This window comes from Orbicella faveolata, unplaced genomic scaffold (genome assembly GCF_042242905.1).
Source record: "Orbicella faveolata isolate gen_17 unplaced genomic scaffold, um_ofav_v1 contig_35, whole genome shotgun sequence".
Lineage (NCBI taxonomy): Eukaryota > Metazoa > Cnidaria > Anthozoa > Scleractinia > Merulinidae > Orbicella > Orbicella faveolata.
Window position 1 is genome coordinate 28102924 of NW_028301564.1, and position 68365 is coordinate 28171288.

The 68365-nt window shown below is 38.4% G+C and overlaps 5 protein-coding genes across 10 annotated transcripts; 3 read left to right on the forward strand and 2 right to left on the reverse strand.

Moving 5' to 3' along the window:
• The first annotated feature begins 725 nt into the window (after nucleotides 1-725).
• Nucleotides 726-11611, forward strand: LOC110046708 (histidine--tRNA ligase, cytoplasmic-like). Of its 2 annotated transcripts, XM_089272740.1 has the most exons (15): nucleotides 772-895; nucleotides 2442-2542; nucleotides 2871-2960; nucleotides 3700-3819; nucleotides 4711-4806; nucleotides 5245-5370; nucleotides 6222-6329; nucleotides 6520-6618; nucleotides 7311-7532; nucleotides 8289-8394; nucleotides 8470-8552; nucleotides 9379-9444; nucleotides 9844-9957; nucleotides 10688-10834; nucleotides 11233-11611. In XM_089272740.1, the coding sequence occupies exons 2-15, from the start codon at nucleotides 2447-2449 to the stop codon at nucleotides 11305-11307; spliced, it is 1548 nt and encodes a 515-aa protein (XP_089128866.1). In that variant the 5' UTR covers nucleotides 772-895; nucleotides 2442-2446; the 3' UTR covers nucleotides 11308-11611. The 2 variants fall into 2 exon arrangements, with proteins under 2 accessions (XP_089128865.1, XP_089128866.1); XM_089272739.1 differs by lacking the exon at nucleotides 2442-2542 and having other exon boundaries at nucleotides 726-895.
• Nucleotides 11612-13805: 2194 nt separating this feature from the next.
• Nucleotides 13806-16285, forward strand: LOC110046699 (uncharacterized). The gene is made up of 2 exons (XM_020752389.2): nucleotides 13806-14173; nucleotides 15170-16285. Exons 1-2 carry the CDS (start codon nucleotides 13948-13950, stop codon nucleotides 15280-15282), a joined length of 339 nt encoding a protein of 112 aa, XP_020608048.1. The 5' UTR covers nucleotides 13806-13947; the 3' UTR covers nucleotides 15283-16285.
• A 3046-nt stretch (nucleotides 16286-19331) lies between these two features.
• On the forward strand, nucleotides 19332-21658 carry LOC110046833 (uncharacterized). The gene is made up of 3 exons (XM_020752551.2): nucleotides 19332-19657; nucleotides 20474-20578; nucleotides 21429-21658. The coding sequence occupies exons 1-3, from the start codon at nucleotides 19430-19432 to the stop codon at nucleotides 21558-21560; spliced, it is 465 nt and encodes a 154-aa protein (XP_020608210.2). The 5' UTR covers nucleotides 19332-19429; the 3' UTR covers nucleotides 21561-21658.
• Nucleotides 21654-39873, reverse strand: LOC110046822 (octopamine receptor beta-2R-like). 5 transcript variants are annotated; one of them, XM_089272741.1, is made up of 2 exons: nucleotides 39278-39873; nucleotides 21654-23553 (listed from the first exon to the last, which is right to left on the reverse strand). In XM_089272741.1, the coding sequence occupies exon 2, from the start codon at nucleotides 23464-23466 to the stop codon at nucleotides 22444-22446; it is 1023 nt and encodes a 340-aa protein (XP_089128867.1). In that variant the 5' UTR covers nucleotides 23467-23553; nucleotides 39278-39873; the 3' UTR covers nucleotides 21654-22443. The 5 variants fall into 5 exon arrangements, with proteins under 5 accessions (XP_089128867.1, XP_089128870.1, XP_089128869.1 ...); XM_089272744.1 differs by lacking the exon at nucleotides 39278-39873 and adding an exon at nucleotides 34706-34910; XM_089272743.1 differs by lacking the exon at nucleotides 39278-39873 and adding an exon at nucleotides 33578-33748.
• A 4215-nt stretch (nucleotides 39874-44088) lies between these two features.
• On the reverse strand, nucleotides 44089-46285 carry LOC149104109 (small cysteine-rich protein 5-like). The gene is made up of 4 exons (XM_089273070.1): nucleotides 46106-46285; nucleotides 45520-45604; nucleotides 45050-45180; nucleotides 44089-44286 (listed from the first exon to the last, which is right to left on the reverse strand). Exons 1-3 carry the CDS (start codon nucleotides 46283-46285, stop codon nucleotides 45050-45052), a joined length of 396 nt encoding a protein of 131 aa, XP_089129196.1. The 3' UTR covers nucleotides 44089-44286.
• Between the last annotated feature and the right edge of the window lie 22080 nt (nucleotides 46286-68365).

Sequence of the window (68365 nt, forward strand, 5' to 3'; positions counted from 1 at the left end):
AAAAGCCACTTTTTCGGTTTACTTTTAAAAATGTTCGTAGAAGACGATTCTTTAATATCTTTTGGAAGTATGTTGCACAGTTGGAGACGACACAAATGAACAGTCCCCGTAGCCTTTTAAATTGAAACTTGGCTTGTAAAGAAGATTCTGAGTGGACGATCTAAGTGTTCTCGCTGGGTTGTAGGGCTTGAGCAGATCTACGATATACTGAGAAGCTTCACCACGAAGAGATAAGATAATGAGTATAATTTTGAAGATGATTCTTTGTTCTACCGGAAGCCAATGAAGATTCTTGAGCCAAGGCCCCACCGGCTAAGAGAAGCGAAAAGGACTATATATGGGGACGAGAATGGAACGTCAAAACCTACTATACTAGTGCCCAGTCTTTCTTTAGGCACGGGGTCGTTCATTTTGGCTCGTTTTTGACATTTAAATTGTTCAAGTATGACATAATGGGGGAAGACTTTAGCAAATAGTAATCTGGGAGAGCAAAAACATTCTGGTACATTTTTCAAAAGGTTTAAAAGTTGGGCTCTTATACTCCATCAAAACTGCAGTAAGCCACCTTAATGTCTTGTTGACCTTGTTGATTTCTGTCATTTGAGAGAAATAAAATCATACTCCTGCAACACAGTTTTAAACAGTCTGACGTTTCATCAATGCAGCTTTCATCATAACAAACAGGAAACAGAAAATGTCTTAAACTGATCACCTTGAAAGGGAGGCTAAATTGCATTTACATGACGTACAAAGCGTTTCCGCTAGCCAGTAGGGCAACATGGCTTCGAAGGTAAGTCCATTTTCGAGGAGTGAAATCCAGGAAGCGATTAAAACTCAAGGAGAAATAATTAGACAGTTAAAGCTTGAGGAACAGACAGATGAAGTTAAAAAGAAGGTAAATTCTTACTGTTTTTTTTTTCCAACCAATTTCTTTAACCTTTAAGAGCTTCGAGAACGTGTCGTTATTGCATGGGTTTCACGTGGTGTTAATGTAACTTCTTATAACTAGGGTAATAAACAAGGACTCGTCCACCTAGGCCAGAGCAAATTGAAAACAGCGTTTTAACTCTGAAGACGCATCAAATGTATTCTGTCCACACTACGCTGGATAAATTTGAAAACGCACCAATTTGGCCGCCATTTTGGATTTGTGTTTGAAGAAAAGACTCGAGTAGGGAAATCACACGTTTGTCGTGCGTCATCGATTTTTTGTGTCCACACTACAACGCAAAGCTGGGATTTTCAAATTTCTCCGGATTGGAGAACGTTTTCGAAAAGCTCCGTTTTCAGTGGACATTTTCTTCGGTTTAGTGTGGACAGAGGCCTAACATTGTAAATAAGGCTGCAGTTTTCAAACTTCTTCAGCATAGTGTGGCCACAGGGCTTAAGGGTGGCTTGAAGGTTCAACTTGTGTAGTTATGGCTAGCTTTGGTCAATAAAAACTACAGTTAGAGACTGCTCTAAATTCAAACTCGGTTATTTCAAATTCTCCAATATTGCAAACTCAATCCTTTGGATTTACACTTGATTTCTCAGTTGTTTACTGTAGAGTATTTCAAACTTGGTTACTTTGGAAGTGATTTCTGTTTCCTTTTGCTTAAAGTCAACCCATCTACTTTGAACTCCATTGTTGGAGTTTAAAATTTAAAAATGAACATCCTGCCATCAGTCCATGTTAGAACATTGCAGGAAAACTACAATTTTGGGCTTTTCATTTTTTGCTTTATCTTGTACTGTGACAAATTTGTTCTCTTCTGGTGCCTGTTTCCCGAAAGCCCCGGAAACTTTTCAGGCCCGTAAAGCCATAGCAAAATCTGGAACCTTATGATTACTGAGCTGTTTTATTCACATATTCTTAATATGAAGAGAAGTTCCCTTCATACAAGAAGTTTCAGGCATATACACTTCTCCGTTTTTAGATACAGATGGACTAAAAATGGCTTTACAGGCCCGAAACTTTTCCCGGGCTTTCGAGAAACAGGCCCCTGGCCTTTGGTTAATAAAGGAGACGCTCTTTTTCAGATATTTGCCTTTCTATAGCTCATGTACACCTGTGTAAACTTAATATATATAACTTTTGCATGTTCCTGTATTGTGCCAGCAATCCGCTCCCAACTTCCAACCGATGTTGACTCAGCAGTCAGTATAGTATATTATAATAATTATTGTAATATTATTTACAGAAAATGTGTTCAGGGAATTTTTGTTTCAATTCCTGCCAAAATCATCTCAGTGGTTCTATACCATGACTTATATTCACAACCCACAAATCTGTACAGCAAATGCCCATTCAGCTGCAATCATTAACAGTCTGTACATGTACGTGTGTGTTAGGCGTCAGTCATGACCTTCACTGAAATACTCTTACATTTTGGTTATTGATATAAATTTTGTAGTGTTTAATTTGGAGAATACTGGTGACACTTGGTTTCTGTTTCCAGACATTATGATGATGTCCACTAAATTGATCAGGAATATTTTAAGCATTCCTAAATTGTTGCGAGCTTCTTCCTTTTCCTGTTCACGCTGTCTTGACAACCAGGTCAGTGGCAGCTTGATACTCTATGTACACCCAAAGAAATCGTCACTGAAAAAGTGATCTGATTAGCATTGGCACCTCTAGCTTAGGGTTAATTGTGCATTGTTTATTGTACATGTATCATATATTTGTAGCTAATGTGTATACAAACATTTAAAGTTGCAGTTGTAGGTCCTTACAGATTTCACTTTAGTTGGCAATCTTCCATTTACAAGTGCTCCCTTAAATTCACTGAAAATGAGCTGCTTTTACTCACCATAATTAAAGCAAACTATATATTGCTCACTTGCGGTCAGGTGTTTCCATTTTTTCTCTTCTTTTTTGAACACAGATAAAAGAAGAAACAGCAAAATTAGTAGAACTGAAGAAGAAAATTGATAATGATCAGGGGAGCCAGAAGTTTGTCCTTAAGACACCAAAGGTATGGTCATTCAAATAAAGGGAAAATTGTTTAAAGAATATCTTCAAGCTTCTCAAAAGAAGCTTGTTTACTGATAAAGACTTCGGAGATTTAAATAACATAAAACTTTCATTCTGATGATTCAGCTCTACGATAACAGGGCGTGAATAAAGTGCTGTCCAGGACAATTAGATTTTTCTCCTGGGCAAGTAATTTTTCATTCTCATCAATACACAAATTATACCAGTGTCCTGTGGGAGGCGCGGTGGCCTCATGGTTAGTGCGCTCGTCTCCGGATCGAGCGGTCCGGGTTCGAACCCTGGCCGGGGACATTGTGTTGTGTTCTTGGGCAAGATACTTTACTCTCACAGTGCCTCTCTCCACCCAGGTGTATAAATATGGGTACCGGCGAACTTAATGCTGGGGGTAACCCTGCGATGGACTAGCATCCCATCCAGGGGGGAGTAGAAATACTCCTAGTCGCTTCATGCTACAGAAACCGGGATAAGCTCCGGCCTGGTGGGCCACTTGGCTCGTATGCAGACTTAACCTTTACCATCGAGCAAACAGTCACTACAAGTAACTACATACATGAAATTTGTTTTCACTGCACAGTTAACTTTGTAACTTATGGACAATAAGTCATAGTTAATAATTATGTGTTAATTCAAAATTTAAATATTCTTTTCAAAAAACATCATTAAGTGCATCGTAATTCATGCACATCTGTACATGTTTTGTTATCTCTTTGTGTTTGCAGGGAACTCGGGACTATGCCCCAAAGCAAATGGCTGTCAGAGAGAAGGCATTTAAAGCAATCATCAGTTGTTTTGAGCGACATGGTGCTGAGCAGATTGATACTCCAGTCTTCGAAATGAAGGTGCAGTTATCTGTTTAGAGGTCATTAACATATATAATTCCCAATTGCCACACTGCATGTCCACTGCCAGACATTTACATGGTTAGGGTTAAGGAGAGTCTAAATTTGGCATTGTGTGGTGGCATTTGGGGCAATAGCTATTGTGGTCTTGCGTATTTTTGCTGGATATTTTGTGGGTAACATGTAAGTTATTTCCCACACCATTGTTGTAGATATCTGGCTCACCACAGGACCAATAGTAACCCTGGTTTTGCTGGGGGACAAACTCCTTCGCCAGCCCAGATCCAGTCATCTGGTTTGGTTTCTGGTTTTTTACATTTACCTCATTCTATGGTTTGAATACTTTCAAATGTTTATGATTCAGATCAAGAGTACCTCTTTGAATACTGGGCTGGGTTGTTCAACAGCTGGTTAATGCTAACCCAGGATTAAACATGAACCAAAGTATTAAATTTTTCAATTGTATGACAATGTTTGTCAGTGTCTATGTTTTGTGTAATTTGAGACTTTTTAAATTCAAAACTGAAGGACAGACAATATGAACAGAAAACCTTACCGAAAATTCTTGCTAAACCTGGGTTAGCTTAATTGGGCTTTGAACAACAGGCCCTTGACAATTTAAGAGCAAGGAAGTATCTCTGTGTTTTTAAAACTATCATAATCAGTTAGACAAGGTGTCACCTTTAACAATGCTAAATAATTTAATGTGGACTTAAAGCTCAGTTGAAATGCTGCTCCAAACTTGTGCCTGATTTACTGTGTGTTTTCAGCAGTGCATTCTAATGCTTAAAGATTTGTTTAGATCTAAATGCTGAGTAAAATGATGTTGTGTGTTAGTTTAGCAACTTCTAACATTCACAGTTCATTTTCATGTTTTCCTTTTGTTTGTAGGAAACATTAACTGGAAAGTATGGTGAAGACTCCAAATTAATCTATGATCTTGCTGACCAAGGAGGAGAGTTGTTGTCACTAAGATATGACTTGACAGTATCCTTAAGGTGTAGAAATAAATAAATAAATAAATTAATTAATTAATAAGTGTAATCCTTAAGGTGGAGAAATGATGTTTTACTTGATGGATGTACTTGTCATTAAAAATTTATTATTTGGCCAATAGTGAATGGTGAATGATATCTTGTAAAACTTTTGCATTTTATATGTTGTCGTCAAGTTTGTGCTGGATCAAATTGCAGCTGAATACAATAACAGCATAGTTTATATTGTTGAAACAAAAGGGAAGAGTATTTATTTACTGGTAATGATTTCTCAAAATGGTCTGATTGTTATAGGAAGGACCAGCTTGTTATGTCATAAACCAGAGGTCAGTAAATTGGCTTATCATATGTGATATCAAATCTGCCCTCTACCATAATTTATAATTTCTTTTTCGCAGTAACATTTTAGATACCTTAACAGTGTTTTCAGGTGCCATTTGCAAGATATGTTGCAATGAATAAAATTGAAAAAATCAAAAGATATCACATTGCCAAAGTATACAGGCGAGACAACCCAGCCATGACAAGGGGACGGTACAGGGAATTTTACCAATGTGTAAGTCATGAGCTTTAGAGTGCTTTACACATCACGGGAAGCTTTATGCCTAGCCAGCCCACCACAACACAAAACAAAATTGTTCAAATCGAAATTCATTGTTCAGTGAAACAAAGGAAACACAAAAGTTTTTTTTTTGTTTCACGTTTGACAGAAAGATGCCACTAGGAAAACCGACTTTTTTTGCATACATGTACGTTATATCTCAAAAACGAAGCAAAATCTAGCAACAAAAAAAATACCACGGGTTTGTTTAGGTGTGTTAAGCAATGTCCAGTTTTGGCAATGTTCAATTTTAGCCAAAAATCACTAAATACCCGTTTTCCACCAAGGCTTTTTTTATTTTAAGAAGCCTTGGAGCCAAATGGCTCATAGCTGCTGGAGCTTATCCCAGTTTCTGTAGCATGAAGGAGCTAGGAGTACTTCTACTCCCCCTGAACAGGATGCTAGTCCAGCACAGGTCACTCCCCCGCAGTTTGTTAGGTTTCTCCAACAATTTGCCAGTACCCATTTATACTCCTGGGTAGAGCAACATGTAAAAATAAAACAATAGGCCATCTCCAAGTTTGCACCTACCTCTGCCCCAAAATGAGTCCCCATTCCAAGGTGTTGCCTATTAGTAACTATTTTATACCATGCCATAGAAAATACAGTGGCAAACACAATCAGTGCAACATATGCACGGGGCACATTGGGAAGGGTGTGAAACCACCAAGTATAAAACTGCTTTCCTGTATAATGATTTGCTGTATGTTCTATGCTATGGTATAAATCAATGTATTGGACCTGTCAAACATATTTCATTATACTACAAGGTATTAAAAAAAAAAAACTGCTTGTATTTCCTTTAGGATATTGATATTGCTGGCCAGTATGACGCCATGATTCCTGATGCTGAGTGTGTCAAGATTGTATCAGAAATATTAACAGATTTAAAACTTGGAGATTTCACAATAAAGGTAACTCCTTAGAAGGAATAATGGTGCATTTCACTTGCACTTAGAATTTGTAACTTTTGATTAATTTCAATCAATATTTTTCATTCATTCATTCTGTTTATTTACCCTTTTATAATGTTAACAACAATTTGTAAAAAAAGCAAAAAAAAATAGGGTAAATAAAGGATGTTGTTGTTGTCGTAACTTGCAGGTTAACCATCGTCAGTTGCTGGATGGTATGTTTGCTGTTTGTGGGGTGCCAGAGGAGAAGTTTCGATCCATTTGTTCAGCCGTGGATAAATTAGACAAGGTAAATTGATTAAGAACTAAGTAAAGCTTCATTCTAAGGAAAAGTTATGTAAAACTAAGTATATTCAGGATAGGTTGGGAAAATAAGTATTGTAATCTGTATTGTCTGAGTCCCAGGGGTACTCCGTTATACGTGCTATATAGGTATGTGCGGTCCCAAAGGGTAAGGTTTTTCAACCATTTTGGTCAGAAATAGGGTATGGTTTTTGCACTCTAGCCTAGAATTGGGTATGTTTTTAGAAAAAGCTACTTTTTCATCATTATTGATAAGACCGTCAACAAAAGCCTTCACAAATTATGTTTACAGCAATTTAAAATTGGTCTGAACTAAGGAACTAATTATAAGGCAGGTCTGAAACAGGGTATTGATTAAAGGGTCAGGTCATAAATAGGGTATCGAATTTTTGGTCAGGTCATAAATAGGATAGGGAAAATTGCAGATTTTGGTTTTAAATAGGGTGAATGTTTTGGGAATTGGGCCACAGACCCCCACCCAATTTTTCTTTAAGTACCCCCCCCCCCCACCCCCCTGCTGGGAGTCTGAGAAGCATAAAGATTGGGCACCCTTATTATTCAGTACAGTACTTATTGTTATTGACCTATGGTTTTGATGCTGTCCTGGGCATTACTAATGTAGATGTTTGACAAAGCATTCCTGGACATTCATTTCAATTTCTTTCTTTGGTACTGTAGCTTCCTTGGGAAGACGTGAAAGCAGAAATGGTTGGAGAGAAGGGTTTGGAGCCAAGTGTGGCAGATATGATCGGAGAATACGTAAAACTTAAGGGAGGAATGGAACTTGTGGAACTCCTGACAGCCGATGAAGCTCTTAGCAGCAACAAGAGTGCAAAAGCAGCGCTAGACGACATGAAACTTCTTCTTCAATATGTTGACTTGTTTGCGATTGCAGATAAGGTTAGTTCATCAAGCAAACTCGTCTCCAGATCGAGCGGTCCAGGTTCGAGCCCTGGCCGGGGACATTGTGTTGTGTTCTTGGGCAAGACACTTTACTCTCACAGTGCCTCTCTCCACCCAGGTGTATAAATGGGTACCGGCGAACTTAATGCTGGGGGTAACCCTGCAATGGACTAGCATCCCATCCAGGGGGGAGTAGAAATACTCCTAGTCGCTTCATGCTACAGAAACCAGGATAAGCTCCGACCTGATGGGCCACTTGGCTCGCATGCAGACTTTACCTTTACCATCGAGCAAACAGTCACTACTAGTAACTACATACATGAAATTTGTTTTCACTGCACAGTTAACTTTGTAACTTATGGACAATAATTGATGGATGTCCCAGTGTCATGCCACGCCACATGTCAAACACCCTAAGGAAAAAAATGTAAGCAACTCTGCGAGTTCAGTGTTTGATACTGGTTTAGGTTACATTAACCTCACTTTCAGTTTACTCTCTAATTGTCAGTGAGCCCCGCTTTTCTTTTCATAGATCACTTCCTTTACTGATTTTCTCCAATTCAACAACAACAACAACAACAACAACAACAACAACAACAACAACAACAAAAAGACTAAAAATTCCACCCCCCCCCCCCCCCGTTTTTACTTTTTTTGCAATAGTTGACCTTTACTTTGCTGCATGGAAAGTTTGTGGGAACAATCTTGGCACCAGCATCCTTAAAAAGTAAATAAATTGTTTTTGTATTTCAGGTGTCTTTCGATTTGAGTCTGGCCAGAGGGTTGGATTATTACACAGGAGTAATATATGAAGCAATATTAACAGGAGAACAACCTGATCTGGGAAAGGCTGCTAAAGGTATTAAAGTGAAATGAACAGCAAAAATGGTACATTCTAAAGTAAAGTTTATGCACTGGTTGCTTATTTTACCAGGTGAGCCTGTGGGTGTTGGGTCAGTGGCTGGCGGTGGTCGCTATGACAACCTTGTTGGGATGTTTGACCCCAGGAAAAAAAAGGTAAGGCATGGCTAACTACTGTATCAGGTACATACATGAACATGTAGCTGGAGTTTTCACAACCAAGCGAGTTTGCACGCACTGACAAAATCACCCAAAACATTTTTATTTCACATTCTTTAATCCATTGAAGGTGAAGGCTAACTCGAAATAGAAAGTCCATAATGAGTTCAGTGGTGCAAAATCAGTGGGTGTGACCTCACTTGGGTGTGACTCAATGGGTAACACTCCTGTGTGATGAAAAGAAAGAGAACAGTTCTCATAATGACGGCTTACAAATGGTGAGTGTAAACATAAACAAAGCAATGTACTGGTCAATCAGAACTTCAGGTAGTAGCCATGCACCTGTTGCCAAGCGAGTAGAGGATGCTGCTTGGATTGATAAAAAGTGGCCCTCTTTTTATGCTCGTTGGCTGTCAGGAGCTCATCCTAGGCAGACTAGAGCAAATGTTTAGAGTCTGAGTCAGTCAGATTTGCTGTACTTGGAAAAGTTACTGAAAGTGAATTAAGACTCAAATTGATACTCGATTCCATGACAATAGATTATTAAAGGAGCTCAGTCTCTGGATTACAAACGACGAACTTGAAAAATTTAGGCTAAACTTTTCAAGATGCACAAACTGTGACGTAGTTCTTTTTTTTGTTGTTAATTTACTTATTTGCTCAATACTCTAGGTAAACTGTTTATCCCGTCAATAAAAAGGAAAGCAACTTAAAGAAATGCATTGTCATTAAAATATTTTGGCCACTGCTCAAAATAAAACTTTACACTTGAGTATGCTAAGAGATCTGACATGTGTTTATTTGATTTTTGTTTATTTTCGAGGTTCCTTGTGTTGGTGTAAGCATAGGAATTGAAAGAATATTCTCCATTCTGGAAGCTAAAGCTGAGGTACAGTAACATATAACTTATTCAGGATGCACTTTACAATTTCCACATATACCTGGTAGTGTTAACTTATCACCCATTCCGTGTGGGGAGGCGGCGTGGCCGAGTGGTTTTGGGCATTGGATTTTAATACCGCTATCTAGATTTGTTCTCGGTAGTCCCGAGTTCAACTCCTCGACGGCGTTGTGTAAAAAGCCAACTGGTCACCCTCCCACTAGTTGGGATTCTTAATAGTTTACGTTCCGTTTGAAATATTTGGTTATTTATTTATTTATTGATTTACAGTGACCCCAATTAGCACACCAGTGCTAAATACATGTGACACTTAAGTAACATTATTTATTTATTTGCTCAGTGAAGAAGTCCAGGGTACTTGATCGATCATGTTTGTTGATATTGCAGGCGGCAGGCAAAGTGCGAACCACAAAGACGCAGGTGTTAGTGGCATCCGGCCAGAAAAATCTCTTAAATGAACGCCTTAAACTTGCCTGCCAGCTGTGGGATGCAGGAATTAAGGTAATAACCATTTGAAGATATTAATTTTCTGACGTTCGCTTAAACTACATCAAGCTCGGTTTTCACTAGTGACGTGCGCATAAACACAATGATCTGCGTGCTGAGCTGCTCTTGTTTTTGGAGATGTGCCCGGAGTTATACCCAGTGAAACCAGTTAACAGTCAATATTGCTGTTGGCATTTGATTTAGAGTAAGGGTTATTCTCGTCCAGGGCGGTTTCAGTGCTCGTTCAAACTCGTGCAGCCTGCTGTGACGTTAAGATATCTTCTTCTCAACCCGGCAATCTGGTGCAAGGCTGAATCGGTTTCCACGACATCTCACCCGTATGCCACCCGTTACATGTGACATACAGAGAAGTGATATCCGTGAAAGCTTTTCTAGTAAGCTCCAGCTCTAGTTTGTAGATGGGCGTTGGCCTCATGGTTAGTGCGCTCGTCTCCGGATCGAGCGGTCCGGGTTCGAGCCCTGACCGGGGACACTGTGTTGTGTTCTTGGGCAACCTCACAACGCCTGTCTCCTCCCAGGTGTATAAATGGGTACGCACTACCGGCGAGTTAAATGCTGGGGGTAACCCTGCGATGGACTACATGTAGCATCCCATGTAGGGAGGAGTAAAAATACTCCTAGTCGCTTCATACTACCGGCCTGATGGGCCACTTGGCTTGTCTTCACAATTTGCCTTTACCAGCGCTAATTTATAGTTTGTTGCGTTTTTCTCTCCTTTTCCAAGGCTGAATTATTTTACAAAAAGAACCCAAAGATGCTGAACCAATTTCAATTCTGCGAAGAAAATGGAGTTCCTTTCTGTGTTGTCATTGGCGAAAGTGAGATTGAGAAAGGTGGTGTAACTCTTAGAGAAATGAGCTCCAGAACAGAGGTAACATAACCACACAATGCTGGTCTTTTGTTTGTTGTTGTTTTTATAGTGGTCAATGCGCTTAGCTACACCTAGCTAGTTCTCATTCACTTAGACTGAAACAAAGAAATATTTTAAGTAAGCATAATAGGCTTAAGAATCTCATCTGGCGGGAGGCAGACCAGTTGGCTATTTACAAGCATGACCGAGGAGTTGAACTGGGGTCTACCAAGAAACAGCGCCAGCTAAGTAGACTTGAACCCGGAACCCGCGACCTCTGGATTTCAAGTCCGGTGCCTTCACCACTCGGCCACGCTGCCTCGTCCTGTTTCTTGTCAACCTGGTGAATTATATATGCATCTCTTTTTCTGTCTACACAATTGCGATTTTTCATTTGCTTTTGTATTTTTGTCTTCCAGGAACCGATAAAACGGGCAGAACTGTGCGACGAAATCAAGAGACGGTGTGCAGAGCTTGAAACACAATCAGAATGAAATTTATAACCCACTGATAAAAACAGAAGAAATTTGACGCCATGGCTTGTTCCCAGTCATCTCTCAAGAAACGCGGGTGTAATTTGTCTCATAAGACTTAAGAGTAAACTAGTGACGAGTCCGTTTTACCCCCGTCCCTGTCCTCTCTTGTAAACACTTCATGACGCGGGTACAATTTTCTCACAGTAACAGACGACTGGAGACATCTCGGCTGGACGCCTGTGTTCGACGAGTTGAAGAAGAAAACTATAGATACAAACGAGACCTGCAATTTTCAATTGAATAAACTACATTCTGTTGTTAAGACTGAACCAAAGATGTATCGTAACGCACAGTGTTCCCCCCCCCCCCCCCCCCAAAAAAAATAGTTCAAACCTGATTCGCTGGGTTCTGACGATCTTTCGGTGCGAAGTCCAGTAATATAAAATAGACGGTGCTTTTATCCAGATAGGATTTTCAACAGGAGGGCCTTGAGCTGCATTTGGCATATAGTTAGATTTGCTTGTATTCTCCTATGGGGAAATAAAATTGATCGCTGTCTAAAGTATCGTACGAAGGCCTTGTAAGAGGACCTTTTTCTCCATTTGGATGTCCGGTCTAGCAGTCCACCATCCAAACGTTTTTGCTCCCTCTGTCAATACAGAGCAAAAGCAAACCACGACGGCAACGGTGACGAAAACGCCACCAAACAAAAGGTTCAATGAGTAGACCAATGGCTTCGCACGAACGTTAAAAATCTTTGTTGATTTCTTTGCCGTTCTCTGCTCAACAACAACGTGAAATGACCAAATTCTGCGTATTTTGGAGAACGCGAACGACAGCGGCTATTTTTAGTATTTTGGTAAATTCAAACTAAAAATAGATCGGTCTGTGAAAACGCCGTGACAGGAATATGGAGTAGTTGCACGCTGCGAGTGATGGGCTCCAGCATCTCCACAAATATCACATAAAATTCTCAAAAAATCCTTTAAATGCCACAAAACGGTTTCTAAACATCTCGGAAAACCCTCCAAATATCTCTTTTTCTTTTTTTCTTGTAAAAATACACCGATTTTGAATCACTTAGGCCAAAATTAGTTGTAATGGTAGGAGTTCAGGGGCTTCGATGTTACCATACAGCATCTGCCATTTTGGAAAATTGCTGCTTTAGCGCTTTTAGTGATAAGGAATACATTTTTCAAGTGGGAAATCACTGAACTGGATCGTGTCTGGCATAGAACTGAGCATTGTTTCAAAGAAATAGCGAGGAAAACACAGGGGCTAAACCAAGAAAAGCTATAAATATCCTCAAACTTTCTAAATCTCTTAATATTTTTTAAATATCTCGGAAACTTCTAAATATCTCAAAAAAATTTCCGGATATTTGTGGAAAGGCCCACCCCAGCGCAACCCAGCGCGGACAAAACAACTGTGTACAGTCTAGTAACTATTACAATGATTGCGAACACACTGTGGATACCCAAACTCTAAAACCAGAAAAATTTTCCTTAACCCAGAGCTACAGGCGATATTATTCGACAAAATTAATTTTCAGTCTCGAGATAAAATAATTCAGGACCCAGCTGAGTGTCTAGATGACAACTCGGACATGCGCCCATTTGAGGTGTCTGCGCTGAGTGCAAATCATTTTCTTCTCTTGAATGTTGCGCTGTTAAAGTGATTTGAAGCCAATCAATATTGTCTGTTCCAAAGGCTAATATTTACCCTGCTCAAAAATGATTGGTGAGATCACAAACAAACTCAAACTCTTATCGTTAAAATCGTGCTCTGATTGGTTGAAAACTTTTTAAGTGGCCAGGTTGAAGTCGTTGCACATTAAAAGTCTTTCACAGTAATTGTGTTGGCAGGATATGCTGATATTGTTTTTCTATCTTCACCTTTTAACGTGACGGGACGTCAAAATTAAGCAATTTGTTAAACTGCCTTCTCTGTCGTGTTTAGTTGTTTTGATGTGAATGATAAGGGTCAAAGAACGAAATAAAAATGGGGCCCTTTCATAACACCTGCTGACAGTCTTCTGGCTCTCACACGCTCCTTCTCAACGAGGCTTGCCATAGAAGTGTGCAAAACCTGTAATGAAATATAGAAGGAGTACTAAACATTTTAAGTCGTTTTCTTGTGGGTTTCACTTGTCGACAAAAGATTTGCCCGCGTACATCTTAGCCGTAATGTAAAAACAAGAAGATCTCGTCCAACTTTCGGCCACTAAGCGGATCCGAATGCCTCTTCGACCTTGGAAAGTGGTATGATAAAGTGGTAAAAGAACGTCGCGCCTAGTATTATCCGCGACGTTTACGATTCGGAAACGTTTAGATCTCGAAATGAGAAACAAACGCGTGAAATTCGTGAGAGAACAAAAAGTTGAGTACTTATGAAATGTAAATTTTTCCATTAAGGTGTAAAACACGAGCGCCTCGACGAAGACTTGTCCAATAAGACTCTGGCGAAAATGCAAATAGCATTATCTCTAATATCAGGGCCCTTCGGCAATCATGAATAGTTATTTTTGTGGACAACCGGCTAGGAAATTATTCGGGGAGGAAATCAACATGCGCGTGCAAACATCTGCCATCTGACTGACACACGTTTGCCGCTTTGTTTTAAACCTTTAGTTGGCTTTTCTGTGCTTGGGTTTGGGAAATGGGAACTGGAGGAAAGGACAAAGATAGTGAATCGGCCCAACTCGTGGGTGGCCAAGACGTCGAATCGGGTCAAGAGGAAGATTCGGGCGAAAAGAGTAAAGAGACGAAGGGTTGTGGAGCGAAGTGTTTCGCTTGTTTTCGTTGTTGCTTTGGGTTCATCCTATTTCCATTTGTCTTTCTCCTCACACTTATTGCTTGTCTTGTGTGGCTCATACTGCTTCCAGGTATGTTAAAATGACCTGACCTTTTGGGATTGTCTTGAATAGCCACTCTACTCCGTTTTGAAATCTAATATCTAAAGCTTAACGCCCTAAAAAGTAAACGCAGTACCGCCTTCTCTTGAAGTGTTTTACGGGCCCAGTTGAAATCACGTCTTTTTTAATGTTTTTTATTTCAAGTTAATTTGAAGGTGTTTCGTAGATGTATAGCTTTACAATCTTCGCTAGAAATCACTTGTCGTTTTTTAGGCGGTCAACAAGAAGTTCTGTGGTTGAGTACAAAAGAGTCGCTCCCTATTATATAGACAACGGCTATGGCGAGGACAACTGCGGGTGAAACGCCTTATGAACTAATCTATAGTTTACCTTTAAAATTCGCTAGAATCTAGATCTGATCGCGATCGATCGATCAGAGCGCCCATCAATGGAAAAACTTGCACAAGCTATTAAAATATGTATCAAACGTGTTCAATTGTTAGTAGAGGTCGTGGTTAATTTTGTGCAAAATAGAACAATAAGATAGCATGACTAAGAATATATGGCTAACTAATAAGAATTTGGTCCTTTTTCGTTGAATATATTTGGTTTCAAGAAGAAGGCTAAGAAGTCTGAAAGAAGTCTAAGAGGTACCAAGATCAGTATAATAAGCGTTCGTCAAATCGTTTGTCTGGCCTCGTACGTTCCTCGGCGTTACCGCTGGCGTTGTGGTCTGCTAAAGCTCTTTATTATTTAAGCGTAGTATTAAAAGTTTTATTGTTCCCTAGAAAACGCCTGCCTTTAATAATTAAGTCTTCAAAATTATCTTTGCTGATACCCTACAGGCATAAAAAGATCTTTTACTGAAAATGTTTATATTTTGAATTCGATCAGAGTATTCAGTCTCGACTGAATGAAATCAGCTGCAAACCCACCGAATTCAAATAAGCCATCAAAAGATAAGGTCCTTTTCAGTCAGTCACTTTATTTCTAATTTACATATTAACTGTCCTTCTTCGTTTTCAGCCAAGTGCTGTTCTCCCTGTTGCGCTCCACTGTTTGACTGGATCGTTCAACTGTTGATGTTACCGGTTCGTTTTTATCGCTGGGTATTGGGGAAAGAACAAGGCGAAGAATAAGATGATATTGAAGAAGCTCTATTAAATTTAACACCTTCTGTTTACAATGACTCGCACAGCTTCCAGGTGCTGGCTGTCTTCGAACAATAAATATATTTTAAACTTTAAAATGGCTTTTATAACTAGATCATTATTCCGCAAGATTAGTAAATGAGACTGACGTTTGAAAATTCGGTAGCTATTCTAATATTGTGAGGTTGATGTTGTGTGCTTTGTTCCTGACATCTCTTCAGCGGTAGAGAATCGTTTCTAGGATGAGGTGATATATCATTTAATTTTCAAACACGAGACGATTATGCCTTTTGATTATTATAAATAATGTTGATCAGCTTCCGTTCCCAGTCTTATTATCAAGATGAGACTAAAAGAAAAAGAACGGCCTGGGAACGAGTTACACGAGGGGTTAAACAACTGTGGAATCGCAATGAGGGCCCTGTGCACACTACGTTGGAGGAATTTGAAAACGCAGCTTTATTTCTATGGTTAGACCTACCGTCCACACTAATCCGACGCGAAAACGGAGCTTTACGAAAACGCTCTTTAAACTGGTGCAATTTATATTTGAAAACGCCGGCTTTTCGTTTTCGTGCGGACAGAAAACATTTTGAAAACGGAGCTTTTCGAAAACGATGACGTCACGATAACCATGTGATTTCCCTGACCGAGTTTTCCTGGAACACAAATCCAATATCATGATGACCAGTGACAACCTCGTCCCCAGGGCGTTTCCTTTATGTTGGACCGGTGATTGTTGCGCTTCAAATTCCTCAGGCGTAGTGTGGACGGAAAACATTTGATGCGTTTTCGGAGTGAAACCTCCGTTTTAAAATGCCTCCGGCGACGTTGCAAAATAAAAACCAAAAGGACAGCATGGGAACAGGAAGTGAACACAACATAGATATTCTGCGCTAAGTGACCCACGGGGAGTTTAACGTTATTTTGTTGAAGAAATCTTAGAGTCTTAAGGTGAAATGGCCAAAAAAAAAAAAAAAAAAATTCAAAACTCCTTCCCATTTGTATGGAAAAAGGGACGAGAATTTTCCGCCAAATGGAGTAGTGCCATTTCATCCACAACAAATGTGCGTGTACCATTTCAAAAGGGTCGACCTTTTCTTGTAAAAATATAATATTGGGTTAAAGAAGTAGGTTTTTTTACCTTGAAGAAAGCAGAATTGCCAAAACAACGGTACGTATTTTATCGAACAAAAAATTATCTGCAGTGGGTTTTCTCTTAAAGAGACTGGGCACTAACAAATTGTAAGAACAAACACGACGGCTGAAAGTTACGGTGAAGCTAATGATACAGCGATATTTCGATCGTTCCAGTAAAAACCAGTCTCCTTTACAGCCGTTATTAGGGTCGTCCCTTTGTGTAACGACCCTAATAACGGCTGCGAAGGAGACTAAGAAATACCGAGATATGAGGAATATCTTTGAAGGCATTCCTTTCTTCGAAAAAATTTCGATTTGAAAGGACCGTTCCATACGATTTTCTACTGGAAAAACCGGTTTCCTCACACAAACCTAGAAAGAGCCGTCATCTAGTCTTATTCCTAGATCTCTTTCCAATTTTTCACACATATCGATTTGCACGATGGGTATGCATGAAAGCTATCCCAGCTTGATAGTGAGGCCTAGAGGACACAAACAAAAGAAATGAATAAACATGTTCATTCAATTTACCTTGTTTATGTCCTCTAGGCCTCGCTGCCAAGCTGAATTGATTTTAATATAGCGAAAGTGGTCTATTAGTTGGTCATTACAACCGCATGACGTAAGTTACCGACCGCTGCTCCGCAAAGGAGCCCGCGCTCCACTGGGGAATTAAGATCGGACGCGAGAGAGCGTTGGAAATCGAGCCTGACGACGACGTTACTGTATGGACGATGGGCTCGATTGATATTGGCCGGGCTCGATTACCAACCGCCGCGCATGTTCCAGACAGGAGCACGCGCGGAGAGGAAGGAAGAGCGGGCTCGAGTGAGCGGCGGAAATCGAGCTTAAATCAATTCGACCAAGGGCGATTTCCATCTAACGAAAAATTCTAGTTTCTATTTTCAGAAATGTCCAGTAGCGAATGGAACAAAAGGAACTTTACGAGGTATGCATAAATTTTCGAAAATTTCCTACCAAACGTTTCTTTTTCAGTTGTTTTTCCTCTCGGAATTTCGGTTGAATGGTTCAAATTTTCGGAAGTTTAACAAGTTTCGGATTTTCGTTCCATGCCAATTGCCTCCGAATTTTTGTGTTGAATGGAAAGCGGCCCAAATCGAGTACGTATCAATTTCCCTAAAATCTCCATATGTCGAATGGAAGTTTGCTGAACCAGTCAGATCACTGATGGGTAGGACCCGGGTTTCCGCGGAGCATTTCTTGTTTGTTTAATACCCGACAGTTCAAATTAACCGTCAATCACTGTTCCGCTGACTGCAACGACCTCGCAATTATTACTCGTTAGCGATAATTATTACTCGTTATTGGTAATTATTACTTGTTAGTGGTAATTATTACTTGTTAGTGGTAATTATTACTTGTTAGTGGTAATTATTATTTGTTAGTGGTAATTATTACTTGTTACTGGTAATTATTACTCGTTAGTGATAATTATAACTCGTTAGTGGTAATTATTACTCGTTAGTGGTAATTATAACTCGTTAGTGGCTTCGTGAAGACAGTTTTTATGTACCAGTGCCCTTGATTATTTTAATCTCAATCTTCTAGTTTTCTTTTTTTTTTTTTTTAGAACATTTGTTTTCTAGTCAAGATTTTCTTTCGAGATTTCAGGAAATTTTGCTTGTATGGAACTCGCCTTTAAACTCTATTATAGTAACTAAGCAATTATATTCAGGCATTTTTTAATGTCAATGGGTCTTTCACTCAGGTAAGTCCAAACTGAATATCGAAATTTAGGGAAAATATTGCATAGTCAAACCAGGCTCATAGTGTAGTAAATCACAAGATTTTCACGTGCACAAGATTGGCATGTTGACATATTTCCGGGAAACGAAAAGTTGCTTCTCCCTTTTTTTGTGTCGTCTGACGTAGGTTCTGGTTGGGCAGCAGAGAGAGGATAAACTCAGCTGAATATCAAGAGCCACTGGCCTGGCTGGAAGACGATAACATAGCATATAAAACAAAAGCCAGTCTCAAGCCTGACGAGATTTTACTGACATGTCACCTGCGCAGAGACAAAACGGGTTTTCCTTGGCGCGCGCAACAAAGCAATTATTTCCACCAACTGCTTAAACATATTGTCACTCAGTTCGTGTTAACAGGTATCTTGGTTTGAAAAGACCGTGATTGAGAACTGCCGCACAACGCAAACGTCTTAATAATTGGCGTAGTTGCATACGGCTACAAATGGGGCAACTGTTCAAATAATTTGTCAGTTCAATCAGTTTCTTAGTGTCTGGACAAATAAATTGGAGGTTTGTGTCTCAGTGACACAAAAATCCTCGGCCTCACACTTAAATTTAACTTTCGCACCATGATACACCAGATAGTTCAAGCTTGCTTGACCTTTACGTACGTACATGAAAGTTTAGTATGATTCTGTTACTGATACAATTTTTTTTTATCAGTGTTTGTAGTCTTTACTTTCAATCTACTCTTTCTCCTTATATTCTGTTCTGTAAACATTGACTTGTCTGGCTTGGTTGAACCATGCAGCTGGGAAAATATACCGGCATAGTTCTCTTCCTTGAAAGGGTCGTCTAATTGAATCCCTCTATGTATCTTAAGGAAGGAATTGTGAATTGTAGCTAATCGTTGAGTAACGTGACAAGATAGATTTTGGTCGTATTATGACTTGCCCCAAAACCTTTTCAATTAAAAATCGTCTTCAGTTATTGACCACAATTTCCCCCACGCAAACTGTCATTGTTTCTTTTTTCATCTGTGGAAAAAGGTGTGTAAACCGTCACAAAAAAGGTTGAAAATAAATTGCTCGGAGTTCAAAATGAATTTTTGTTCTATTTGCTTTTCATATTTGTTTTTCGGTGGACGTCTATATCGTAGATCAACATTTAGATGAACAACTCGCGTAATATAACTTCCAATTTCAATCTTCGCAGCATTTGCCACCTAATCGAATAGAGGTCGAGTTACGCTCGGCACTCAGTTACAAAAAAAGTTAAATCTGAGAATCATGAAGTTGATTTTTGCGTTTTTATTTGTCCTGTTGGCAACTTGGGTTCACGCTAACCCCTTAATTGAAGCGGAAGATTTCAACGGGGAAGATATAATCAAGGAGGATGATCCAGTACAGGACGATGACGACGAATGCGATGATGATGATGATGACGACGACGACGACGACGACGATGATGATGATGACGACGACGACGACGACGATGATGATGATGATGGCGATAAGGTAGGGTTGATAGTAACTAACCCTAACCCTAACCTTAACCTTGTACTGCTGACTAAGTTAATAACTATAACTTTCAATGCAATAAAGAAATTTCGCAGGTGACGCGACTTGCACTGTTAGCGTATCCCTACAAAAGTGCCGTGAAAACTTCTTTCTTTCAGGATCGTGTATAGGTTTTTGCTATCTTTGGGTTGTGTATCTCCCCTTCATTTATTTCTTATTACGTATGGGAATAGCGAAATTTTTACAATTATTCGTACCTAGTTTCTACATGGTATTTGATGTTATAGAGGAGTAGCATAGTTTCAGTTGAACAGTCCTGGCCGAACTCAAAGTCTTGAGAGTGAACTGAGCTGTGAAACGTAATTCTGCTTAATCAACCATATTGTAGGCTTCCTGCAAGGAGTGTAAGCTCCAAAAAAGATTCACAGAGAAAGAAACTCTAAATAATTGTTTAAACTGGACTCTCAGCTGTATCAACTCTTATTTGCTTGTCTCCTTTCTTCACGTGGGTTTCTAGATGTTTTACAATCCGGATGAAGACTTTTTTTTCCCAAGCGTGTAATAACCTAAATGTTTGAGAAAAATTTTCAAGCTCTCTTTCACTCGAGCCATTGTTTGAGGTCAGGCGTGATTCTTCCGTGCAACAGGCCCAAATGTACCGGCCAATGTGGACAGAAGTATGGCAAAAAAGGATGTGAAAAAAAATCATGCAAAGGCTGTAATTACTACAAAGAAGAATGATATGATCCTATGTCCACATCTTCCGTTATTAAAATTATTTCCACAGCAATGTTTTTCTTTTTTTCTCGACAGAAATGCCTAAGGAAGGCACTTAAAAAATGCTTGAAGAGCTGTTCGAGCAATGTGGAAAAGTGTCTCAAGAGGGTTGTAGGGAAATACGATCCTGATGATGACGAGGTTTGTTTTCCTTTGAATTATTAAACAAGGGAACCATTCTTGTCCTTAAGTCCTTTAGCGGAACGGCGAAACAGGTTTACACGAGATGAGTTACAGCTAAAGAATCACGAACAAGTTACAAGAGACGATGCTCTTGCCCAGGAAAGGGGGGGGGGGGGGTCTCCCGTAAAAGAAAGGACGGGGTTGCTCGTCGTGACTCTTAGGAGTTAAAAAAGCGGTTTTGATACCTTTTAGGGTTTTCAGCCTCAAAAGGTCCACTGCGGAAACTTTCGCGGTACCTTTTAGGGCTTTAAGCGGAGAAAATATGACAGGAGATATCTGGAATTCAACTGGTTTAAGACGATGCTTTCATAAACTTTACGAGTACATGTAGCAGGTATTCGATGCAATCACATATATCGCCATTAAAAGTTATGAAAGTGTCAGCTACTTTGTTGTTTTAAAATTGGTACCTCTCAGGGGTGAAAAAATTTCCGAGCCACACCCATAAAAACAGGATCTTGATACCTGTTACGGGTAACCGTTCTTTTAAAAATTTCTGACAAGCACCTCCCTCCTCTTTTATATTGGAGTACCCCGGGGAGGGGCGGGGGTGCATGGCTCTTGGGCGTTGATGCACACATCATACAATGTACAAGAAACTGCAATGTAAGTCGCTTATCAAATTCTTTCCTTTGTGTTTAGAAGTGTGATGAAACACTTTCTCTCGAGTATGATATATTACTTAAAATACCGTGCCCTATGGATTCAACTTCACTAAAAGGGGTGTGATCCCGCTTATTCTAAGGAAAACGACAAACGAAAAATAGCCGCGATGTGCAGTTAAGTTACTTTTTTTACTCTTGTGCAGAAAATGTGCATCAAAAAGCTGCCAGATTGTGTGTCAGAGGTCTGTGATCAAAGAAAGAAAGAGAAGCCTAGAAAGTGCATGAAGTACTTCAATAAATGCGCCCAAGGAGAAGGATCTGGACTGGAGCTGTAACGTCACAGCTGATTCAAATCCACGCATTGTTGCTCAGTTGTTGAGGCTTCAAAGCTTTGATTAAATAGTACTAAATAAATGTGTTAAAAGTCCTGGAATTCAATTTATTTTTATTTATTTCAATTAGTGCAGGATTTTTACTTAAAAATTATCACGTGCAAGTATTTCCTGGATTTCTCATCAACCTACATCTTTGCACGCAGAAGTTAAAATGAAATCTTATTCCATAACATCCCCGCCAGTCAAGTTTTAATCCACAAGCAAAACACAAACATAATGTACACTCGGGGATATTGGAACATGGCTATATATATCCCTAGCAATAACTCAGCCAGTTCTGTTCAACGTCGTTTCGTAATCTTTATGAGAGGTCGACCTCCTTTAGGAAAATACTATGCTAAGACGGTTTAACTGACTGACTAACCGACTGACGGACTGACTGACTGACTGACTATAAAGTAATGTTACTTATCCTAGACCTTGCATTTTTATTACCTAATAGCTTCATAAATCTTGCCCTCACGTTCAACTGACAAGCAAATTTATATCTTCAGTCGCACAATGCGGCTACGAAGTTGTGAAGAGCGATGAAAGGTGGTTGCGTTCGGCGGACTACAATATATTGACTACAATGTACTCTATTTGCCTTGTCCAATGTGTCAATTTATCTTGATCAATGTTTTAACCACTTAGCTTACTATCGCTAAAAATGCTCATCTAGGACGTGCTTTTGTTACAGAAGTTCTTAGCAGCCTGATTCTGGCAACTGGCCTGTCGTAGATTGTATTTTCTTAATTGACTGTAAGAAAGAATCACACCAGATAAATAGTGACGAGATGGTGACCGTCTTTTCAGTACCATCTGAAATGTAAATGAACCAGATTCAAACATGACTGCTCATTATCATAACCAAATCCGATTTTGCACGATTTCTTCCTTGCTCTTTACAAGGATAATCCCATGCTTTACGAAAGTCGTGTTTGCCGAACACATAGAAGCAAGGGTTTAGAAACGACGAGGCAAATCGAAGATATCCGAACATGTACTCGGCCCACATCGGAAGAAAAAATGCATCGTACGCTTGCTGGTATCTTAGCAAGAAGAAAGGTAACCAGCACATCACGTGAGTAAGAAACATGACTAGGAAAATAGACGCTGCTTTTCCCTCTCGCTTTCTCCATTGTCGCTGCTCCTTCACATCAGCTGGAACGTTGAGAAATTCCCGTCGACTCTGTCGTCGCACTTCGCGTAGAATCATCAGATAAGTGAAAGCCATGAACGCAACAGGTATCCCAAGATACACTACAAAACAAGCGATGCTGAAAGCAACTTCGTTCTGTCGTTGATCCTCGGGGACGCTTTCCTGTGGATCGTAATTTGCCGGTCTCAGCCACCATAACTGCATCAGGGAAACGAGGAGCGAGCTGACCCACACGAACCCGAGGGCGATGTAACTTCGGTGTTTCGTCACAATCTGTGGATAGCGAAGAGAAAACATAATGGCTATAAAGCGATCAGCAGTGACGGCTGAAATATGCGATACGGCCAAGAATGAGGTGAACATCCAAATGTAAATTGTAGTGAAGCACATTCCATGCTCTTGGAAGATGTTACACGTAATGCTGAGCGGTAAACTAATAAGACCAGTGAGAAAATCACTCGCTGCTAATCCGACCAGAAAGAAATTAGTTGGAGTCCTCAACGATCGTTTTTTGGCCACAAGGACGAAGACCCACGAGTTAAGAAGCACAATGATGAGTGCCATGAGAATTCCAATTATATCGTGTTTAGGACTGAAGTAAGGTGTGTACTGATCTTCGTCGCCGAAGTCATCGTCCGCCTGATGGCTTTGGTTGAATTCAGTCTTGTTCTCATTGAATGAACAGCTTGTGTTATCGGTACGCATTTTGTCTTGAGAGAGTTTCACAGCATACGATGGTTTCACTTGTACAGCTTGGCTGACTACAACTTGCTGTTCATCAGCGATCAGGAACTGCGAGAGAATAACAAACAACAAAAGCAGATGGTTTACTTTGCATGGCGGGTAAATACATTAAAACTCCATAAAATTAACGCGGAGTTCACACATTTGTCTTGATTTAATTAATGGAACGTAAGTGCAATGTGTTAATCAGCAGCTTTAGTGGTTGTTGTCACATTAACACCATTGACTACAGTTTACTGCTGTTAGTATTCAGTTAAAGGACGTTACTTCACACTCGACTCTGCGGTCGCACTAATTATTTGTATCTTAGCGAGAAGAAAGGTAATCAGCACATCACATCAAAGTAGTTCACGACAGTGTTAATTTTTAGTGATCTTTAAACTAAGTGCAAACATGGCTGACCGTAAGAGGCTTTGTCTGGTTGCCGACCTGGTTTCATGTTTTCGTGCAGGAAACTGTCGTCAACAACTGAGAAATATCGTCAAACTTTTACAGACCGTTTTCACATGACGTCGTGGCAGCTATATTGGTGTCCCAAAACAATAAAACGGTTGACATGCTGGGGTCCCAAACCAATCCCGTGGGAGTTGAACTCTCTTTTTATGTAAACCCTCTCTTTTGTCCAATTAATATGTTAGGCTGTTGGCTACGTGACTGAAATCCTTTTATTGGGCCGTGTTAAAAGGGTACGCAATGTTTTCGCATTAGTTAATTTTTCTGTTTGTTTTGTGCTGTTTTATTGTCATTAGTGTTATTAGTTTCTTCACCCAGTAATTTTTTGTACTTGACATAATTATGTTCATCTCGCAGGTGTTAGACTGCAAACAGATTGTCGATGGTAAACTTATGTTTAACTCATGCAGCCAGCTTTGGTATAACTATTGTTACTTTGTATTGTCTTTAGGAGGATTAGAAAAAGATGAAACATCTTAAGTGTATAGGCTCCTGTTAACTGTGACTGAACCGTCTTTACCCTCGCTTAGTATGCGTCCTACGAGCTACTGAATCGTTATTAAGGCTTAATAAGGCGCGGCTTGCATCAGAACCAGGCCATTTTCTCATTGTTATGGGTGATCAAATTGTGACGAGTGAAATTATGAAATATTTTCACGCATTTTTGTCAAAATTCTAATAATTCTTTAAGTCTTTAGGCCAGGGGAATTATGATAATTTTGACAAGACCGCGTGAAATTCACCTTGGGAGCAGAGAAAAGTGGCCGTTAGTGGAGGTTCGGCTGTATAAATTAACGATGAAATTTCGCGCCAGAATTAAGAGGGAATTTGTCGCCCGTGATATTACGTAAAAAAATTCATGCTTGGACAATATTTCTGTTACAATAGGAGCAACTGAGCTCAAGAGAAAAAAACATATTATTGATCCTGTTATTGTAAAATTATTCTAAAATAAATCTGCCGTTTGTTATATTGAAGTCATGGAAGTCATTAAACTCGCCACTTGACCATCATTCCCACCTTTTACTTAACGAATTTACTGGATAAAGAACCGCCCCAGATTAAGCGCCGCTTTCGATTAAGCGCAGCCCATATGAAGCTAGGCAAAAATCGCCGCCTCTGAATAACGCATATAGTAGAAGCATAGTACATGTAGGGTACAACTCGACCAAGTTAGGCACGGAGATTTAGTCTCCTGGATTACGATCTTTTTCATTTCGCAGTGGCTGTATTTTGTTGCTAACATTTGCTTGCTGTCATTATAAATATTATGATTTTTTAAGAGCTCCGCCGCACTTTTCCCAGTTCGAAAACGGTCGTTGTCATTTTCGCGACACTTGGAAATTTTTCAACTGAAAATGAAGTTTTTTCTATTAAATTAAAGAAACAAGGAAAGTTTTATTTCGAACCCAGAGCTCCTCGTATGCTAGCATCTCTCTCTTAGTACTACACCACCAAATAAACCTAATAATAAGCTTTAACGTGTAGCAGGGAGATCCGATAAAACAATTTTTACTACAAAAATACTGCGTCTTGCAAATTGCGCATGCTCTTCGCACAATCAAAGTTATTATCACATGGCTTGTTTAATTCTTGTGGCCGATATAACGCGCGCTCTGATTGGCTAATTCTAGGGCATTATTCTCCCGTAATGCCAACGGGCCGATTACAAGCTTGCAAAAAGCAAAGCAAAAAGCCATGTAATTAACAACTTATTTACCTCAAACACTCGGTCTTTAAGGGAAAATCTCAAGCCTCAGCCTTGCCGTATTGACCTCGCTGTCGCCAGGTCAATAGGGCAAGGTCTCGGTCTGCGATTTTCCCGTAAAGACCTCGCTCTCGGTTAATAAGTAGTCTTGAATACCACTTCAGCTTGGAATATGAGCTGCTGAGAGATAACAAGAAAATATTGGATTTATTGAAGGCCGTTTTTTTTCAATTAGCAGTTCATGATTTTAAATAGCATTTATTTATTTTTTTCCAAGAGGGCATGGTAACGAATCCTGCAATCTGATTGGTTCTTAGCACGATCCATATTTTCCTATCTCTGACCACGGTCACTGAAACGCTTTCACAGCGAGTGAAATCGTCGTGTTGATCAATTTTCGTGATTGAACAACAGGTATTCCAAGCTGCTTGAGACCGGTGAACATTATTATATAGCATTGCGTAATAGCGTAAATGTACGAGTTTGTATGAGAATGTAACGATCGTATGTAACAGTTCAAAATATGGAAAAGAAATTGAATAAAAACGACTTACTTCGACTCTTCTCTGTATACACATATACAGATACTTGTGTATAATTATGCATTATATAGAGAGGAGAACGATGAAACTGAAAGTCGCTGGAATCACTTTGAAACGGTCCCAAAACGGCACGGAGACAAAAGTACCACACAGAAGAGTCGAAGTAAGTCGTTTTTATTCAATTACTTCTCCACATTTCGGATTGTTACATACGATCGTTACATTCCCATACGAACTTCCATATTTACGCTATTACGCAGTGTCACATAATAATGTTCACGGCTCCTAAGGAGCTTGGGATACCTGTGAGTGATTTAACAGTATGTATTTTATTTGACCATCATTCAGTCAAATGTTAAGGGCGGGAGACAGATATTTCTAGTTGAAAGCCAATATTTGCAAATGAACATTTGTGCATGCATGAAAGCCCACCAAATGTGAATTCCAAATAAACAACTCCGCAGATTGGAAATGAAAAAATTTAGACAAAACAATGTGGAGTTAAAAAAAAGGCCGAATGACCAATATTATAAGTTACAATATTGGTCATAAAATTTAAGACTCAGAAAGGCTGTTATTAACAGCCTTTCTGAATCTTAAGGTGGCTTTTTATTGTGTCCTTAATAATCCTTAATCCTTTCAGAAAAACAGATCTATCTCGTTTATGACTGTAGACTACTGTATTGTCAGACGAAAATCACATTTGAAAATTTCGTTACTTCAAGTTAGGATTGATATATGGTTCTTATTCATTTTCTCTATAAATTAAGATAGGGAGGGTGATGTTTTTCAATTCAAATCCCCCTACATATAGATATGCAGTTATTTGCTTCAGCGACAAAATGAAGTGATGAAACGACCTGGTTTTTGATTGATATGAAAGGTTTTTTTTTTTTCTTCTAAATTTTGTCTTTCTCGTAATCACCCATTGGCAAAATTAACTATCATTCCGAAAAACAGTGTAAAGCAAACAGCAACACTGATGAAAACACTGTTCAATATATTAGTTTTTCAACTGAGTGATCGCACACTAGGGTTTCAGCCATTGGTGAGAATTATATAAGCCAAAAACACCCTTCTCATGCAGCACAACAAACAATAATTAGCTACAATCAAAGTACTGCTCAATAGCTTTCACCTAAATGCCACGGAGCCTAAAGAAAGGTGCACTGATCAACGGAAAATATTGCTTGTCAGCTTTCGTTTGCACCCATACACTAGAATGAACCTCGTCCACTAAGCGCTACTTAAAATTAAAAGTTACAAACCGACATCGATTGACTCAATTCATGCAACAGTCGATCAATTTTCTGATATTGTGGTATTAATGATAAGATATGTCCTGTGCCATTTTTGCTGAGTGTTGTTCAGCTGCACAGTTTGTAATATTGATACCAATAATCTGAATTTTGAACTGATGAAGCAATATGACATCGTGAAGAATAAAATAAAACCCAGGAAAAAGGTATTATATTGATCATACTGAAGAGTTACTTTCTCAAAATATCCTCCTAAATGCTATGGAAAATCGCCCCTACCGTCCTTGTCGCTTCTAGTTTACAAATTAGACATTTTTTTTTCCAAAAAAATTATTTCAGTAGTTAATGATGGCGCCATGAATGAATTCAAGTGCATATTTTAAAACTTCATATAGCTGTTAGACGGCAGACTCAGTGGGGGTTATACTCCCACTTTATCAATATAAATAAACATTGCCTTGGGGATGTCTGTACCAGCACACAAATATCCCTAGACCAAAGATGATAAAAACGATTAATCACTGAAGAAAATTGTCTCTGCCATGAGACCAGCCAAAGTCTTGCTTTGTTTTAGGAGGTCATCGTTGATGCTATCGTACCAGCAATGATTGCTCTTGAGGCCAAGGCTTCTTATTTTCCTTCCAGATTAGAATCGAACTTCCTTATTAGCTTACGCCTTTATTTTACTGCTCGGTGATGCAAATGCTTGATCATAAATCTATGTTCTTTGTCACGTTCATCGATTTCAATAGTGTTATTTCTCAGTTGCAAAAGTATTTTCATTTCAGGTTTTTTGCGACAATTAGTTTTCCAAGAAACCGAAAGTGGTAGAAAACTTCCTCATTTACCGACTTGAATCAAAGCAAAAGCGCACCAGGGCTGTGCATTTAATAATGGAATAATACTGCTTAACGTAATTATCCTCTCTCAAACATTCGCAACGTTCCCTGAAATGATATTTACAATTCAACTCCCGTTAATGATTGTACTTTTTCTAAGGAAAAAAAAATCTCTTTGGGAAAGGAAATATATGCTCAATAAAGGTCTTTTTTTATCCAGAAGTTGACACTGAGTTTTACAAAATATGAAGCTAGCCAAGATCTCACCTTGCCGAGCAGATCCTGACAGTTTTTGATCTATGGATGTAGTCACGATCTTTACCGAGAAATTACGATCGACCTCCGTCCGCCTCAGATTCGCCTTGTTTAAAGAAATGCTGTTCACCTTGTTCCGATATCCACTCACACGGGCAATCAATGTCTGTTGTATAATTCCAAATGCGGAACTGTTTAGTTAAGATATCTTATAAGATATCTTATGATATCTCTGACAAAAGAGACTAGCTTTTCATTTCGTTCTTCGATCGTTCTACTCCATGGAATGGACAGCAATTTCTCATGTAATAAACTCCAGTCTATAGCTTATCTATCATTCAAAGCTCTGAGCTGATTGGTGTTAATTCTGTCAACAAACACTTTTGTGTCAACGTTTCTCTTAAGTGTTTTATTGTGTTTGTGGCTACATGCTCTCAAACTTGTGGCTGCCACTTTTCACACAGGATATGTACTCCACTAATGGAGGCTATCGCCCCAGGAACTTTTCCTTTATTACGTACAGCTAATTAGCATGTCAGCTGTCCCTGCTAAAGCAATGTTCTAACCAAGACAATTATCTACTTCACATATATCTATATCTATATCCCAACATCAAGAGCCTTGATGCAATTGCAGTCAACTCGAATATCACTGAAACCTTTTTTAAAAAATAAGTGGTATCTTTTTATTCGCAAAAAGAACACATCACTAACGGATGGAAAGTCGAAATAAGACATGCATATCGCTAACTGAGTCTAAACAATAAAGAATATAAAATAAAACCTTGTTTATTTATAATGAGCTGTATTTCATCAATTAAAATTGTAAAGAATATCACGTAGTCATCGAGAAGTATTTCAATAAAAGGTCGAAGTCAATGGACGTGATATAGGAAGGGGTTGACGCTAATCAACCTGGCAACTTTATCACTATATACAGATAAACAAGAGACACGATGCCTAATGGATTCAGTTTCATAATGGTCAGTTCCTTATATAGCGACCACGCGACGGGCAGCTTTTATCTGTGAATTATAATCGCTTCAATTCTTGTCTTCGTTGTTTTTTTTTCCCACCCTTTTATGCATTTGTCGCGCCCCTCATGTTTATCTTTCTCATCAAGAAAAATTCACCAAATTTTAACTCTTGAAAAGCGTAAATTTGGAAATCCCAGACCATTTATGCATACCGCATACTACAAAAAAACAAACAAAAAAAATTAGATACTGTCGCGCCAGAAATCACAAGTGCTCGATGTCGAATACAAGAAGGTCTAATTTGCTAACAACTCCCAACTTAGACACTCAAGTGACAAACACAAGAAATTTTACTTAGTTACAGAATTTGGGAAACGTAAACATCCTACAATGGATTTTAATGATATTTTTCACACGCAAATAAATTATCGCGAATGGAAATACCACCAGGTATTCTCAAGGAAGAGTGATGCATTGGCAAACTTACTTAAGAAGAACGTCTTGACAACAACACTTTAGGAGCTTTAGTTCGCTGTTGATCTTTCCTTTTTTACGGGAAAAGTGCACTATTACAAAAACTATTACAAAAGCTTCATCGAGATACAATCAATCATGCTAATCGAAGAAGAAGCGAATAAGGCACATGCTTTGTTATTCCAAGGGTCTAACTTTAAAATGTATGAATTCGGCGAAAAAATAAATAAATAACTAACCTGATCACCACTAATTTCAATTTAGAAAAAAAAAAAATCCTTTCACTAATCAATCATATCCGAGCATTTTATCGCTTTATAGTGATATTTACCCCCAAGTGGACATTTCATAATGGTAAAATGTGTTCTAACAAACAAGAAAATTGAAAGGTTTTATCAAGTTATTTTCGCACAACTCCTTATCTCATATTCATTCCGCCCTTTTATCGGTCTTCCTTGCCCCCTGTGTTGTTTTTTCCCATCGCGCCAAGATCAAGACAGGAAACTCATTTTATTTTAGCAAGAAACGCCTTGCGGAAACAAAAACAAGGAATATTCCTGGCTACAGTTATACGTGAACTTTTAAATTATAAGCTGACGTTTTTTCCGGACGAACGACTGCGTGGTGCTTGCGCGTGAAACGAAGGCTCACGTTCTTGCAGACGTATGTAACGAAGACATTAGTAAACCCTATTTTGTTTCCTCTGCGTCAGAGGAAAAACTAAAGTGGATGTTTTCCTCAGATTAGAGGCAAACGTTTTTAATGATACTTCAACAAAATCATCGCAATTTGTAGATTTTCTTAACATTTTTGCATTTAATTTGAACAACATAAATATGAAATGGAAATTTTAAGAGAGATCACCTCGTTCACTACAAACGTGATTCTTTTATGTTTTTCTTTATCTTCTCATGTGAGTGAAACAGATCAAGTCACCATTTTATCATTTACCGCTGTAATAAATCAGTCATATCTTATGTATTCCAGGAGGGTTCAATCCACAGATGCTGCTTAACTTTTATTAATGCAAAACTTTGCGACATAAAAGTATAAAAGTCTGTCCCCCATATGACATCGCTTTACTAATCGTTCAGTGTAGCTCCGAGTTTAGCCTGAGGAGTGCGACGTTTGTCGTCCGATACCGATTCTGGGGCAAAGGTGAGAAAACATCAGTGTAAAATAGCTGAAAGTCACATGTGAAAAAAGAAATTTGGTGTGTATTTCATATGCGAATTTAGTGCATCGCCGGCAAGTGAACGAGATGTGGACGAAATTAAGTTAGCGATATATTTTAACTGTTTCGAGTAAGCTGTTTCAGTTTGCAAAACAGAAAAAGGGAGAGCTTCTGAAACGAGCGACCTCAAACATAGTGTAGCTTGACTTTCTTAGAAACTGAACCGAATGTGTAATAACGATAGCCAGGGCAAAATTCCTCGCAGTTTAATGTAAATTCTCAATAAATTTCTCCTTTTGATAAAAGGGATCGCGCACTATATAACCATTATGAAAAGAAAGAAAACGAAACACACACAACAGAACAAAGAAGGCACTCCTAACGATGTGAATAAATAAACGTTCATCTTTGTGCCGCATTTTTTTGTAATTTGAAGACACAATTTTGGTGCGATGGAAGACTTCCAATAACAGCGACGAAATTTTGCATGTACAAGTTCGCAAAAAACCCCACAAAACTAGTCATTGCCCATGTTTACTAAATCAAGTATTGTTTTCTTCGTATTTGCCTACTGATGATGAATTGCAGCGACCGTGCGTCATCTATCATATAACACGTGATAAAAACATGATTTAAACGGCTTATTTACCCCAGACATTTTTTTATTTTCGTGTTTTTAGCCTCCAAGGTAATTAAAATGTTTTGTCTCAGCGTCATTCTCCCGGGGATTGATGAAGGATCGTGATAACCGGCAAAAAACAATGATAAACACATCACGCAAACTTTCACCGAAAATAATGTTACAATATTATAGAGGAGCGGTATGTATTTACGTTGCAATTGACGACGTATTCTTCACCTCAGAAACTGTGAATTGAACTTAAACAAGGATCATAAACTCATAACTGTAACATAGTTGTATAAGGAAGAAAAGCTTCCTTCTTGCATCACAACTGTATAAACAGAAAACGATATGATCCCAGCATCGCACACATGCCAAAACTGCAGCATATGGAAACTTTATGTTAACAATTTCCCATCTCAACAATGCTAATTCTCTGAATAAACTTCCTTACCGATTCTCAATATTAAAGAATACTTAGGATAACTCACAAGATCACAGCTTATTGACCTCAAAAACTGTAACTATCCTCAACAACACGCAATTTTCTTTCAATGTTTTCATAAATTGTTTGTTAGTTTCCTTAAATGTACACAATGCACTACTGAACCAATAAGACAGCCTTGTCGAAGTTTGGAGACTGAACCACTTGAGCTAGTGAGAAGGAATATCACTCACCTTTTGTGGTCGGGGTGCTTATAGTTCCAAAATTGAACGGACAATATTGAAATTTTACTTAGTATCAAAGAGGTTGTTCTAGGGGCATTACGTAATATGATTCGATTTAGCCCCCTCCCTCCTTTAGCACACCCATAGAGAAAGTAGTATTCAAGACTGATTGACGTGGAATGCAGACTGATTAGATGAATGAATTATAGAGACCGCTAACTCATCTGGGATTTAATATTGAACATTGTGGCTATGAAAGCACCAGTTCTTAAGTTCTTCAGTTAACGTACTTATAGTGTCACATTCAGATCTAAATATTCAAAAACGAATTGATGACTTATTTTTAAACACGACAAACTTTCAAGCGTGGGGTCGTGTAAAATGCAAACGAAAATACAAGTAATGTTATTTTGAAAAATCCTTAAACCTAAAACGTTAACACCTATACAGGGATATAAAATAACCGCCCCTCTCCAATAATAACACCGTACCCTCCCTTGAGCGACCAAAAGTACATTAGCGCCTCGAGCGCTAAATCGAATGATTATGCAGTCCTTTCTATTACTTCCAAAAACAAATAGCGTCGTGTTTTTGTAAAACGGAGCGAGGTCTATTTTTGCCCTGAAGACTTAACGGCTGCCAAGATCTCCTCCTTCCCCTCCCCTTGTTTTAGCGACAACTCTCTAGTTTTAACCAGAACTTCCCTTTAATCGATCCGTCGTGAATTTTTGCAGCAAATTCCTTTTTCCTTTGCTAACAAATCTTTCGTTAAGGCTATCGATTCGTACGTTACTTCCTGTTATTCTTCTCTTTGGTTATCTTCAATTGTCGCGTTTTTATCACTTTTTGGTGTCGCATTGAACTGAATGATTTTTGAATACACAAACACCGTTTTCACATTGTTTTTTTTGTTGTTGTTGTTGATTTACCGGTGAATTCGAAAAGCTTTGCCAAAGATCTCCACCGTTAGACGTTTCCTCACGTCAGTTTGAGAAAAATGTCTATTTTAGGGTTTCTGCTCAAACAAACATATACACTTCCTGGTCCAAGAGAACTAAAAACTGAAAACTGAATTAAAATATATCTTAGTTGTTAACTCACCGGGTCAAATGTTGAAATGTCTGGCGAAATCACCCTAAAATCACCCTCAACCGACTGGTCACCATCGCATCTACTTGAACAATCATCTTACGGCCCAAACTTTGCGATCAGATCTTCCTAACTCTCCGAAATACTAACCAAGCTATATATATAGTAATAATTCGAGGTTCCAGTGATTAATCTAAATTAAACTACAACAAAACTTTGTCTGATCACGCCTTACTGCACGCAAATCCCCTTCAGGGATTTTTGAAAGAAAAATTTAAAAGAGAATTTAACTTTTGACAGTTTTTACGCTGTCTGGGGCGTGGAAAGGTTATTGATCACTTCTGAACTGCATCATCCCTGACTAATATTTTGCCTTGGGCCTTGCTCATGGAAAGTATGTTTATACGTAATATCCTTGTTTATACCGTTTCGTTTGTCGTAAAAATAATTGCTTAAAACATTTGTCTTAAGCAGGGCACGCGAGCATGATCTTTGATCTTGCAACGGTCAAGTGTCTTAACCTTAATTTAATTTTCATTTTTGGTTTTCTTGTGTCAGTGAAACGATACTCTATACAATCAAGGTTTCAATAACGCTTCAACCATTCAACGACATCGAGACATGAAATATTCGTTGACCAGCCAGACACAGGAAACCAATCAACTTTAATGAGCAGAGTAGTAAACTAAAAATGGATAAAAATACAACCAGGAAGGGAGTGGAGACAATCGCCCGCCGCCAAAAAGGCGTCACATTTAGCCACTCCACGTTTCCTCTTAACGAATGTAAGGCAACTTTATTTTCATTGTTTGTTTTTTGATATTTACTGGACTCGTGAATCTTTAAGAAATATTTCGGCGATCGTTTAATAAAGTAGGAGAACTGGCAACACAACGCATGCTGTTTTGAACTGTTTAACATTTGAACATAAAACCTGAGGAAAGCCGGAATCTTTTCGCGACGCAAGGGTGGTGCCCCGGGGGCTAGGGACTAATCAAAGAAAAACAAGATGGGAAGGGAATTCAGCAAACTATAAAATGACAAGTATAAACTTCGCCAAACCGTGAAAATACCTCATCGATCACACCCTAAAGCAGGGAAAAGAAGCATTTCTGATTCCCAAACGTACAAGGTACTTACCGTCGTAACTCGCTGACCTTGCAAACGCACTCAAGGCCATTCTAACATGAGCGCGGCACTGCTTGTAGTACAGACGTACGCTAATGGAACATTTCTGTCGCAGATTCTTCAGCTCGGAATCACGCTAGGAAACAAATGCAGTTTACAAGCATTTTCCGAATCTTCAAAATGCAGAAATACTTGTTAGAACGAAATCAACACACGGTGAATCAATGGTTGCCTTTTCGCAGTGCAACTACACCCTTTCTATCTTAATAACCCGGGGGGGGGGGGGTACTTCCAGAAAAATTGGTTGGGGTGTGCGGCCTGCTTCCCAAAACCCTTACCCTATTTATGACCAAAATCTGCGATTTTCTCTACCCCATTTATGACCTGACCAAAAATTCGAAACCCCATTCTTCACAGACCAGCCTTATAATTAGTTCTCTAGTTCAGGCCATCGTTAAATCGCCGTAAACATAATTTTTGAAGGGCTTTTGTTGATGGTCTATCAATTATGACGAAAATGTAGCTGCTTCTTAAAAACATACCCATGTCAAGACTAGAGTGCAAAAACCATATCCTATTTATGACCAAAATGACCAAAATTCGATACCTATTTATGACCAAAACGGTTGAAAAACCCTACTCTTTGGGGCCGCACATACCTATATAGCCCATATAAGGGAGTACTCCCCCCCCCCCGGGCTTAATAAACAACATCGCGCAGACGATTCAACAGCTGTTAGATCTAGAAAGCTTTTACTTACGTTTTAATTGCGTCAGTCTGGCAAGAACATACCCATGTATCAAAAACACTCCCGCTAAAAATATAATTTCCACTACTTTAGAAGGTTGAAAACACTTCTATAGCCTGAAAACATGTCGAATACATCCTCACCGGAATGAAAACGCCTCCAAAGGATAAAAGCACTTTTAAGATTGAACTGAAAATGTATCTTTATATTCAAAGAAACTTCCACTGAATGAAAGCAATTGAGTAGACTGAAAACAATTAATAAACAGATACATTAGAATGAAAACGGACACATTAGTATCCATTAATGAAAGACACTTCCTTAAATTCGAGAGCATGAAAAACTTTTCGTAGATCAAGAGACACTTAAAAGTTACTAGAATGATCGAATATCAAAGAGGAGATCCTTTGTTGTTGAGCAAGGATTGAAGAAACGTGCACCGTACTGAACTTGCCAGCGTTCACACTTCACTGAAGATCCTTGCGTTTACAAATTAAACATGTGTCCACTTTCAAAAATTTAAAAACACTTTCAAAGATGAAAAAAACAGATAGATCGAAAGTACTTTTATTAATGGACAAAAACCGCTTCAGTAGATTGAAAATTCAGGAGATGCATACAGATTGAGATAAACACTAGACAATAGATTGAAAAAATGGCCATGATAAATAAGATCAAACTGATGTCTGAGGGTCCAACATAGTCTTTTGCAATCCCGCATCCCGCCAATAGTTTTGGCACAATCCCGCCATCCCGCCCCAGTCAGAATGTTTATCCCAGTCCCGCCCGGTTAGAGTTACAGCTCTCCGCGCAATGTCCGTAACCAAGAGATTATCATCATATTCTCTGGCCGTAACCTATGTTTGCATGTCGGTCGCCTGTTTTTCATCCCGCATCCTCCCGTAAATTCAAAACTATCCCGCATCCCGCCTGTCAAAGGTTACGACCGCTCCGGTCGAAGTGTTTTTATCCCGTATCCCCCCATAAAAATTTCTTTCATCACGTATCACGTCTCTCTTTTCATTATCATCTCGCATCCCGCCAAACCTATTTTTGACACTCATGTTTAACACGACAACACAGCATAATTTTGCGCAGAACAATTGCTCCGTTTTAATTTCATTTAATACGTTTTGTTTATATATCTCTTAGAATCTTGTGTGCATAGCAGGGCTCCCCGGGAATCATTTTGACTCCCGCGACCTCTCCCCATATAAAACTTTGAAGTGTATCCCTCTGGACAGTACGTACCAAGGGAACTCCAAATGAAAGCGGTGCGAAAAACATGATATCTTCGCACAACTTTATTGATCTGAATGACGTGGCAGCTTCGAGAAAAATTAAGCATTATGTCTATTGCAATAAAATAAATGTTACTTCTAAAACTGTCACATGCACAAATGACTGGTAAGACTGTGGCACCCAACATTGAAATTGTGGGAGACTGTGGCGCCGGCGCCGGTACCCCTAAACAGGACCTGCCCACAGAGATTAAAACGTGACATCCTAGTTTGCTTTCTTCTCTATCATTTTTTTCGTTGTAGGTACTAAAATTAAGGTTATCTACTGGGCTGTTTCAAGACTGTTCATGAGAATTTTGACTTAGGTCAAGAAACAGGAAATCTAGAAGTTGATGATTTTCCATATTCTCATAACCAGTCTGCTTGGCGATATATTGACATTGTAAGGGAAAATAAGATGCTGATCACTTCAATGAAATTGCCATTTTAAGAGTTCTAGCATACACGGCATATTCAATTTAATACTTGGAATGCATTACATTATACTGGTGTTTAAAATAGAAAATTCAGTGACAATTATTTTCACATGTCTTCTTTACAGTTGGGCTCCACGATTACTTATGCATGAGTTTAAGCCTTATTTGTAATCGTATGAATGCGAATGGAATTAAGGATTTACAATACGAGTGATATTTGAAAATTCTCTCAAAATTGCCCGAGCCTTTAGGCAAGTGCAATTTGACAGAATTTTTAAATTTCACGAGTAGTGTAAATCCTTAATTAATCGAACTTTCATACAATTACTCATTTGTTATACGACTGAGAAAATTGCGAACACGCGCGCGTTAACAGTTAACGATAAATTGGCTTGCTCTCACCCAATCACAATGAAGTAATTTTCTCAGTCAAATCATAAATTGAATAACAAGAATCTTATCAACTTACCAATTGCCAGCTAAACGTTAAGCTCTCTTGAAATTCATCAGAAAGAAAGCCGATGCGAGTTTTCAGTTTATAAACGTTTGGACGTATTGCAAGTTGTCAATGAACGGAGTGGGTCCTATTTTAGGCTTGGCATTTACATGTAATAACAGTTAACCGTTGTGAAGGATGTCAGTAAAGACTGCTAGGTTAGTTTTTGAGTTCCGGGTTGTTAATGAAAATTTGTCGTTTTATCAGTTGTCACGGGATATTCAGGTTGTTTTGCTATTGCAATTGACATTTACGCTTCTGGCTGTTTGTCAGTTTATCAAATATCGCATCTGGGAGATCTAAAAAAATACAAATCGCAGTCTTTTAGTTGCCGAAACAATAAAAAGTTTTCCAGCCTTCTGAAAATTTGCCTCGAGGTTTCTTATTTGCAGACAATTACACTCGCAACTTATTATAGCGAGGCCAATTTAATAGAAGTAGCTTTGTTCTCAAAATAATCACCAAGCAAACAAAGGATTTGACTGAAAATACCTTCTTATCTCGAAAACTTGCTTTTGACTACAGAAGACTCGGCTTTCTTTTTTAGTGTGTGAAATGAGAAATATTCAGCGATTCAAAAACTTCTACTAATGCACTAATGTTATCTAGTATTACTTGAACATTTTGTTGTCACGAGTGATTTTTATTAAAATAGCACCGACAAAGACTTCAAAAAACAAGCCGACCCTACTTCCAAGCGTCACTCTGCAATATAATTAAATTTCACTTATTGCTGAACAAATAGTCCATAGAGTATTAAAGGAAACAGCTTCAGATAACAGACATTTTTAGTGAAGTTGTACATGTCAGGTTACTTCATTGCAATTTAATTTGAAGCGAATCTATAAATAATTGAAATGACCCCGACAATTTTGAGGGTTGGGAAGGGAAGTGTCGGATTTGGAATAAGTCAATTGATTGGGTCAATGTTTTAAGCGAGAAATTATCTCAAGGTCCTGCTTTAACTTTTAGTCTTCCGTATATACAAGCTACTGAGTTTGACTTCCCTGAACTTAACGCAATCATACGACTAGATGAAAATTAGCCAATAGCACTAAGTAGTCTTGCAGTCGTGCTGTGCTGTTTTTGTATTGGATGTTTGTTCGGGTGAATAAAATTCAATTCGTCAAGTTTCGTTAATAGATTGGGACGGATTAATAGCCAAACCCGACTGATGCATTTCAGAAGTATATTCAGTCATGGCTCAAAATTACCTCTGTCCTAAGCAAAGCAGCAATAAGGCGGGGCTTTCCCATAATATTGTCCTGAGCGTTCTAGCAGTTTAGTTGTTATTTCAGTATCATGATAGTAAGATGGTACATGATGGAATGACTCTACCTAACCCTGCGATGGACTAGCATCCCATCCAGGGGAGCAGAAATACTCCACGTCGTTTCATGCTACTGACAGAAACCGGGATAAGCTCCGGCCTGATGGGCCACTTGGCTCGTATGCAGACTTTACCTTATAATTAGCTTACAACATGGTGTACAATGATAGTAAAAAGCTAGATTGAAACTACTTCAAAACCGTTTTGTTTAACATACATCCAAAACAAGGAAAAAGGTCATGAATAACAAGTACTTTGAACACTGGAAAAACAGGTAAAGGATAGTTCCTACCTCCACTTAAAGAAATAAAATCACGTCCAAAACGTGGTCGTTCCGCCAGGATGGTCGCTTCTTCAAGCAGGCTTTTAAATTTGCGTCGGTCAGCTTTATACTCAAGTATTGTTATTTTGGGGGAGGGGCTCTATTCAATTTCAGTTCCGATCAACTGCCAAGTCTACTTCTTTGAATGTCTCAACTTTCAAAAGCCCGGGGCTTTTCCATCAGTTTTGTTTAGTTAGATAAATTGATTCGCAGGTCGGAAAATTAGACGAAATTGTCGGAATTGTCTATCGAGCGCAAACCTGGGAGAGAGCGGCCTATATTGGTTATCTTTGACTAAACATGACGTGACAAGCTGTTTTGATCATGTTCATTTCTGGATATATATTTTCCAACTCCCCTGCATAGTTGACAAAAGTGACAAAAAAGTTTCTATTGCATTTAACAATGCCATATATCCTTCTAGAATTCGACTCAATAAAACGTTTAGCTATCTCAGTCTCAGCATGTTTTTGTACCTCTAAGTGTTGTTAAAAGTTTTCAGGGTTTTCCTTAATTAAAAAATCAATGCTTGGGTTATACTTTTGCTGATAAAAGCAACAATTATTTGTTCCGAAGAATCATAGTGGTCTGAGATATTTTAAGCAATTAGTTGTTGATTCTAATTATTGGTGTGTGGGCAACAGCCACGTTTCCCAAATCAGTAAAACGGACGAAAAGAAAAAAAATAGATAATTCAGCTGTCTTATTTTACCTAACTCACCGCGAATTTATTTAAACAAACAGTTCAATCACTGAGCATTTTTGTTGACGTTTTCTTTCTCTATACATCCGTTATTTATTGATATCGGAGATTTTGTTTTAATTCTCCCTCAAACAAAGTCCTTCACCTTAAATTACGTCAAAGGAAATGGTAATGCTATGAGGCAAGAAAAATGCTATTTGTGCGGTACGAGAGAACGTATTTCATATTATTCGTTTGGACACAAACAACACCATGTTTCTTATTAGTTTATTCTAAAGTTTGCCTTGAATCGGATAACACAGTATTTGTTTTTAATCTGAATACGCGTTCGTAATTTTAATCATTGAAGTCTATATGTCGTTATCGGTCAATCATCGAAATGGATACGTTGTCATTTTTATCAGTTTTTAAATTGCGTTTCCTTCATAAAATTTCGATTCCTCCGTTAATGGCACTATCTTTTCAGATCAAACTCGATTTTCTAGTGGATAAAAGTTCATTGGAGGGAACCTTTCAATATGTATTATTTGTCTTTCATGTTTGTGAGTCCTAGAACTGATCGTTTTACTGACCTCCGTGAAGACTGAGTTTATCAAGTTGATATAAAGTAAAATTCCGGTTTGCCTTCGACATGTTTATGCCAGATAAAAGTAAACTATTATATTTCAAGCCGACAACTTTTCGGAAATTGCTTGTCCGCCGGTTTTTGCTGTAAATTAAACATGTAATATATATATTTTTTCAATTCAGTTTCAAAATTTCAGTTTCAATTTCAAAACGTTATGAGTCAACCTTACAGGAAAGACTGAATCCACTTAAATTTAATATTAGCTTGTGAATGGTTACCTAGACACGCTGTTTTAACTGTGATTTTAATTTGCCGAATAACAGCGTGCTCTGCTCTCTCATTCATTTTCATGGCGGCAGCAGCGTCCCCCTCCACGGCGTGAGGGGAGGGGGGGGGGGGGGGGGGACTCCCATATAAAAAGGACGGTGGTGCTTGTCTTACCTTTTAGGGGTTAAAAACACGGTTTTGATACGTCTTAGGGTCTGCAGCCCCAAAAGTCCACGACAGGTGCTTTTGCAGTACCTCTTAGGGTATTGAGCTAAAATAAAATGACAAGATAAAGTGTTGTTTTAGAATTGGTAATTCTTAGGGGTAAAAGAAAAAAAAACATTTTAAACCACGCCCACAAAACAGGATCTGGGTACCTCTTAGGGGTTCTTTTCAAAATTTCCGACGAGCACCCCTGTCCTTATTATGTGGGATCAATCCCCGGGCGTACCCATCATTAGTTACCAGATCATCCGCTTTCGTAAGGAACGAACAGTCTGGGTACGTGGCACAAGACACGCGTCTTAATAGAAGTTTCATGTACAAGCAAAGCGAGACGATAAAAATCGACATTTCGGTGTCTTCATGACGCCATCTTCAAGGCTTTTGTCGAAAAAGATCTGTACGTAATAAATGGAAAATTGAGGTGTATAAGTGCTTTCGTGCGAATTAATGGAGTCTGATTGCATTTTTTTTATTAGGTGTTCAGGGACCTTGTCCAGTTGGTTGCAATAGTGTTAATGTTTATATCTGGATGGTGAACGTTGGTTGTAGCCTTCTTGTTCGTGTACGTGCCAGTCCCCGCGTGTTTACCTAGCTAAGCCTGCGTTGCACAGGTAACACTGAAAACGACATACTGAACACATTTCTCGTTTACGATGCGGCTTACAACACAGGCTGGATGGTTGTTTGTACCTTAAAGATAAGACCACTGGAACAACAGCTCTAGTTTCTTTAGGAGCTAGTGACGAGGTAACAGTTGTTGATTGGAGATCCTAGAGCTTGATGGTACAGAATTCATTGGATGCTTTGGCTAATTCACTGAGTCTTAAGAAGACTGTCGATCACACTGATCTGAGGGCAGCCTCTTTCCTCACTCTCCAACCCTTTCGTTGTTTCACCACAAGCTGGTCTTCAAGTACAACAACCATGAGAATTTTATGTTTATAACAACTGCATAACTGCAGCTTTGTTTTAAACCTGATCGTAAAGAAACCTGGTTACGAAAACGGACGTCTCTGGACTCGTCTCATAACTCTTTTGCGTAGGCTGAAATTATTTCGCAGGGAAAAATAGATTTTCCTTTCACAATTGACGTTACCGCAAATATATTTTTAGTATATGTTTGATGAAAGGATGGACTGCAATTTGGTAAGTTTGCCTAATTTTAGTTGAGGCAAAACTTGTCTCCTTACGCGGCAAATTGCACGTTCGATAACGCGAGAATAAACAAGATTTGTTTTTCAGTGAAGTGGCAAGATTATTACATCAACATCATAGGATAAGACGATGATGCAAAGATTTTTGTCTTAAGAAATTTCTGCACAAGACGAGGCCGGGCAGCATGAGCAGTCAGAGCAAATAAATAGTCAGAATATGGAGGGGAGAAAATATTTCGCCATTTCCGCTTCACTTCCAAAAGGTTTTTTTATGTTGCGCCTCAAGCTTGTTTCCATGAAGTCCATGAAAAAACCACCATGTAATTTTCACGTTTATAGCAAGTTTTAAGTTCTAAGTTCACAGTGTATATCTGAAGTGCAACTTAATTTAAGATAAACGGGAAGGTGGAGAGACAGAGAGAAGATGAATGCACAAATCTTACTCCAAGTGGGCTGCCGTATTTCACTTGCTTTTACAATACTGCAACTGAATGTAGGAATAAAAATCCCACTGCTGGTCCTTGTAAGGCTAATAGTGCAAACATAGAAGACAATGGACAATGGCTGTCCGTTTATCTTTCAGCATTTTAGATAATCACTGAGGACGTGATCCTCAACCCTTCTTTCTTTTATACTAAGTCCGTTCCATTCCTGTTTTTGTATCCCAGAATGCTGCGTGAGCCCGCACTCGTCGTTGATTTGACGTGTTAGAGAACCATGGCTTTAACTTGTGTCGCTCTAATGCGTTTTTAAAAGTAACCGTTTTCGTCTCAACGAAAACGAAGCAAAATATTTTCGACCACGCTAGCGTTTTCGTTGTGTTTTCCCCTGTCCACGCTAATCCGGTTTCGAACGAAAACTCAAATCTTTTGATGCGTTTTCGCCTGTCGTCCACACTAAAACGACCAGAAACGCTGAAGGAAGCGACAGTATAAGACGCTTTTGTCGGAATTGTTTTCGAAAGCCTCCGTTTTTACATACATACATACACGCACGCACGCATACACGCATACGTTTATTCCACGTCCCCAAGGGGCTTTTCAGTGAAATATGTAACATAGAACAATAAAATTTTTACCTATCCACACTAGAAACGGATCGTTTTCAAAACAATGCGTAAAACAAGGCTCTACTCTTAAAACCGTATTCGAAAGCTTCCATTTTTATCTGCGTTTTCGGTCGTTTTAGTTTGGACGATAAGCAAAAACGCATCAAAAAGTATGCGTTTTTGTTCGAAAATGGGTTTGTGTGGTGGGAACCTAAGATCTCGTTTTCGTTCGAGTTTCTATATAGTTTGATCGTTTATTGAACCAATATGTTTTACATCAGACGTTTAAAACCAAGTCTACACGTGCAATCACTCCACTCGCGCGAGAATATTTATACGAATCTCATATAATTCAACTTTCCTTTTGTAATGCAAATTAAGGGATTGTTTTTATTAAAGGACCGCAGAATATTTCTACAAAAACCTTGAAAATGGCGTCTTGGTGATACAGAAACGTCGGTTTTTATCGTTTATTTTTGTTTGTAAATGAACAAATAGTAGTATTATTGCAAGAAGATATTGTAACTACGAAAGTGCTAGCGAGTGAGATCTTTGCCGCAATATACCCCCGAATCTCCCCAATATATCAGTTTAGATGGTCCAATACAAGTGAAAGACTGAAATCATTTTCCCTCGTCCAATGCAAGTGTAAACTAGCGTATTTCGGTTTTTTGAGAAAACTCTTATGCAGTGTCTTATCAAGAGCTGTATGTTCGCTGGACAGCATTGCCACGACATTATGTCTCTATTTTAAAAGTTTGTTCTTAATTGTGTGTTGCAGCAAAATAATGCGACTCGTGAAATAACAACACAAGCTTTGCTTAAACAGCTTTTATTCCACTGCTTCAAGTGCATTCACCCATAAAATACTGATGATTTAGACTAATAACATTTAGTTAACGCGAACATTAACTAATGACTACAAACAAAATGATTGATAGCTATTCTATTTTCGTCACTTGATACGGAGGCAGCAGTGTTGGGTGAGTGATCATCACTTGGGATCATGGACTTCTACAAAATAAACAACATATTACCATTATTTACCGGGGTAAATCACTCACCTATGTGATATTCAACTAAAATTTGGGTCGACTTCAATTAGGTTTGTGCGGAATTTCCCCTAAAAGCGTGATGGGTAGTGATAGCTATTTTCCGATGTTTGAAACCTACAAAATGCATACAAGTAAAACCAAAAAAAACCTTGGTGCCTAAACTAAAAAAGAATCAGGAGCAAACCAACTGACTGCTAGAATTTGTCATGGTATTTCACTGAACTCAGAGCAAGATGTTGTCATGGCAACTCTATTTTGAAAGACACGTTCTTTCAAATTTGAAATTTTTGTTGACAACATTTATCTTCCTTGTAATTTCATTTTGTGTATTTAGGACTTTTTTCTCATTGTCTGTTTGATTTTTATTGGCTTGAGTCAATTTTGATGGTTTTATGGTTCGTTTTGAAAAATCACTTTCAAATTTAAGATGGCGAATCTAAGATGGCGGCTGTTTGAATATCAAACAGAAAGGGAACATTTTAGGCGTATGATATACCCCCTAAGTTTCAGTAGTATTATTTAAATGTTCTCCAAGTTACAAAGGAAGCGGATTTCGCCCTCTTCCTCCTTTCTCGATCGTATCCCGCACTCGGTAGGGCTCATGTAATAGCTCAGCTGAAAGTTCAGAAGTAAAGGCATAGATTAGATGTTCCTCTTGACTGAAAAGTCATCATCCTCCTCTAAAGAGCTTTGTTCTTATCAGTATGCTACACAGTGCTTACTCATTTATAACAGCAGCATCTGTTTGTATCCTGCGAACATTGGTAATATGCTCCACATTCAATCATATCGTTTGGGCATTCGACACCATAATAGAAACACGCTCCATTTGGGAAGTCGCAAGATGGTCTATCTGTGAAAGAGAATTTATCGTTAATATAAAAAAATAATAGTATCTAGTGAAGATATGGCCATTGCATCCTGTTGCGTTTCCAAAAATAGTTAAAAAATCGAGTGGTTCAACAAAAATTAACGGGATTTGCAACCATAACCATTTTCTGTTTACTAGACGTAAACATATCGAATAATAATTGGCTTACTCGCAATATAGATGCCGTCTTAATTGTGCTCAGCTGAAACTGTGCGTAAAATCACATGCTCCGAGCAGTTGACTAGTTTTATGGTTAACGGCATTCTACACAAAGATGTGCTATACTTTCTTTACTAAGTACTGAGTAGAAGCTGTGCTTACCTGCGAATGCAACATGCGCACCCATCCCCACCAAGAAAATCAGCAACAGGCACAGATGAAACTTAACAGCCATGTTTAATTTGAACTGCAATTGCAGACAAGGTAATAACACAGTTTTGTTAGTTATCACCACAGAAGAAATCCTGAGGGACACACCCATATGTGAAGGTCGAGAACACTCTTCGCCTCGCTCAGGGATGTAAATAACGGATTTTGGTCTCACTCGAGGCAATTGAGGATGAAATGACGCCATTTCCTTCGTCAAGTTATCTTGTAGGGTTGCACTCGAAGAAATGATAGAAACGAGTTATCTTTTAGGGGTCAAATAAACCTCGAGCCATGCCCGAATTGGTCTCTTCTAGGGTTTAATTCAAATGTTCCGACGAAAATTCCCGACCTTTAAGGGTGGAGCAGATTAACAAGGATTACAAACGACAAAATTGAAAAAATTTAGGCGAACATTTTCAAGGTGCGCAACCGTAACGTAGCTCCCTTAACCCTCAACGACCTAACCCAAAGCTTATTCAGCAAGTCAGCCTACTTTCAAAGGCCTCTGTTTAACTCAAAATACTGAAGCATGTCCTACCTTAGCTTGAAAATTGGAACTTGAGACGGTGGATGAATCCGCAATATCAAATACTCTCTTCAAGTACTGATGAAGACTGCAAGACGCACTCTTATTTATTCCCCATAGGCCGCATAATTTATGCGTTTTTGAGAGGCGGTTGCCTTTTAGAATATGAACAACACGCACGTGAAAAAACATTCCTACATGTTGATCTGGTTACATTGACTACAAAATTATTAACCGTCCGGCGGTGTGCGTTTTTAGCTGTTTATTTTCTAATCTTCCTCTGCAGGGGATGCTTTTAATTTCGAATCTCCCCCAAGGCCAAATGAATATTTTAAGTTTCATCTCTAAACAGCTTAAATATTTTTAAATTCCTGCGTCCTTATTTTAGTTCTCTTCTTATATATTTTTGCTTGACAAAAAAGACTTAGTTCTGTAAGCTTAAATGTAACAAAGATTTCACACTGGATAAAAACCCATCCATTTGGATTCCCCAGTTGTTAGTGGTGGAATTCCCGTTACGTTACCTAAGACTTATTGGTAAAAGACAATAATTTTACTTTTTATTAAAAATGCAAGTCGCCGGCTCTCTTTCTCACAAGGATATCCGATGGGTTCTCGGTATAAATATATTCTTAATGATACAGGTGAAGTAAGCTGTAATGCCCATTTGGATAAACTTCCTTGCAAACCCGAGAAAAAGTCTTTTTAATCAGTCTGCTTTAAAGTCTTGGGTGCGGCCATGGATTCTTTCTCCGGGGACGAACATCAATGTAAGGAAAAATGATTCGGAGCAACTGAAAATCACGAGAACTGTCGTTAAAGGCCGAATTCCTAGAGTAAGCTGTCGCCTTTGGATCATGTGATAAATAATACCTCTCTGGTTTTGGTTTGATAGTTATATCTTTGTTCTAGAAGGTTTCTGGTGCTATAATCTTATTGACAATATTTTTACTCGTACTAATTATGAAACAGCTGCCGATAATTGTTTTGTAAACAACCTTCTTAACAATGCTTTCAAAACTCGTTGAAAGGTTTCCGACATTCTAATTTTTTAATAATTTTTGCGTGGAGGGTATTTTTACCTTATTAGTTTCAATAGTTTTTTTTGTCTTATTCAGTTTGCCACGTTTATGATACTTGGTCATGTTTGCGTCTCTGACAACATCTATAACTCTTCAAATGTTGTCAGAGAATGTCGGTCAATTTACGAAAAAATATATTCCTTCTGACTATTCTAAATATTTGAAAATTACGGGCGCCGCTATGAAAAGGACGGTAAAAATACTTACTTGTACTTGTTTTGATTAGTGTCGTTTTTGTTAAAAACTGAGACCGACTGCTTAGTCAGTGTTATCTGTAAAGTTCTGATAATAAATTGATTTATTTAAGGCTATGTTTAAAAACACAGCCTTACCGGCGAACTAAGAGGTTGTGCTTTTAAACACCAAAAGCTATATGCCAACATGTATTATCTTGTGTGAAAGAACTGTATCGATACTGACGACGTACACAAAACATTAAATATTACTTTTTGTTTAATTAAGAACCGTGCTCATAATAGGTGTTGAATTATAATCACATTCTCTCACAATTGTTTTGAAAGGCGTTGTTTTCAAAGCGGTTCCGACATTTATCTGTAGTCAATAATTTGAGCGCCAAAGCTATCTTTGTTTTGAGTAGTTATGAGCATTTGTGAGTTTTTTGTTGCAAATAAAAATATTTACAGTTCCAAATATTTAAAGCTGGTGGACTTGAGTTTAAGAGGGGTTTTATATTTGTATGTTCTTTTCGTTTTTATTCGGGAGTAGAACGTTTTCAGTGTCTTCTGCCAGCAATATATAGACTTTGATCTCCATGCATTCAATTTTGAAAAACATATATGTCGAAAGAGGTGGAGATGAACTACTCGTTTGGACAGCTGACAGCAATCTTCCATACTCTCTTTATTTTGTGTTAAAATATCGAGGCTGAAGTTTGCGAAATTTTAAGAAGATTTTAAGAATTAACCCGAGGCTGAGATTTTGAAAAGAATAGAATTATGTGTGTTGAAAATTTGCGTACAATGAAATTTTATCTTTTGAACTAAAGCGTATAAAATTCTTCCTTTCCGTCTAAAAAGCGCGCAGAACTAGCCAAGAGACAACAAAAACAGCGCTAGCCGTATGTTCGATGCTAAATTCATTTCTGCAAGAGATTATACGCTATAATCTAAGAATATTTACAAGAAAATCTGCAGTCTAAAATGGGTAAAAAAATAATAGTATTCAGCCTGGACCGAAAGGAAGGTAGCTGCTGATGCTGTGTCAGGTTTTATAGTTAAAGTGTCGTCAACGTATATCTCGTAAAATGAAGGCATTTTGCCTTCATGAACCAGAGTTTCTTCCATGGATCCCATGAGGACATCAGCGAGCAGTGGCCCGAGTGGAGAGCCCATGGCGACGCCATTGGTCTGTCCACAAAGTTGTCCATTGAACCAAACAGTTGGTCTTTGGTGGATACTTTTAGAAGATCTGCAAAGCCCATTCTGCTGAGGTTCAAGTGGTGTGTTTCATTGACCCAGTTATCCACAAACGCTATATCGGCGAGTATCTGTATTGCTTCCTCTAAGGGCACGTCGGTAAATAGCGTGAAGAAACTTCACGGTTGTTGTACAAGGACATGGACGTCGACCAGCACATACTAAACACCTCAACGTATAAATTATACCTCAATGTTAAAGTTAAGTATCATAAGACATGCAATGAATTGTTTAAAACAGGTTAAACACACATACCAGATCATACAACTCATTTGATAATAATTATCATGGTACTTTTATTAAATTCTCACATGGGGGCTATATTCCCATATATGTTTCAGTGAAATGCGTTTTTGTGTCTTTTAGGAATAAAACAGGAAATCATGCTTGAGTATTGAACTAAATACAGAAAACGCCCTCCGAAACAACTTGTTTAACAATATTTACTAGACTACTGGTCACGTCCCCTTTTATAGTGCATTGGAACATACAATTATTGATATTTCTTTAAGCTTGTGAATTATATGTGAGTTTCTTTACCATTATGGCTATGACTTGAAACTCTTCTGAAAGGATCCTTAAGGCTGCAAACATGGCTAAATAGATAATAATTAAGTTAGGGGAGACCGCCAAATTCTCAAATCAAAACTAATGATACTCAAAAGCTTTTCTAAATGATCTGAGTCTCGGTTGTACAATGTTCCTAGATATCACTATCGGACAAAGGTCTTGGTAATTTCTTTGTTATACGTTAAGACTGATTTCCAAGTCAGTTGATATTGTTCACTTTATTACGGTACAAGTACAGAAATGGCCAAGCCCGGATAGGTGGGCAAGATGTTTTAATTGTTTGATGTAAAGCACATTTCAACGCACCTGTTGCCGGGTGCAAACTATCGAACGCATGATGGGTCGATTAAGTAGACCGTTAGGCGACCTCAAAAACAATTTTTGTATTATCGCTTTAGTGCTATATAACTCCGTTTGTTCATGTCACAGAACAAAAGATACTTAGAAACTGGTGAAGAAGTAAAAGCCACTGGTATTAAGAGCAACTACTATCAAACGCAGATAGACCGGCTCAGTGAGTGAGGCCGAATTTGGCTCAATGTCCAATGTATGCTACGTACCTCTTCACATTATTGAAAATATTGCTCTTTCTGTTCTTTTGAATACTCTAGTAAACTTTACGGGCAAATAAAAGGCTGTCTCTTATTCAGTTTGCCACGTTTATGATACTTGGTCATGTTTGCTTCTCTGACAACATCTATAACTCTTCAAATGTAGTCAGAGAATGTCGGTCAATTTACGAAAAAATATATCCCTTCTGACCATTCTAAATATTTGAAAATTACGGGCGCCGCTATGAAAAGGACGGTAAAAATACCTACTTGTACTTGTTTTGATTAGTGTCGACCGTTTTTGTTAAAAACTGAGACCGACTGCTTAGTCAGTGTTATTTGTAAAGTTCTGATAATAAATTGATTTATTTAAGGCTATGTTTAAAAACACAGCCTTACCGGCGAACTAAGAGGTTGTGCTTTTAAACACCAAAAGCTATATGCCAACATGTATTATCTTGTGTGAAAGAACTGTATCGATACTGACGACGTACACAAAACATTAAATATTACTTTTTGTTTAATTAAGAACCGTGCTCATAATAGGTGTTGAATTATAATCACATTCTCTCACAATTGTTTTGAAAGGCGTTGTTTTCAAAGCGGTTCCGACATTTATCTGTAGTCAATAATTTGAGCGCGAGTAGTTATGAGCATTTGTGAGTTTTTTGTTGCAAATAAAATATTTACAGTTCCAAATATTTACAGTTGGTGGACTTGATTTTAAGAGGGATTTTATATTTGTATGTTCTTTTCGTTTTTATTCGGGAGTAGAACGTTTTCAGTGTCTTCTGCCAGCAATATATAGACTTTGATCTCCATGCATTCAATTTTGAAAAACATATATGTCGAAAGAGGTGGAGATGAACTACTCGTTTGGACAGCTGACAGCAATCTTCCATACTCTCTTTATTTTTTGTAAGAATATCGAGGCTGAAGTTTGCGAAATTTTAAGAAGATTTTAAGAATTAACCCGAGGCTGAGATTTTGAAAAGAATAGAATTATGTGTGTTGAAAATTTGCGTACAATGAAATTTTATCTTTTGAACTAAAGCGTATAAAATTCTTCCTTTCCGTCTAAAAAGCGCGCAGAACTGGCCAAGAGACAACAAAAACAGCGCTAGCCGTATGTTGGATGCTAAATTCATTTCTGCAAGACATTATACGCTATAATCTAAGAAGATTCAGCAGAAAAGTTTCAGTCTAAAATAGGTAGAAAAATAAGAATATTCAGCCTGGACCGAAAGAAAGGTAGCTGCTGATGCTGTGTCAGGCATTATAGTTAAAGTGTCGTCAACATATCTCTTGTAAAATGAAGGCATTTTGCCTTCATGAACCAGAGTTTCTTCCATGGATCCCATGAGGACATCAGCGAGCAGTGGCCCGAGTGGAGAGCCCATGGCGACGCCATTGGTCTGTCCATAAAGTTGTCCATTGAACTAAACAGTTGGTCTTTGGTGGATGCTTTGAGAAGATCTCCAAGGTCCATTCTGCTGAGGTTCAAGTGGTGTGTTTCATTGAACCATTTATCCACAAACGCTATATCGGCGAGTATCTGTATTGCTTCCTCTAAGGGCACGTCGGTAAATTGCGTGAAGAAACTTCACGGTTGTTGTACAAGGAGATGGACATCGACCACCACATACTAAACACCTCAACGTATAAATTATACCTCAATGTTAAAGTTAAGTATCATAAGACATGCAATGAATTGTTTAAAACAGGTTAAACACACATACCAGATCATACAACTCATTTGATAATAATTATCATGGTACTTTTATTAAATTCTCACATGGGGGCTATATACCCATATATGTTTCAGTGAAATGCGTTTTTGTGTCTTTTAATAATAAAACAGGAAATCATGCTCTAGTATTGAAGTAAATACAGAAAACGCGCTCCGAAACAACTTGTTTAACAATATTTACTAGACCACTGGTCACGTCCCCTTTTATAGTGCATTGGAACATACAATTATTGATATTTCTTTAAGCTGCTTGTGAATTATATGTGAGTTTCTTTACCATTATGGCTATGACTTGAAACTCTTCTGAATGGATCCTTAAGGCTGCAAACATGGCTAAATAGATAATAATTAAGTTAGGGGAGACCGCCAAATTCTCAAATCAAAACTAATGATACTCAAAAGCTTTTCTAGATGATCTGAGTCTCGGTTGTACAATGTTCCTAGATATCACTATCGGACAAAAGTCTTGGTAATTTCTTTGTTATACGTTATGGCTGATTTCCAAGTCAGTTGATATTGTTCACTTTATTACCGTACAAGTGCAGAAATAGTCAAGCCTAGATAGGTGGGCAAGAGGTTTGACTTGTTTGATGTAAAGCAACTTTCAATCACCTATTGCCGGGTGCAAACTATCGAATGCATGATGGGTCGATTAAGTAGACCGGTAGGCGCCCTTAAAAACAATTTTTTTATCATCTCTTGAGTGCTATATTACTCCATTTGTTCATGTCACAGAACAAAAGATACTTAGAAACTGGTGAAGAGGTAAAAGCCACTGGTATTAAGAGCAACTACTATCAAACGCAGATAGACCGGCTCAATGAGTGAGGCCGAATTTGGCTCAATGTCCAATTTATGCTACGTACCTCTTAACATTTTTGAAAATATTGCTCTTTCTGTTCTTTTGAATACGCTAGTGAACTTTACGGGCAAATAAAATGGCTGTCTCTTATTCAGTTTGCCACGTTTATGATACTTGGTCATGTTTGCTTCTCTGACAACATTTGTGACTCTTCAAATGTTGTCAGAGAATGTCGGTCAATTTACGAAAAACTATATTCCTTCTGACTATTCTAACTGTTATTTGAAAATTACGGGCGCCGCTATGAAAAGCACGGTAAAAATACCTACTTGTACTTCTTTTGATTAGTGTCGTTTTTGTTAACAACTGAGACCGACTTCTTAGTCAGTGTTATGTGTAATGTTCTCATAATAAATTGATTTATTTAAGGCTATGTTTAAAAACACAGCCTTACCGGCGAACTAAGAGTTGTGCTTTTAAAAACCATAAGCTATATGCCAACATGTATTATCTTGTGTGAAAGAACTGTATCGATACTGACGACGTACACTGCACAAAACATTTAATATTACTTTTTGTTAAGAACCATGCTCATAACAGGCGTTGAATTATAATCACATTCCCTTCCAATTGTTTTGAAAGGCGTTGTTTTCAAAGCTAGGCGGTTCCGACATTTACCTGTAGTCAATAATTTGAGCGCCGAAGCTATCTTTGTTTTGAGTAGTTATGAGCATTTGTGAGGTTTTTGTTGCAAATAAAAATATTTACAGTTCCAAATATTTACAGTTGGTGGACTTGAGTTTAAGAGTGGTTTTATATTTGTATGTTCTTTTCGTTTTTATTCGGGAGTAGAACGTTTTCAGTGTCTTCTGCCAGCAATATATTGCCGTTGATCTCCATGCATTTAAATTTTGAAAAACATATATTTCGAAAGAGGTGGAGATGAACTGCTCGTTTGGACAGCTGACAGCAATCTTCCATACTCTCTTTATTTTGTGTTAAAATATCGAGGCTGAAGTTTGCGAAATTTAACGAAGATTTTACGAATTAACCCGAGGCTGAGATTTTGAAAAGAATACAATTATGTGTGTTGAAAATTTGCGTACAATGAAATTTTATCTTTTGAACTAAAGCGTATAAAATTCTTTCTTTCCGTCTAAAAAGCGCGCAGAACTAGCCAAGAGACAAAAAAAAAACAAAAAAAAAAAAAAAAAAACAGCGCTACCTGTATGTTCGATACTAAATTTATTTCTGCAAGACATTATACGCTATATTCAGAAGAAAATTTTCAGTCTATAATAGGTAGAAAAATAAGAATATTCAGCCTGGACCGAAAGAAAGGTAGCTGCTGATGCTGTGTCAGGCATTATAGTTAAAGTGTCGTCAACATATCTCTCATAAATGAAGGCCTTTTGCCTTCATGAACCAGAGTTTCTTCCATGGATCCCATGAGGACATTAGCGAGCAGTAGCCCGAGTGGAGAGCCCATGGCGACGCCATTGGTCTGTTCGTAAAGTTGTCCGTTGAACTAAACAGTTGGTCTTTGGTGGATGCTTTGAGAAGATCTGCAAGGTCCATTCTGCTGAGGTTTAAGTGGTGTGTTTCATTGAACCATTTATCCACAAACGCTATATCGGCGAGTATCTGTATTGCTTCCTCTAAGGGCACGTCGGTAAATAGCGTGAAGAAACTTCACGGTTGTTGTACAAGGAGATGGACGTCGACCACCACATACTAAACACCTCAACGTATAAATTATACCTCAATGTTAAAGTTAAGTATCATAAGACATGCAATGAATTGTTTAAAACAGGTTAAACACACATACCAGATCATACAACTCATTTGATAATAATTATCATGGTACTTTTATTAAATTCTCACATGGGGGCTATATTCCCATATATGTTTCAGTGAAATGCGTTTTTGTGTCTTTTAAGAATAAAACAGGAAATCATGCTTGAGTATTGAGCTAACTACAGAAAACGCTTTTCGAAACAACTTGTTTAACAATATTTACTAGACGACTGGTCACGTCCCCCTTTATAGTGTATTGGAACATATAATTATTGACATTTCTTTAAGCAGCTTGTGAATTATGTGAGTTTCTTTACCATTATGGCTATGACTTGAAACTCTTCTGAATGGATCCTTAAGGCTGCAAACATGGCTAAATAGATAACAATTAAGTTAGGGGAGACAAATGACTTCTTTTGGTGCTCTATTTAGGAGATTTGACTTCATGACATTGAATTACAACCAACATCAACTGCATGGAACAACAGCAAGGATTTTTCTCCCTCCCATCACTGCAATGTGCAATATTTTTTCCTTCTGTTTTCTCCTCTTCAATTCACTTCACTCTACACGTAGGTTTTACCTTCAGTTACTTCTATTTACGTTGAAGCATCCGTTTGTTTGGTTGTTTCCAATTCTCTAGCAGGAATACTAGAATTGGTAGTTGAACGCCGCCGCTTGATATTTCTTGATCGCAAAATAGGCAAAGGCAAATTTGACATGCAAAGGCAAAACAGACAAGGACAAATTTTCCGAGAACTCGGAAAATTATATGATCCATTCTACAATCATGGACAAAAATCTTGAGACAAATTTGCATTTGTGGATCTTTTTCACAGCTTAAACAAACAGTCGCGCGCGAATGCAATTTCACTTGTTCAGCCTCTCCCCACGAGCCAAAATGTTGAACACGTAAGTTAATTTCTCTTGGGGTTCAATATTGCATTGGATGGCGAAGGGGGCAAGAACCCAAGATTTTTTTTTACTTACATTTAGCTTATTTTGAGACTTCTGGACCGACGGAAAAATGAAAACCCGCCCTTGGGCTGAAAAACTGAGGCTTACTTCCGGTAAAATTGGAAACCCGGTGGTTACGTCATAGGTCATGAAATGTTGTCACTTAAGCTGTCAAAAGACGTGAGCAAGAGGAGCAAGGCTAAAGAAAAAGGGAAAAACGAAAAGAAACGCCTAAGGATTTCGCAGCTAAATGACGAGGATGTGTTTTGAGTCTCCTTATATTTACAGGGGACGGTAGTAAGACGGACAAAAACGGGAGTCGAGGGATAAAGGTAAGGGGAGCGGGAGAGCAGGGTACGGAAAGCGGGAGGTTGTGCCCCCCCCCCCCACCCCTCACAACAAAGGATAGAGACAGGAGAAACGTTATTGAATGATTCAGCCTTTATTTATCCTCTTGTTACATTTTTTGAAGTTTACAATTACCCACATTTACTAAGTTAAGGCCGTCATTCCATTGTCGAGACGTCATTGCTGCAATCAATACCTGGGAAAAGAAAAGATGTTTATAATTACTCGGGCCCCCTGCTCGGGGTTAAACATTATTCATAATCAGGAGCCATAATCGGGGACGGAGACCGTAAGCACGCGCCATTTCTAGTATTGGGGTTGTCCCCATGATATGGGACAATAATTCTATTTTTAGAACAAATTGCGCCATCGCCTGAGGCACACGCGCGTACATGCTGCGAGGATTTTTGCGGATGTCGCGCGGGGGAAATGGCGTCCGAAATTCCCGAAATTTTGTCATGTTTTTGGCCCACAACTCAACGCGTTTACGTCTGTTGGAATTTTGCTTAAGTATTTTCGTCGTAAGCTGCTCCAGTTTGAGTGAAGTAAGACAGTATCGAATTTAGGTATGTTCCGCTTTAAGCTTAGATATGATATCGCTGACCAAGTTGTGTTCCGACGGATGCTTCTTTTACATGAGCTGTACATTACTCCACTCTAAGTTTCACATATGTTGAAGATTAACAGCTCTTCCAAACCACAGCAAAAAATCAGTTGTATGTTTGGATATAGCAGCGTTTCAAGACTTCAAAGTTTCCCTCCTCTTGCCACAGGCTTGCGAGGATTTCGCCAGAGTCTACATGTATCTCGACCGAAAAGTAAAACAAAAAAAAGTAATTCCAAGTTTGAGTTTCGCCTGAATCGTAAGCAACGCTTCATGTTTTATCAAGGCCCAATAAGTGACAATAAAGTTTTTGTCTGTAGATGCTGCTCAGTCTTGTTTGTGTAAAAATAATTGTCTGTTGTCGATGAATAAGAGCGCCCGCCGATGCGTGTTTTGTGCAGTCAGTAAAACATGACAAATTGGACTTCCCACTTTTGTGAAAACGTACATCGAACTCATATAATATCTCTAGTTTTTAGATATGTTTAAGGTTGATAAATGTTTGAGAACATATTAAAAGCTTAGCTGAAAATATGTGAATACAGCAGAAATAATCAGCAAAATTACGACGACGCTTTCTTTAATCAACTCGAATAACGATTTTGATTTTTTTGGTTGAGTTATCAAAACTCCTTGTTTCTCTTATTTTCGCCGCGTAAAATTTCACTATGTCAAAGAAACACACATGATATTAGTGGCCTTTTGGCGTTCGTGAAAACTGTTGCAGCATCTCGGCACAAAAGACCACGAAATAAATCTTTGTCAAGGTTTGTTAACAATTGAAAACACCGACTCGGACTTGAAAGAGCGCGCGCTGCACTATGCAAATGAGCTACTGAATGTACGCGTCAGACTTTCCTTTCAAAAGCTTTTGCAAACTCGCCAAACAAACAGAAACCATAAGAAACTATCAAAAACAGGGTTTGGTTATGATTAAGCATTTTTTGGGAAACTCACAAATCAACTCGATACCAGAGTAAAGAGTTTTCTTACATAACTTTTCTTCACAGAACAAACGAAAAACTGACACGTACAACTAGCGCGAGCAGATATTATTCATTCACAGCGCGAAAAAAAAAAACTCACCTTTTCCATTAGCTCAGAGCATAAAACTACATATAAGAGTCCTGGTTCTTATTCCCTGCCTTATTCCCTGCCATCGCTGTGAAAAATCTGCAAGAGAATCTCGCAGTTCTCACCATTTGATCACTCAACGTGACAACATCCGCGCGAGAGCCCCCGACACGTGCGCGGATCCGCGCGGATATATGACGTCAAGATGGCGCAATTTGTTCTAAAAATAGAAAAATTGTCCCATATCATAGGTGCGCGCGGATCCCAAGACTTACGGTCTCCGTCCCCGATTATGGCTCCTGTCATAATATAACATTGCTAGCGAGGAGCTTTGAAAAGTAGCAGAACGTTGGAACCCGTTAAATTATATAATACTGATTATAAATGGAATTAATTTTTTAACAAAACAGGCCAGTCTCCAGATCAGTCTATTCCATCTCGTAAAATAGATGTGTGTTATTTAGGTCCCGACGCACTACGCCGGAGAAATTTGAAAACGCCGTTTTCACTCTCAAAATGCATCAAATGTTTTTAGTCCACACTACGCCGGACACATTTTGAAAAAGCAATGTTGCGTTTTCAAATTCCTCCGACGTAGTCTGGACGGGGTCTTAGTTTATGTATCCTTGTGTATAAAGTTTTACTTAACTTTGATTTTTGAAGTACTATCTTCTACTGATAGAAACATATTTATGCTAATTTTGTATTTTTAACTCGCAGTTTTTATCGCTAGTTTTTATCACAAAAACGGTGTAATGTAGTTATTGTAAAAAAACAAACAAACAAAAAAACCAAAAAAAAAAAACCAAGCAATAACAACAGATGTAAATACGGGATTGAAGTATTGACAAGTTAACAAATAAAATAAAAAATTCCCCGCTAAGAATCCATACCCAGAGGACATGCAGCAGCAACTAGAGTTCTACTCGCAGTACTTGTTGAATGGTTCATATTGAGGCGTATGGGCAGTCCCTGTTCTGCGGGACGCAAAACTCTTCCAAATCGTTCTTGCAGTCTGTAAACAAAAACAACAAAAGTCGTTTGTTTGTTAGCAAACAACGAGTCATGCTCCAAACACAACCTAAGAATTGCAGTTCATTCTAATGAATATGGTCACAAATCAGTTAAAAGGTACAATTTGAACAACGTGCGTTTCTCGTCAATGGAACAAAGAGACACTCACCCTCGCCATACTGCCTAGCGTGCAAGGGGTTCATCCTCTTGTTTCCGGAGACAGCACCCTGCACGGTAAGGGCCCTCAAAATGATCAACAACAGGCAGGCAACTTTGGTGTCCATAACCACCTCTAAAGCAACAGAAAACAGGAAAACTTAGAGAAAACAAATGCACGACGTTCTTAAAGCTTCTTATGATTTAAAGAAGCTCAGTCACGGTATTTTGAGTTATTTTGACCACGTACAAAATATTATTTTAAAATTATAGGGAACCTGAAAATAGTGGCTTACTGCGATAGAGAAACACCAAAAAGATAATGATATACCATGAACGAACGAAGATGGTTAAAGTGCCACTAACCCCCAAAATTTTTTTTCGCTAATATAAATTTCCTTTTTCTCCTGATCACCACTGCGAAAAAATTATCGTTTTAGCTATTTTCATTGATGTTCTATGAATTTTTAAAGTTTGTAAATTTGCCCTTTTCCATGTTCACGACGGAGGAATAGCGGAGAATGGGACGAGTTGGCTTTTGACGTCACTTCGGGAATAACAATATTTTGTTTCTGAGAAGACGACGGAAGAAGATTGTTGAGGCTTCAAACCACTGGTGAACTACGCTGGTGGACAAAATTCCTTGGGACACTTGCGTCATTGCATGAATTATGTGTGTTTTAAAGACGGAGTTTGAAAAAGCACTGTTATCCTTTTCAAAATTTGTTTCTGCCCCCCCCCCCCCTCCCCTACCCCATACAATGTCAAAACTCTGGAGAAATGTCCAACATTGTAGGTGGGGCGGGGGGAGGGGCTGAGCAAGTGTAGTTGAATTCACGCGTGACTGTTTGTTTGGCGCGTGTGAAAAAGCGCCACAAGTGTAAATTTGTCCCAAGACTTTTGTCCATGATTGTAGCTATGTATTCGGGGATTTTAATAAAAAGACACGCACGCCGGAGGTCGCCTGTAATCTGGCCGTGTTTCTCAATGGCCATTCCGAATACAGAATTGTTTTGCTCTTTGAGCTTCGTCTTTGAGGAACGAAATACATCTAAATTACAAATTTAGAATGGATCAAGCGTTTATAAATATATGAGGAAAGTGAAACAACGATTAACCCTTTGAATACCAAACTTTCGCCAAAAAAAAAAAACCGTTTTTAACCGTTTAGTCAGGTTTTTTAGCTGCCATGACGCTAAATAAGCCTAAGTTTTGCTAAGAAAGCCTTTTTGACTAAAAGAAGAGATTTTTCAAGGATTAGGCACAAAATTGAGCAAAATTTCAATTCCGGGCATGCGTATAAGCCAAAATTTGGACTTTTCTTTTTTTTGCCATTAACCGTTCTCAATTTTGTTTGTTGCCCCTTTTCTTTCTGTTTTTCTCGGCCCTTTTACATTGGCTACCTTTTGCATTGTATGTTCTTTCTGGCTGCCGTAAAAAGTTGGATGTTAATTACGGGCGAAGTTTAGAAATGGACCTTGATCAATCATAGGCGTTGTGGATCATTTTACCACCGTTTTTGCACCAAAACTGATAACGTTGTTTTTCGATTTGCAACGTCGGAATGTCGTCGATATCTAAACCTGACCATTTTGCGGAAAGGCCTAGCCTAGCACTACTATCTGCTTATCAAGAATATCTGATGACATTTAAATTGCTGACGTCACGAGTGGTACAAAGCGCACGACCATTAATTACGCATATATGCATATATGCGTAGTTGCTATTCAAAGGGTTAAGAGCCACTGCCCATAAATATGGACCAAACAACGGCACAGGTCGAAAAATCGATTTCGCTCATTTTTTGCCCATAGATTGGCCCTAGCTAGAAACAAACGGACCATATTTAGTTTCTGCTAATGCAGCATTTTTTGGAAGAAATTTCGAAAAACAATTTCGCCCCGATTGAGCTCAAAATCTACCTCCGTTTATGCTGAATTTTCTGAAAATTTGATTGCTTTGCGCGTCGCACAACAGCTACTTGGCAATCTTTCAATGGTTTTTATTTTCAGCTCAGATCTTCATAGTATGACTGGACGAAAAATAGAGTGAATCGAGGTTTCGTTTGAGCCCGAAACGAGATCGAACAGAAACGCAAAATATTACAATGTGTTTCAAACGAGTTATAATAAAATGTCACCGGCCATATTTTTCTATGGGCTATAACTTTAAATGCCATAAAAACACTTTCTACGGGTTAACTATACACCTACCTGTTTGAAAATCAAAAAACATTTCTGGGCAAATGGTTTTAAGTCGCCCGCCTTGGCCTGTGTGGCTTTGGCCCTGGCCCTGAACCACCGTGGCAATGTAAACATTTGCGTGACGCGGGCAGTCATTCATTTCCAACAAACTGCAGATGGCTACCTTAGAACATTTGGGTGAAAAAAGAAAAACATAATGGACCACTTTTAACTTTAATAAGTTGAAAGGCATCGCTTTAGAAATTTCGTTAATTAAACACGCTAATTAATAGCAATTGAGTTCGGGTCTTACGGCTATGTCGTTTTAAGCTCTCGTTCTTTCTTTGATCATTTTAATTACAAGAATGAGTTCTAGAAAGAAAATCGTTCTAAGTTCATTTGTTAAGCGTAATAACAAGTTGATATTGTTGGTTTGTAGCCTTACGTGATGTGAAGGAACGCTACAGTGATTAAATTTGTATTTGTTGATTTCGACGGATCGATTCCCGGTTTTAAAAACGTTTTTATTTGTACCAGTCAGCTTGTCGACATTTGGTGCCTTTTCACCTTCCAAAAAGTCGAAAAAAGTAAACTAAACAAATCCTAAAAGTTTAAATCATAAATAAGAGACATCAACAGTGCCAGTGTCTCGGTAAGCTAGTAAAACTGTGCTGGACGGATTGCTTTCCAGGTTACGCACGTAGTGTACATATAGTTAATGTGTGCGAATGTTCCTTTTCAAAAAACTGAAATGGTCAATAATATTATCTTAACAGATATTTTTTTCTTCAGTCTTAAAACTTAGGGTTAGGGTTAGGCTAAACCTAGACTGTTTTGGCGGTCAACCTATTTTGGGCCGTCGAGAAAATCAGGAACATGGAACATGGAACATGGACCATGGAACATTTCGGAACATTCCGGAACATCGAATAATTATAATAATTATGAGGAAAATATGTAAAATTAAATTTTCAAAACAAAAATAAACAAAAATAAACTGGTGTCACCTCGAAATATGAAAAGATATTATTGGGGATAGGGGAGTCGGTAGGGGCGGGGTAGGGAGCGTTGTGTATTCATTTAACTGACTACAATGAGTGCAGGCTCCTCTTCTTTCCCACCAGTTGCGTCACGTCGCTTTACAGCACTCTGTTTTTCAACACAAACATGGATGATTCGGACGATGAATGCCAGGTAACTCATTGCGTCTCCTTTTTTGATCCCTGATTTCTTCAACATCTGAGATGTTCGTCTGAGCATCATACAGTTGCTTGTTAAGTCAATAGCCATAGTCTTGTCACTGTTCCGTCTTCATGTTGCACATCCCCAGTTTTCGCGCCGCTCCGCTAGGAACGCCTGACGCTATGATCCACCAAACCTTCGAGGAAGCCCAAGTAACAAGCAAGTTATTATTCTAGAAGTAATCAAAGATTAGAGCAGCGCGTTCACGCCCGTACTTCACATGTCTGGTCTACTTTGGTGGTGTACGAATGGCTCGATAGAAGTTTGATCGAATGTCAGATAACGATCTGCACGATCTGCACGTGAAGTTGAACTAGCGATGAATAGATTATAGCCTGCGTTAAAACTATTTTTTCATTAATTAAGTATTAACTTGTACTGGACAAAAAAATTTCCAGGAAATGCATTTGAACAGTTGTAACAAATATTTCTTGAGACAATAAAGTTTTGACCAGCGACCCTGCAAGACAGCGCGCGCGTCGCCAAATGTTTTTAAATTTTGTGTTTGTATTTGTTTACACTGTCATCAGAGCTCGAGAAGTCCGAACTAGTTTAGACAAGAAACTCAATGCTGAAGTGTTCTATTTCTATCTCATGGAGAAACTATTTCTTCATGAGAAATCGTGTATACGCATTTCTTTGTATTGACGTAATGAATTGAATAAAGAAATCACACTCGTGTATTCATATTTTTAGGTATGATTAAGGAGTTTGAACGCCACCACCTTGGTTTTCTGTGAAGAACGAAATCTGGGAAAAAGAGACAGTCACGTGATTAAACTGACGGCGAACGACTGGAAGGAATAGATTACTCTTCTTAGTTGCTAGTCTTCACTCATTGCATTCACTTCCATTTTAATGTTCTTTCTTTTTCTCTTCTTTTTTTTGTTATGTTTTTGATTTGTTTCTATTTTCCGAGCTGATACCAGTTTATTTTTGTTTGATTTAATCTTTAAAGATTTAATTTTACATATTTTTGGCATAATTATTATAATTATTCGATGTTTCGGAATGTTCCGGGATGTTCCAGAATGTTCCATGTTCCTGGTTTCATTAACGCCCCCTATTTTGGCTAATTGCTTAATCAAATTATATATATTTCATTGAAATTCGCTCTTCCGTGACCGACTTCCGCGAACAAAACAAGATGGACTTTTGCTGTTCATAGATCGAACACTGTAATGTTTATTTGTCTACCAGTGTTATGATCTGCAAATTTGAGACAGGTAGCGAATAGAGTTAAAAGTGTCACTTAATTGATCAAACAACCAAAGTAGAAAAGATGGATTTTTTCCCAGTATGATTGAAACGCAAGCGCAATTTCTTCCTCGGCTAATTCACTTGGGGTTTTCTAGCTGAGTTTGAGCATATTGTGTTCAAAGTACAAATTTTGTACACAGCTAGGAGAGTTGAGATGCCATAACGCAGTTAGTAGTTTATAGAATTTATGGTATTTCCACTTGATTTTATTTGTCAGTCAATGATTCAGTTGCCATAAACCATAGAGGATTGGTTAAGAGTATCTCTAAAACTGCCACTGCATTGTAACTTATCAGTGAAATTAATAACTGAGCCATCTTTTGGAAATAAACAAGTGTTAAAAACCATTTACCTGAATCATTTCCCGGAGCACCGTAGTCACGTTCTTTATCAGGGATGTCGTGGGTGTTGCAATGCAAATGAAATATATATATTTCTACTAACTTAAACCAGAAAAAAGGAATTTTCCATTATTTTATCCACACAACGTCTCAAAAATTGCTTTCATCGGATTGTTGGAAACGAATATTTACTCGAGAGTGACTATTCGCGTCACGCAATTGTTTACATTCCAACCGCGGATTTTGGGGAAAATCTATGAGAAACACAGGCCAAGGTGGGCGACTTAAAACCATTTGCCCAGAGATATTTTTTGATATCCTAACAGGTGGGTGTATATTTAACCCGTAGAAAGTGTTTTTATGGTATTTTACGTTATAGCCCATAGAAAAATATGGCGATGTTTCAATGCAATAATTCGCTTGCAACACATTGTAAACTGTTCGCGTGTCTGCTTGATCTCGTGTTCGGGCTCAAAACTAACTTTGATTTCTTTTATTTTTCGCTCAGTCATACCACGAAGACCTGAACTAATTATAAAATCCATTGAAAGATTCTCAAGTAGTCGTTCTGCGGAGCGCGAAGCAATCAAATATTCAGAAAATTCAGCAAAACCGGAAGTAGATTTTGAACCCAATCGGAACGAAATCGTTTTTGGCATATTTCTACCAAAGAAAGTTGTATTAGCAGAAACTAACTATGGTCCGTTTCTTTTCTCACTAGGAACTATCTATGAGCAATATACAAGCGAAACCAATTTTTCGACTTGTGCTACTGATAGGCGATTTAGGTCGATTTTTACAGGCATTCACTCTTAAAACGAAGGTACGTAGTCTTCGGTGTGCTCATTGAGTCTTGCGTTTGGCGGCGTTTTGGTTGCCGTTACATTTTGAGTTAAACAACATGTTTATATTCAGTCTGATCAGTGCGACTATCTGAAAAGGCTTGTTGGAACAAAGTTAACCAATCACAACGTTAATTGAGAACGAAAGATGGCCACTTTTTTCTTAAATGGACCAGTGACGTGGAAGAATACACACTGTAGTTAAACAATGAAATTTGAAACTCAACAACATTGCGAAGGGTTATTGATCTCAGGAAACGTGGTCACTTTGGCCCTAACATGGGCGTAACTTTGCTCTCAACAAAACTAATTAAAATTACTATCATTACTCTTGCCAATGTGACACCTTACCTGTCGTTACAATGTGTTGGTTGCATAAACAAAAGGAATCGAAATTAGTAATAATGATTTCTTGCTAATTTAAGCTGTAATTTCCAGCTATTTGTGGGTGTTTTTTGAACAACGGGATTGCACGTTTGTGCGCTCAAAACGTAAGTTGAAATAAAGATTGTATGCATCTGGCTTGCTATTCAACAATTATGATAGTCCTGGAAAAAAAGTCTACAGATATGGTATAAAACTGCCTAAGGATACATTTCGTTTTACCATGTAGTGTAATGCTTAAGATATAACGTTCGCGGGAAAATTCAGCCAACTTACCAGGTGAGGATTGGGCGGGTTTCAAGTGTTTACACACCTAATTAACAATATCACATTTTGAATTTCAAGCAGATATTTTAGTGTACTTTGGCAGAAAGTCCAAACAGAGTGATATTTTCACTATAAAATTTCGCGGAAAATACTTTAACATACTCTCCGAGATCATTTACACCGATATAATTTTAACTAAACTGGTTATTGATAAAATAATTACATTCCTTGATGAATAATATGTTGTTATCCCAGAACTGGCTATTTCAAAAGAAACGTTTGTCACTATCGCACCGGAAAGGTCAATTCCATGCTAGCGAAAACTAAGAGCCAAAAAATCTTGATGTAATGTGGAAAATGGTTGTTTTAGATCATAACCAGTACTACCCTGTTGTTTTATGAGGGAAACATTAAGCATTGTAGTAGAACACACAAGCGTATATGTCAGTTTGGAGTCTTTCTAACGTCAGAATCTGTAAATAAAGATATATGAAAGATGGGTTGGTATTTTTCAATTTATTTCAATCAATCAATCTATTGTTACGTTTTTGGACGAGAAAGTGCCCTAGGTCTTTAGGCTTTTCGACTTTTTTACTTTTTTTTTTTCGCCTTTCCTTTTTCTCCTTTTCTTTTCTTTCGCTGCAGTGATTGACCTTCTACTGGGCTTGCTTCCAGTTTAAAACATTCTGAGAAAGCATCATCGAGACAGGCAATTTGTGCGGTACGAGAGAACGTATTTCATATTATTCGTTTGGACACAAACAACATCATGTTTCTTATTAGTTTATTCTAAAGTTTGCCTTGAATCCGATAACACAGTATTTGATTTTAATCTGAAAACGCGTTCGTAATTTTAATCATTGAAGTCTATATGTCGTTATCGGTCAATCATCGAAATGGATACGTTGTCATTTTTATCAGTTTTTAAATTGCGTTTCCTTCATAAAATTCGATTCCTCCTATAATGACGCTATCTTTTCAGATCAAACTCGATTTTCTAGTGGATAAAGGCTCATTGGAGGAAACCTTTCAATATGCATTATTTTTCTTTCATGTTTGTGAGTCCTAGAACTGATCGTTTTACTGACCCCCGTGAAGACTGAGTTTATCAAGTTGATATAAAGTAAAATTCCGGTTTGCCTCCGACATGTTTATGTCAGATACAAGTAAACTATTATATTTCAAGCCGACAACTTTTCGGGAAATTGCTTGTCCGTTTTTGCTGTAAATTAAACATGTAATTTTTTTTTTCAATTCAGTTTCAATTTCAAAATGTTATGAGTCAGCCTTACAGGCAAGACAGAATCCACTTAAATTTAATATCAGTTGTGAATGGTTACCTAGACACGCTGTTTTGACTGTGATTTAATTTGCCGAATAACAGCGTGCTCTGCTCTCTCATTTATTTTCACGGCGGTAGCAGCGTACCCTCTCCACCCATATAAAAAGGACGGCGGTGCTTGTCTTACCTTTTAGGGCTTAAAAACACGGTTTTGATACGTCTTAGGGTCTTCAGCCCCAAAAGGTCCACGACAGGAGCTTTTGCAGTACCTCTTAGGGTATTGAGCTAAAATAAAATGACAGGAGATAAAGTGTTGTTTTAGAATTGGTAACTCTTAGGGGTAAAAGAGAAAAAAACATTTTAAACCACGCCCACAAAACAGGATCTTGGTACCTCTTAGGGGTTCTTTTCAAAATTTCTGACGAGCACCCCTGTCCTTATTATGTGGGATCAATCCCCGGGCGTACCCATCATTAGTTACCAGATCATCCGCTTTCGTAAGGAACAAACAGTCTGGGTACGTGGCACAAGACACGCGTCTTAATAGAAGTTTCATGTACAAGCAAAGCGAGACGATAAAAGTCGACATTTCGGTGTCTTCATGACGCCATCGTCAAGGCTTTTGTCGAAAAAGATCTGTACGTAATAAATGGAAAATTGAAGTGTATAAGTGCTTTCGTGCGAATTAATGGAGTCTGATTGCATTTTTTTTATTAGGTGTTCAGGGACCTTGTCGAGTTGGTTGCAATAGTGTTAATGTTTATATCTGGATGGTGAACGTTGGTTGTAGCCTTCTTGTTCGTGTACGTGCCAGTCCCCGCGTGTTTACCTAAGCCTGCGTTGCACAGGTAACACTGAAAACGACATACTGAACACATTTCTCGTTTACGATGCGGCTTACAACACAGGCTGGATGGTTGTTTGTACCTTAAAGATAAGACCACTGGAACAACAGCTCTAGTTTCTTTAGGAGCTAGTGACGAGGTAACAGTTGTTGATTGGAGATCCTAGAGCTTGATGGTACAGAATTCATTGGATGCTTTGGCTAATTCACTGAGTCTTAAGAAGACTATCGATCACACTGATCTGAGGGCAGCCTCTTTCCTCACTCTCCAACCCTTTCGTTGTTTCACCTCAAGCTGGTCTTCAAGTAGAACAACCATGAGAATTTTATGTTTATAACAACTGCATAACTGCAGCTTTGTTTTAAACCTGATCGTAAAGAAACCCGGTTACGAAAACGGACGTCTCTGGACTCGTCTCGTAACTCTTTTCCGTAGGCTGAAATTATTTCGCAGGGAAAAATAGATTTTCCTTTCACAATTGACGTCACCGCAAATATATTTTTAGTATATGTTTGATGAAAGGATGGACTGCAATTTGGTAAGTTTGCCTAATTTTAGTTGAGGCAAAACTTGTCTCCTTACGCGGCAAATTGCACGTTCGATAACGCGAGAATAAACAAGATTTGTTTTTCAGTGAAGTGGCAAGATTATTACATCAACATCATAGGATAAGACGATGATGCAAAGATTTTTGTCTTAAGAAATTTCTGCACAAGACGAGGCCGGGCAGCATGAGCAGTCAGAGCAAATAAATATGGAGGGGAGAAAATATTTCGCCATTTCCGCTTCACTTCCAAAAGGTTTTTTTATGTTGCGCCTCAAGCTTGTTTCCATGAAGTCCATGAAAAAACCACCATGTAATTTTCACGTTTATAGCAAGTTTTAAGTTCTAAGTTCACAGTGTATATCTGAAGTGCAACTTAATTTAAGATAAACGGGAAGGTGGAGAGACAGAGAGAAGATGAATGCACGAATCTTACTCCAAGTGGGCTGCCGTATTTCACTTGCTTTTACAATACTGCAACTGAATATAGGAATAAAAATCCCACTGCTGGTCCTTGTAAGGTTAATAGTGCAAACATAGAAGACAATGGACAATGGCTTTCCGTTTATCTTTCAGCATTTTAGATAATCACTGAGGACGTAATCCTCAACCTTTCTTTCTTTTATACTAAGTCCGTTCCATTCCTGTTTTTGTATCCCAGAATGCTGCGTGAGCCCGCACTCGTCGTTGATTTGACGTGTTAGAGAACCATGGCTTTAACTTGTGTCGCACTAATGCGTTTTTAAAAGTAATCGTTTTCGTCTCAACGAAAACGAAGCAAAATATTTTCGACCACGCTAGCGTTTTCGTTGTGTTTTCCCCTGTCCACGCTAATCCGGTTTCGAACGAAAACTCAAATCTTTTGATGCGTTTTCGCCTGTCGTCCACACTAAAACGCCCAGAAACGCTGAAGGAAGCGACAGTATAAGACGCTTTTGTCG

Bases quoted from the DNA above. Each gene is read 5' to 3' on its own strand.
- LOC110046708 (XM_089272739.1), top strand. From the start codon at position 779: ATGGCTTCGAAGGTAAGTCCATTTTCGAGGAGTGAAATCCAGGAAGCG. The intron at 4,807-5,244 runs GTATCCTTAAGG...CAGTGTTTTCAG, and splicing joins CACTAAGATATGACTTGACA to GTGCCATTTGCAAGATATGT. The intron at 9,958-10,687 runs GTAATAACCATT...TCCTTTTCCAAG, and splicing joins TGTGGGATGCAGGAATTAAG to GCTGAATTATTTTACAAAAA.
- LOC110046699 (XM_020752389.2), top strand. From the start codon at position 13,948: ATGGGAACTGGAGGAAAGGACAAAGATAGTGAATCGGCCCAACTCGTG. The intron at 14,174-15,169 runs GTATGTTAAAAT...CTTCGTTTTCAG, and splicing joins GTGGCTCATACTGCTTCCAG to CCAAGTGCTGTTCTCCCTGT.
- LOC110046833 (XM_020752551.2), top strand. From the start codon at position 19,430: ATGAAGTTGATTTTTGCGTTTTTATTTGTCCTGTTGGCAACTTGGGTT. The intron at 19,658-20,473 runs GTAGGGTTGATA...TTTTCTCGACAG, and splicing joins ATGATGATGATGGCGATAAG to AAATGCCTAAGGAAGGCACT. The intron at 20,579-21,428 runs GTTTGTTTTCCT...ACTCTTGTGCAG, and splicing joins ACGATCCTGATGATGACGAG to AAAATGTGCATCAAAAAGCT.
- LOC110046822 (XM_089272741.1), bottom strand. From the start codon at position 23,466: ATGCGTACCGATAACACAAGCTGTTCATTCAATGAGAACAAGACTGAA.
- LOC149104109 (XM_089273070.1), bottom strand. From the start codon at position 46,285: ATGTTTTTTCACGTGCGTGTTGTTCATATTCTAAAAGGCAACCGCCTC. The intron at 45,605-46,105 runs GTAGGACATGCT...CTGCAATTGCAG, and splicing joins GTTCCAATTTTCAAGCTAAG to TTCAAATTAAACATGGCTGT. The intron at 45,181-45,519 runs GTAAGCACAGCT...TCTCTTTCACAG, and splicing joins TGCGCATGTTGCATTCGCAG to ATAGACCATCTTGCGACTTC.